The sequence below is a fragment of the Nicotiana sylvestris genome, chromosome 4 (genome assembly GCF_000393655.2).
Source record: "Nicotiana sylvestris chromosome 4, ASM39365v2, whole genome shotgun sequence".
NCBI lineage: Eukaryota > Viridiplantae > Streptophyta > Magnoliopsida > Solanales > Solanaceae > Nicotiana > Nicotiana sylvestris.
Window position 1 is genome coordinate 79,938,044 of NC_091060.1, and position 72,089 is coordinate 80,010,132.

A 72,089-nucleotide genomic window follows, 5' to 3' on the forward strand; every position below is an offset into this window, starting at 1 on the left:
CGCAAATATGAGGGCTGAGTCGCAAATGCAAAACAGCCCAAGCCAGCCCTCCTCGCAAATGCGAGATTTTCCTTCGCAAATGTGATGCTCCCCATTTGGGCCTGTTATCGCAAATACGACTGTTTGTTCGCAATTCCATCTTCGCAAATGCAAAAATTGCTTCGCAAATGCGAGCTTAGTAGAGCCTGGGTTCGTAATTCGCAATTGCGATACCTGCAACCTGTAAGTTCATAACTTAGACGCATTTTCAACCATTTTTCACATCTTCTCAAAACATAAACTCTCTAGTGCAATTTTCCAAAGGCAACTTCTCTCCCTAATCGATTGTAAGTGATTTCTAACTAGTTTTCTTCAATCTTTAACATCTTTTCACAAGTTTTCAACTCAAAATCAATGATCTTCATGGGGGAAATTGGGTGTTTTGGGTAGAACCTAGATTTTTCAAAAATTGGGGATTTGAACCTCGATTTAAGGTCCAATTTCAAAACAAATTATATATTTAGGTTCGTGGGGGAATGGGTAATCGGGTTTTGGTTCGAACCTCGAGTTTTGACCATGTGGGCCCGGGGCGATTTTTGACTTTTCGGGTAAAACTTTGGAAAACTTATTTTCATGCATTAGCATTGATTCACTTAGCATTTATTGATGTAATTGAGTAACTTGTGGCTAGATACGAGAGAATTGGTGGTGGAATCAAGAGGTAAAGCGATAGTAGAGACTTGAATTGTGTTCGTGGCATCGAGGTAAGTGTTTGGTCTAACCTTAGCTTTAGGGATTAGGAGTTGTGTCCTATTTGCTACATGTTACTTGTTGAGTACGACGTATAGGCATGATGACGAGTATCTATACATTGGTATCAAGCATGACCGTGAGTCTTAAATTGAAATTGTTGTGTTCATAATAAATACTACAAATGCCTAAGTTGTTGATTCTCTGTGTTGAGCAAGGATTATGATTATTCTCGTGGGAATTACTTATGATTGAGTATTGGTGCTAGTTGAGGTAGTTAGATGTTGGAACAAGTTTGGTTATAGCTGATTTTCCCTTGCTAGGACGTATTTACTTATACTGTCGATTCCTTTGTTGGGATAGTGTTGTTTCTTTATTGATCCCTTACTGGGACTCTTGTTGTGATTAGTGTTGAACCATATATGTGGATCGGGTTGCGCGTCGCAACAATATTATATAATTGGATCGGGTTGCACGCCGAAACAGTGATAAATAATAGGGATCGGGTTGCACGCCGCAATAGTGTTATTATGTTTTGGGATCATGTTGCATGCCTCAACAATGATATAATTGGATCGGGTTGCATGCCGAAATAATAATATAATTGGATCGGGTTGCACGCTGCAATAGTGATAAATAATAGGGATCGGGTTGCACGCCGCAACAGTGTTATTATGTTTTAGGATCGGGTTGCACGCCGCACCAACGATATAATTGGATCGGATTGCACGCCGAAATAATAATATAATTGGATCGGGTTTCACGCCGCAACAGTGATAAATAATAGGGATCGGGTTGCACGCCGCAATAGTGTTATTATGTTTTGGGATCAGGTTGCGCGCCGCAACAATTGAGAATACAAAGTGTTTATTGATTGGTTACGATTTCCTTATTGTTTCTCTGTAAATTCTAGATTGCCCTTATGCATTTCTCTTAATTTACTGTTGGTAGTGATATTTCCCCGCAGCAAGTACCCCCTCCCATCTTTACTTGTTTATTCCTGTTTTATTTTCCGTTGCATATTATATAACTGCACAGGTTTATCTGGTAGTCTGGTCCTATCCTCGTCACTACTTCACCGGGGTTAGGCCAGGCACTTACCAGCACATGGGGTCGGTTGTGCTGATACTACACTCTGCACTATGTGCAGATCCGGGAGCGGCAGCTTTTGGACCGTAGCTTTGGGTGGCTGCCTTCAGTCCAGTTAGAGATCCCGAGTTAGTCCTGCAGGCGTCCGCAGGCCCGGTGTTCTCTTCTATCTTCATATGTATTCTGTTTCATTTACTTCAGAGACAGATTGTACCTTTCTTTCTAGACATTTGTATGTAGTATTCGTAGTTGCTCTGTGATATTATGACACCGGATTCCGGGTAGAGATGCTTGTTGGTATTGTCGTACTGATTTTGGCTAAGTTATCAGATTACGTCTTCCGCTTGTATTTATTTATCGTTAATATTTCACTGTTGATCACATGCTAATTTAAATTGTTAAAAGGACTAAATAAAAGAGTTAGTGATTCTATAATACGCGGCTTGCCTAGCTTTCACGAGTAGGCGCCATTACAACTCCCGAGGGTGGGAAATTTGGGTCGTGACAAGTTGGTATCAGAGCTCTAGGTTACATAGGTCTCACAATTCACGGACAAGCTTAGTAGAGTCTGAGGGATCGGTACGGAGACATCTGTATTTATCCCCTAGAGGCTACAGAGTTAGGAAAAACTTCACATTTATTCTTTCCTGGCGTGCGGTTTGGTTTTTCAATGCTAATTGAATTTCTACTCTGTTCTTTCACAGATGGCGAGAACACGCACTTCTTCATCCACCGACCAGTAGCTCGAGCCCCCAACAGCAGCTCCTACGAGGGGCAGAGGCCGAGGCCATGCTAGAGGTAGAGGCCGAGGCCGTGCTAGAGGCCAAGGTAGGGGCAGAGCTCAGCCTAGAGCAGCAGCACCGGCGGCGGGGCGTCAGGTTGACTTTGATGATGAGGTTTCAGCCTAGACCGTTCTGGTGGGCCCAACTCAGGTCCCAGAGGGGTTTATTGCTACCCTAGTACTCCATGATGCTCTGGTCAGTCTAGTGGGCCTTATGGAGAGTTTCACCTAGCAAGCTTACTTCCTGTAGCACCAGTCGTCTCTTAGGCTGAAGGAGGAGCTTAGACTCCTGCTACTCGCACTCCGGAGCAAAAGGATCCCCAGTTTCAAACTCCAGCAGCTCAGCCAGTTGGAACAGTTCAGTCGGGTATGGTAGCTCAGACCGGTGATGGAGTAGCTATTTCTGCCGATGCTTTGTGGAGATTGGACAGGTTCACCAAGCTCTTCACTACTACCTTCAGCGGTGCATCTTCTGAGGATCCCCAAGATTATCTAGATAGTTGTCATGAGGTTCTCAGGAACATGGGGATAGTGGAGACCAATGGGGTCAATTTTGCTACTTTTCGGTTATCTAGATTCGCCAAGACTTGGTGGAGAGACTAGTGTTTGGCTAGACCAGCCGGATCACCAGCTTTGACTTGGGAGCAGTTTACTTAGCTATTTCTGGAGAAGTTTCTCCTCATCACTCAGAGAGAGGCCTATCTGAGGCAATTTGAGCGTCTCCAGTAGGGTTCTATGACCGTTACTCAATATAAGACCAGATTCATCGACTTGGCCTGTCATGCTCTTATCATACTTCCCACCGAGAGAGAGAGGGTGAGGAGGTTTATTAAGGGACGTATTCAGCCGATTCAACTTTAGATGGCCAAGGAGGCCGGGAGTGAGATTTCTTTCTAGGAGGCAGCCAATGTGGCCAGAAGAGTGGAGATGGTTCTGTCGCAGGGAGGTGGTCAGGGGTGTGACAAGAGGCCTCGTTATTCGGTTTTGCCGCCTAGAGTTCCCGTGCTATGGTTCAGGCACCAGGTGTTTTGCCGCCCGCTCCACTAGCTAGGGGTTGGGGTAGAGGTGCTAGAGGTGGAGGTAGAGGTGTTAGAGGTGGAGGCCAGCCAGCTGCAGGCCTTCCAAAGATGTAGTCCAGGGTGGTGGGGCCCAGCCCCGATGTTATGCTCTTCCAGCCAGGCCTAAGGCTGAGGCTTCTAATGCAGTTATCACAGGTACCGTTCTGGTTTATGGCAGAGATGCTTCAGTTTTATTTGATCTAGGGTCTACATACTCCTATGTGTCATCTTATTTTGCACCGTATCTGGTCATGCCTAGTCATTCTTTGAGTGCTCATGTTTATGTGTCTACATCGATGGGTGATTCTATTATGGTAGATCGAGTCTATCATTCATGTATAGTTGTGATTCGAGGTCTTGAGACTCGTGTAGATATGCTACTTCTGGACATGGTTGATTTTGATGTCATATTTGGGATGGACTGGTTATCACCGTACTGTGCTATCTTGGACTGTCATTCCAAGACTATGACCTTAGTCTTGCCGGGTTTACCTCTTTTAGAGTGGAGAGGGACTCTTGGTCATTGTACCTATAGTGTTATCTCTTATGTGAAGGCTCGGCATATGGTCGAGAAGGGGTGTTTGGCCTATTTGGCATATGTTCGTGATTCTAGTGTCGAGGTTCCTTCTATTGATTTTGTGCCTGTTGTTCGTAAGTTCCCTGAGGTATTTCCTTCAGACCAGCCGGGTATGCCACCCGACAGGGATATTGACTTCTGCATTGATTTGGCTCTGGGCACTCAGCCCATTTCTATCCCGATGTATCGTATGGCCCCGCCAGAGTTGAAAGAGTTGAAGGAACAGTTGCAAGACTTGCTTGAAAAAGGTTTCATTAGACCTAGTGTTTCGCCTTGGGGTGCGCCGGTGTTGTTTATTAAGAAGAAGGATGGATCGATGAGAATGTGTATTGATTATCAGCAGTTGAACAAGGTTACAATCAAGAATAAGTATTCATTGCCGAGGATTGATGATTTGTTTAATCAGCTTCAGGGTGCCAAGGTTTTTCGAAGATTGACTTGAGATCTGGCTACCATCAGTCGAGGATTAGGGCATCCAATGTCCCTAAGACAGCTTTCCGCACTCAGTACGGGCATTATGAGTTCCTGATGATATCATACGGATTGACAAATGCCCCAGCAGCTTTTATGAATTTGATGAACCGAGTGTTCAGGCCTTACTTGGATTCGTTCGTGATAGTCTTCATTGATGATATTTTGATCTATTCCCGTAGCCGGGAGGAGCACGAGCAGCATCTTAGAGTGGTTCTTCAGACTCTGAAGGATAGTCAGTTGTATGCCAAGTTTTCGAAGTGTGAGTTCTGATTGAGTTTAGTTGCATTCTTGGGTCATGTTGTATCAGCAGAGGGTATTCAGGTTGATCTGAAGAAGCTTGAGGCAGTCAAGAACTAGCATAGACCAGCATCAGCTACAAAGATCCGGATTTTCTTAGGGTTTGCAGGCTATTATCATTGGTTTATGGAGGGGTTTTCGTCTATTGCAGCCCCGATGACTAGGTTGACCCAGAAGGGGGCCTAGTTCAGATGGTCAGACGAGTGTGAGCGAGCTTTCAAAAGCTCAAGACAGCTTTGACTACAACACCAGTGTTCGTTTTGCCCACAGTTTCAGGGCCTTATACAGTTTATTGTGATGCATCTCGTATTGGACTTGGTGCGGTGTTAATGCAGGATGGCAAGGTCATTGCCTATGCATCACGGCAGTTGAAGATTTATGAGAAGAACTGTCCGGTTCATGATTTGGAGTTAGTAGCCATTGTTCACGCATTGAAGATTTGGAGGCATTATCTGTATGGCGTGGATGTGAGGTATTCACGGATCACAAGAGTCTGCAATATTTGTTCAAGCAGAAGGAGCTAAATTTGAGGCAAAGAAGGTGGTTGGAGCTATTAAAGGACTATGATATCACCATTTTATATCATCCAAGAAAGGCCAATGTGGTGGCCGATTCTTTGAGTAGGAAGTCAGCCAGTATGGGCAATCTTGCTTATATTCCAGTCGGTGAGAGACCGCTTGCTTTGGATGTTCAGGTTTTGGCCAATCAGTTCATGAGGTTGGATGTTTCTAACCCCAGTCGTGTGTTAGCTTGCACAGTCGCTCGTTCTTCTTTATTGGAGCGTATCCGAGATCAGCAGTATGATGATCCTCATTTGTGTGTCCTCAGAGACACGGTGCAACACGGAGGTGCCAAGCAGGTTACCTTAGGAGATGATGGAGTTCTGAGATTACAGGGTCGAGTTTTTTTGCCTAATGTGGATGGACTCCGAGAGTTGATTTTAGAGAAGGCCCATAGTTCTCGGTACTCTATTCATCCGGGCGCCGCAAAGATGTACCAGGATTTGTGGCAACATTATTGGTGGAAGAGGATGAAGAAGGATATCGTTGCGTATGTAGCTCGGTGTTTGAATTGATAGCAGGTTAAGTAAGAGCATCAGAGGCCTGGTGGTTTGTTTCAGAGGATTGAGCTTCTCGAGTGGAAGTGGGAGCGGATCACTATGGACTTCATTTTTGGACTCCCACGGACTCAGAGGAAGTTCGACGCAGTGTGGGTTATTGTTTATAGGTTGACCAAGTCACCACATTTCATTCCTATAGTAGTCTCCTATTCTTCCGAGAGGTTAGCTGAGATCTATATTCGGGAGATTATTTGTCTTCATGGTGTGCCCGTGTCTATCATTTCGGATCGAGGTACGTGGTTTACCTCACATTTCTGTAGAGCAGTTCAACGAGAGCTGGGCACACAGGTTGAGTTCAGCACAGCATTTCATCCTCAGATGGACGGATAGTCTGAGCGGACCATTCAGATTTTGGAGGTATGCTCCGAGCTTGTGTCATTGACTTTGGAGGCTCGTGGGATCGGTTTTTGCCTTTAGCAGAGTTTGCCTACAACAACAGCTACCAGTCGAGTATCCAGATGACTCCTTATGAGGCTTTGTATGGTAGGCGATGTCGGTCATCGGTTGGATGGTTCGAGCTGGGAGAGGCTCGGTTGTTGGGTACAGATCTAGTGCAGGATGCCTTGGACAAGGTCAGGATAGGCTTCGTACAGCTCAGTCCAAGCAAAAGAGTTATGCCGACCGCAAGGTTCGTGATTTGGCTTTCATGGTCGGTGAGCGGGTATTGCTTCGAGTGTGGCCTATAAAGGGCGTGATGAGATTTGGGAAGAAGGGCAAGCTTAGCCCTAGGTTCATTGGCCCATTTGAGATTCTTGATCGAGTGGGAGAGGTGGCTTATAGACTTGTGTTGCCGCCGAGCTTATCAGCCGTGCATCTAGTGTTTCATGTGTCCATGCTTCAGAAGTATCACGGCGATCCATCCCACATGTTAGATTTTAGAACTGTCCAGTTGGACAAGGATTTGTCTTATGAGGAGGAGCCGGTAGCTATTCTAGACCGGCAGGTTCGTCAATTGAGATTGAAGAGTTTTCCTTCTGTTCGTGTTCAGTGGAGAGGTCAACATGCTGATGCATCGACCTGGGAGGCCGAGTCCGATATGCGGAGCCATTATCCCCATCTTTTCCCCGATTCAGGTACCTCCTTTGTATGTCCATTCGAGGACGAACGGTTGTTTTAGAGGTGGAGAATGTGATGACCTTCACTTGTTTTAAAAATAAATTCTGCATTTCGAGGCCTTAAAAACCTCTTTCTGTCTTACCTCGATTTGCGTGCGCAGTCCGGCACGTAATCGTAAAGCCAATATGTGAAAATCTGTGAAAAATGATGAATTTTGACTTTAAAATGAATTAAGTTGACTTTGGTCAATATTTTGGGTAAACGGACTCGGACCCGTGATTTGACGGTCCCGAAGGGTCCGTAGGAAAATATGGGACTTGGGCGTATGCCCGGAATCGAATTCCGGGGTCCCAAGCCCGAGAAATAAATTTTTGAAAGAAATTATTTTGCTAAATTAATTATGAAGTAAAGAAGAGAATTTATGTTTGAAACCATTGGTATATATTGGGCCCGTATTTTGGTTCCGAAGCCCGGTACATGTCTTATATGTGATTTAAGATGAGTCTGTGAAATTTGGTAAGAAACGAACTTGAAATGACGTGAATCGGATTGTATTTGAGAAAATTGGAAAATTTGAAGTTCTTAAGGAATTGCATGATTTTGATGCTAAATTCATAGTTGTTGATGTCATTTTAGTGATTTGAATGCACGAGCGAGTCCGTATAATGTTTTTAGGTTGGTGTGCATGTTTGGTTTGGAGCCTCGAGGGCTCGGGTGAGATTTGGATAGGTCATGGAGTGGATTTTAGACTTGAAAAATTACAGGCTTCAGCTGTTTCATTGCAGGCCTGTAGGCTTCGCATCTCGCAAATGCGAGCGCTGAGTCGCAAACGCGAAACAGCCCAGGCCAGCCCCTCCCCACAAATGCAAGATTTTCCTTCGCAAATACAATGCTCCCCATTTGGGCCTGTTATCGCAAATGCAATAGTTTGTTCGCAATTCAGACTTCGCAAATGCGAAAATTCCTTTGCAAATGCGATCTTAGCAGAGCCTGGGATCGCAATTGCGCATCCTGATCGCAATAGCGATACCTGCAACCTGTAAGTTCATAACTTAGATGCATTTTCAACCATTTTTCACATCTTCTCAAAACATAAACTCTCTAAGGCGATTTTTCAAAGGCAACTTCTCTTCTTAATCGATTGTAAGTGATTTCTAACTAGTTTTCTTCGATCTTTGACATCTTTTCACATGATTTCAACTCAAAATCAATGATTTTCATGGAGGAAATTGGGTGTTTTGGGTAGAACATAGGTTTTTCGAAAATTGGGGATTTGGACCTCGATTTGAGGTCTGCTTTCAAAACAAATTATATATTTGGGTTCGTGGGGGAATGGGTAATCGGGTTTTGGTTCGAACCTCGGGTTTTGACAATGTGGGCCGGGGGCGATTTTTGACTTTTTTGGTAAAACTTTAGAAAACTTATTTTCATGCATTAGCATTGATTCATTTAGCATTTATGATGTAATTTGGTAACATGTGGCTAGATACGAGCGAATTGGTGGTGGAATTAAGAGGTAAAGCGATAGTAGAGACTTGAATTGTGTTCGTGGCATCGAGGTAAGTGTTTGGTCTAGCCTTAGCTTGAGGGATTAGGAGTTGTGTCCTATTTGCTACATGTTACTTGTTGAGTACGACGTATAGGCATGGTGACGAGTATCTATACGTTGGTGTCAAGCATGACCGTGAGTCTTAAATTGAAATTGGTTGTGTTCTTAATAAATACTACAAATGCCTAAGTTGTTGATTCTCTGTGTTGAGCAAGGATTATGATTATTCTCGTGGGAATTACTTATGATTGAGTATTGGTGCTAGTTGAGGTAGTTAGATGTTGGAACAAGTTTGGTTATAGCTGATTTTCCCTTGCTAGGACGTATTTACTTATACTGTCGATTCCTTTGTTGGGATAGTGTTGTTTCTTTATTGATCCCTTACTGGGACTCTTGTTGTGATTAGTGTTGAACCATATATGTGGATCGGGTTGCGTGTCGCAACAATATTATATAATTGGATCGGGTTGCACGCCGAAACAGTGATAAATAATAGGGATCGGGTTGCACGCCGCAACAGTAATAAATAATAGGGAATGGGTTGTACGCCGCAACAGTGTTATTATTTTTTGGGATCGAGTTGCACGCCACAACAGTGATAAATAATAGGGATCGGGTTGCACGCCACAACATTGTTATTATGATTTGGGATCAGGTTGCGCGCCATAACAATTGAGAATACAAAGTGTTTATGGATTGGTTACGAGTTCCTTATTATTTCGCTGTAAATTCTAGATTGCCCTTATGCCTTTCTCTTAATTTACTGTTAGTAGTGATATTCCCCCACAGCATGTACCCCCTCCCATCTTTACTTGTTTATTCCTGTTTTATTTTCCGATGTATATTATATAACTGCACAGGTTTATCTGGTAATCTGGTCCTAGCCTCGTCACTACTTCACCGGAGTTAGGCTAGGCACTTACCAGCACATGGGGTCGGTTGTGCTGATACTACACTCTGTACTATGTGCAGATCCCGGAGTGGCAGCTTTTGGACTGTAGCTTTGGGTAGCTGCCTTCAGTCCAGTCAGAGATCCCGAGGTAGTCCTGCAGGCGTCCGTAGGCCCGGTGTTCTCTTCTATCTTCATATGTATTCTGTTTTAATTTACTTCAGAGATAGATTGTACCTTTCTTTCCAGACATTTGTATGAAGTATTCGTAGTTGGTCCGTGATATTGTGACACCGGATTCCGGGTAGAGATGCATGTTGGTATTGTCGTACTGGTTTTAGCTAAGTTATCATATTACGTCTTCCGCTTGTATTTATCGTTAATATTTCACTGTTGATCGCATGCTAATTTAAATTGTTAAAAGGGCTAAATAAAAGACTTAGTAATTCTATAATACGCAGCTTGCCTAGCTTTCACGAGTAGGCACCATCACGACTCCCGAGGGTAGGAAATCCGGGTCATGACAAAATATCAACCCTAGGTCAACCAAGATTGTATCAAGCCTAGTGCCACTTGATCATATATAGGAAGAGACTATACATTGAGGTTTACCCTAGAAAGCCTTGGGCAATACTTAGAAACACAAAATTGAGCAGGTCAAATAGCAAACATTAGAATTAGAGAAAATATGTCATACTTGTTTTAGAGATTTATGCAGTAATGACATTCAGAAATTACATGATCATTGAAGAAGTTAACAAGTTACACATGAATGACCTAATGGAAACAATGTATACGAACACATTTAGGGCAATGAGGTGGTTCCTCACAAGAGTCTTAAATAAGGTAGGAAGATGGGATCATAGCAGGCAGTAGACATAAGTACTCGCAAACATATAGAAAATTAAGCTAAACATGCTTAAGAAATCCAGAATTAGGGTTAAAAATTAGGCAAGTTCTAGTGTTAGAAAAAGTTTAGAATCACAAATTAACTCTAAAGCAAATAGGGTTGTAAACAGAGATAGCATGGTAACACGTTGGTTCAAAAAAAGTTCATGAACACAAAGAAAAGATGAAATTGTGAAGACCAAAGGACTTGCCAGTTACCGATTGACAAACAAGTAAACAAGAAGAATAATTTCACCAATATCTCAATCGTCAATGGCAAGATGAGTAGTACATCCCAAGAATCTCAGTGCGTTAGCGTTCCTCTAGGGTTTTTTGATGAACCCCGGGCAGTGCTCACACTGAGAAAGGTCCAATAATCAAATTCAGGTGGCCTTGGCTTTCAGCCGGCCAAGAAATTAAGTTTCAGAGTAGTATAGGACAAGTGAGAGTGAGAGAGTAACAGTAGTCATTAAGGTCTGTTTAAGGGAATTAGGGGAGGGATTTTTATAATAGTTAAATAGAGTAAATATAGAAAGAAATTAAGCAAACATAAACAAGGAAAGAAAAATATACATGCAATCAGTAAAGTAACTGGTAAGGAAAGAAATCAAATTTCAAACCCTAGTTAGGGTTTAATGCTTGAAATCAGACAACTGGTGTGAGGAATCAAGCCATTCTTCATGAATATGGACGAAATGCTATCCAAATCTTAAAGATTGAGGCCGATCCAGTCCGATCTAGGAGATGGTACTTGCCAAAATTGGGCAAGTACCTAGGTAATACCACAAACGTGTGACCAGTAGCGGAGGAATATAGATATGGTAAGCAAATAATGAAGAAATCCCATTATCAACGGGAGTAGGAGAGTGATTTAAGGGGGAGGCGGCTAGGGTTCTCCAGAGAGAAGGAGAGGATGAGAGAACACAGAGGCGGTGAAGGGAGAAAGTGGGTCTCTAGGGTTAGGGGTGAAGAATATAAGGAGAATGAGGGGTTTATTATGGACTGTTGATCATTTAAGATCAATGGCCATGATCGAAGGGGAAGCGGGGCAACTTATTCAACGGGTCGCGATTGGGAATAGTAAATGGTCGTTTGGTTTGGGGTTCAGATGGGTAAAGAGATAGGCTAGGTGTTATTGGGTTTGGTTTTGGTCCAAATTAGCTTAAAATTGGGCTACAAATTAAATACATGAATTTTATAAAAAAAATTAAATTCTAGAAATGACTAATAAGAAATAAAAATATTATTTATTCAGTAAAATGCTTGAAACTAATAGCTTAATATTATAAATATATTTTAAAAATTCTATTTTATCATAAATATTATAATAAATACAATTATGTATAGAATATAGGCTATTATTTAACTATTATAGATAAAATGGAAATACATAATTATGTACAAAATGCGATGAAATATTATAATATGCATGTGGGTATAAAATGATAAATTGGATGATTAAATTACCCTAAAATAATTTAAAGGAATAATTTATAAATATTTGAACAAATTAAATGCATGAAAATCAATTTTAAAGTTTTAAAAATTATAGAAAATTATAAAAATAAGTATATGACTCTTGTAAATTGGGTAATAATGCATAAATCATATTTTAAAAGTATATGGAATACTTTATAAAATATGAGGGCAAAATTGAGTATCAACATCTAATACTCATCAATTGTTTTAGCAGGAATAATATGTTATTGCTAGTCTTCGAAGCATAAAGTGTCTCGAGCTTTTCCCACAAACTTCTAGCATGTGTCTTATTCACAATATGATTATACACGTTATCTTCAACCCATTTTTTAATATAACCACAAACATGTAGGTGCTCAAATTCTCAATCTCTGTCAGACATAAATTCAGGTTTGTTGGAAGCAAACAAAGGTAAATGCATTTTCTTAACAAGTAGAAGATCTTTTAACTTGACTTTCCAAAGGTGATAATTACTAACATTTATACAAACTATTTTGCACATATTTGACTAGCACCATTCAAATAAAAATATTACCAATCAATATAATCACAATGCTCTGATATCACTTTGTTAGAAAAAATAAGGAACAAACAATGTGAATGACAAGGCAACAACAAAATAATACCCTAATCTAACTTCTCCAATCTATTTGAACCAAGAGAAGATAAACAAATTCAAGCAAAAACATATATAGGCAGCAAGTATATCAACTAACACGAATATGGTAAGGTTAAATAATCAAACACAGAAACATGAACATTTACTTGGAAAACCTCTTTAATGTGAAGAGTAAAAATTACGAGACCAAAGGTCCTCAAAGCTCCACCAAATGAATCAAAAAAAAGTTACAAAAGTTCTCTCACACAAGGCTTCAAACATGGATGTACACTTATGTTTTATCTCTTTTTCTATTTCAAACCTAAAATAGGTCATATTAATATGTCTTGATATTAGTAGGTTATAGGGCAAAATAGGCTAGGTCCAAAAAGATATCTTTTAATCTACATAGGAAGGAAAAGGCCCAAAAAAACCCAACAGAATTATTGCCCAAAAGAGGTAGAAATTGTTGCTATCCCTCAAATTACTAGAAGCATCCATAAATACCTTCAAATTTGATCTTTTACACCTCCTAATGATATTAAGCTCATTGTTGGATATAAGGGGAGTAAATTCCCGTGGAACTTTTCAAAAGATTTAAACAATCAACCACCAGCAAAAATTTATATTCACAACTCTTTTGGATATTGGCATGTTAACATGCCCATTCTGGAGGTGTTATGGCAGTGCATTTTGGTTGACTGAAATGTATGAAATGCAGCCTACATACAGGTTGCTACTGGCAGCTCATTGTTCATCCTTTGATTCAGAAGAAAGGCTACTTCTCTACGTGTGTCATTGACATAGAGAGGATGAATATTCTCATATTGTAGTCTGATGTTCAGACTATGGATGTTGGAATATGCATACTTCTTGGATGCTTGGTCAGCCCCAGAATTTAATGGTGTTTCTTGGAGATTCACATTTGCATTTGTCCCTATGGAATGTAGAACTTGGCGCCTGGTAAGAGCTTTGGAGGTGCTACATTGAGGTTTTGCGCTTGGCTTGTGGATATACTTATCACCATATATTGGGAGTTGTCTATCTTATCACTTGTAATAGTTAGGTTTCATAGTGTAGCTAACTTTAGCTTTAAATCCTTTAGCTTTGTATTTTGGACAAATTATAAACATTGGATTTCAGTTTTGGACTATTATTTATATATTAGTCACTAGGCATCCAGGCTAGTGGTATATTTGCTAAAAAAAGGATACTTGTTCTTAATTGTTTGTTCAACTGCATGTAATCAATGCACATCCACATAGTACCATCCTTCTTCTTCACAAACAGAGCTGGTGCACCCCAAGGAGACACATTAGTCCTAATGAATACCTTATCAAGTATCTCTTCAAGTTGTTCTTCAATTCCTTCAGCTCTGCTGGTGCCATACGATATGGAGGAATAGATATGGGCTGAGTGTCGGTACCAAGTTAATACCAAAATCAATGTTCCTATCGAGTGGCATGCCCGACAGGTCAGCAGAAAACACATTCGGAAAGACTCTCACTACCGGAACGGACTCAATAGTAGGAGTATCGCACCAACATCTCTCACAAAGGCCAAATATGCCAAACATCCATTCCCAACCATCCATTGGGCCTTCAAATATGAAATCACTCTACCGGGAACATAGTTTAGAGAACCCCTCCACTCAACCCTAGGAAAACTCAGCATCGCCAACGTCATAGTCTTAGTGTGACAATCAAGAATAACGTGACATGGTGACAACTAATCCATACCTAAAATCATGTCAAAATCAACCATACTAAGAAGTAAAAGATCAACTCTCGTCTCTAATCCCCCAATAGTTACCACATACAACCGATATACACGGTCCACAATAATAGAATCACCCACCAGCATTAATACATGAACATGTGTAACTAAGGAATCACTGGGCATATCAAAATAAAGAACAAAGTACGACGATACATATGAATACGTAGAAGCAGGGTCAAAATAATATGGAAGCATCCTTGTGGCACACTAAAACAATACCTATGATCACGGCATCAGAGGTAACTGCATCTGGCCTGGCTGGAAATACATAGCAATAGGCCTAACCACCACCTGATCGACCTCCCCATCTAAGGTAGCCTTGAGTTGACTGGGCCCTACCCCGAGCTAGCTGTGCGAGTGGTGTAGCTGCTAGTGCTGGAATCATAAGCTGAAATCTCTACTGGGGAACCCTTCTCAATAGTCTAGGGAAATCTCTCTTGAGATGACTTAAGTCTTCGCACTCATAGCAATCCTTCCTGACAGGCTGTTGAACTTGATAACTCGAAGAACTGCCTATGGAACCCTGGACAGATAAAGCATGGTAAGAATTGTTTGCTGGTAATGCACTGAATGATGACTGAGCTGGGCGTGAACTATAGGAATTGTGGCTAAATGAAGAACCACGAGGAACATGGTGAACTATTTGAACGTGTCTATAAGGACGAACCCTGTTGTGATGGGACTGCCCTCCAGATGAGGAACTGCTGAAACCACCTGAAATACGAGGCCTTTTGGCCTCTCTCTCCTCATGCTTCTTACTGTGAACTAACTCTAGGCGTTTAGAAATATCAACCACCTCATCAAACCTCGCACCTATCACAATCTCCCGAGTAATGATAAAATGTAACCCATAGTTGAGGCCATCAATGAACCTCCTAATCCTCTCCCTCTCAGTAGGAACCAACCATATCGCTTGACGTGTCAACTATAAAAACCTCATCTCATACTGAGTCGTTGTCATACCCTCTTGGAGTAGCTTCTCAAACTGCTTACGCAACTCCTCTCTACGAGTCTGTGGGACAAACTTCTATAAGAAAAGAACTAAGAACTCATGCCTTGTAAGTGTTGCTACATCGGCTGGTCTGCTTAACTCATAAGCCTAGCATCATCGGTAGGCTTCCCCAGTCAGCTTAAAATTAGTGAATGAAACCCCACTACTGTCAAAAATACTCGTACTGCAAAGAATACGCTGACACCAGTCAATAAAATCCTAAGCATCCTCCGACTCTGATCCATTGAACTCTAAAGGCTTAAGCCTCCCAAACCGCTCCAGTCTCTTCTGCTTCTCATCAATCATATATGGGCTAACTTAGGCCTGAGCAGCAGCAACCGACTGAGCTGGTAGTACCACCGGTGTCTGAAGTCCCTGATCTACCTGCTCTAGAATATGGGCGGTGGGAGTTTGAGCACCTCCCCTGGCCTGAGAAGTGGTTGGTGCAGCTAAAACTGAGACTGCTTGAGCAACGCTCGTGCATACAGTCAAAATCTGGGCCGAAGCCTCCTGAAGGCCTGGAAACACAATGGGCACAGCTAGTGCCTAAGCTGGTCCTATTAGCTTTACCACATCTGGTACCAGCTCCTGAGCTGGAGCAACTAGTGGCTCCACGGGTGCTGCTCTAGCTGCAGTACGAGCCATACCTCGGCCTCTACCGCGGCCCCAAACTTTCGCAGCCCTAGGTGGTGGTACTAGTAGCCGTCCGCTTGATATGGTCACATGTATCTTTACCATCTGTGAGAGAATAGAAGAATCGAAATTCAGATTCTGGAACTAACAAATTTGCACGATAAGAATACAAGAAAGTGAGGTTTCCTAACAGTTTGGTAGACTTTGTAAGATAAGTGCAGACGTCTTCCTACCGATCCGCAAGACTCTACTAAACCCGCTCATGACTTGTAAGACCTAAGTAACCTAGTGCTCTGATATCAACTTGTCATGACCCAAAATCTTAACCCGTCTTGATGGCGCCTAATACACTTACTAGGCAAGTCGACAATCACATAACAACTAAACATTTGAATAAAACAGGTTTAATAATCTCAATAATAGAAAATCTCATAAATATCTGATAAAATAACTGAAACTCTACTACAACCATCTCAACACCTGGTGTTAACGAGTACATGAGCATTATAATATCTCAACATAAAATAAACTTTAGTGTAACTGTCTAAATAGTAGAACAATATTGAAGAAAATAAAAGAAAGGAGAATCAAGGTCTGCGTGCGTCGTAGAAGCTACCTCAAAGTCTCCGAGCAGGTGCTAGCACCAAGTGTAGAGTGTAGTATGAGTAAAACCGACCAAATGTACTCAATAAGTATCATAGCTAACCTCGACAAGGTAAAAGAAGCACGAATTATAAATGATGCTAGCTATCAACTGTACAGCTTCACCTTTTTAACAAGTACAGAACAATAATGAAATCAAGTCATAAAGCACAGGAAAAAGCATCTGTGTGTGTATGTGTATAGTTCCTCAAATATTTTGCTCAGTCAATGTTCGGCATATACAGATGAAATGTAGTTAAATCAGGTAAATAATCAACGGAAATTGCAAGGAAAGATGAAATGCAAAATCCAAAGAAACACTAGCAAGAGTTCCTCAATCTTTCCAATACCATACCAAACCACTGATCAGTTTTCGTCATTATCCGCGTGTAGGCCATCAAGAGAGAAACATGATAGAGTGACCGGGGGGATGGATCCGTATCCATATGCTGCACGAACAACTCACATGTTGCACGGACAACTTATATGCTAATAATATCTATAACTAGATCCGCATGGACAACTCACGTACTGCACAGACAACTCACATATTGCACGGACAACTCACGTGCTAATAGAATCAACTATATAGACAATTCACGTGCTTCACGGGCAACTCACGAGCTAATAATCACAATCCGGCCGGCGTGGTCACAAGCTACCAGTCCAGCTCATAACACAGAGAATGTAAATATGCAGGTCTGGGCTGGTATAAATAATATACTATAGTGTAGCCATGTGCAATGTGTGCTATCATAGCTAGAACATACAATTTCCATCATAAATTAGCAGTTTATCAGGTTCAAACGGAAGAATAGCCTTAACAAAATCTCAAATATAGTACAAATAGCTCACAGAGGGGTACAAATAGGAGAAAAATGTCAACTTTGAGCTTAACAATCATTTTAAGGCATGTCGTAGCCTAAGCACTATCCCGATCATGAAAATAGTACCCACGGTGCACGAATAGGCTCAACCACACACATATACACAGCCCATAACACGTAGCTATCACAAATAATTCAGGCAACTAATGTCTTAACCAAGTTTAGATAAGATACTTACCTCAAGCAAGCCAATTTACTCCCTTAACAAGCCTTTCCGGCGCGTATCAACTCTTGGAAGGCTCGAATCTAGTCCAAATAACGTAATACTATCAATAAAAGCAATAGCAATTGATTCCAAATTATAAAACTATGATCTTTAACTAAAATAAAAAAGTTAACCCAAAGCATGCACCTCGAAACCCGATAAAATTTACAAGTTCCGAATACCCATTCAATTACAAGTATAACCATACCAAATTCAACCAATTCCGACCTCAAATCAACCTTCAAACCTCCATTTTTCAGTTTTGCAAAGTCTCAACAAAATTACCAATTTTTTCACTTTAATTCAATAATTATATGCTAAAAATAAAGATAAATCATGATATAACAACAAATCCGAGTCATAAATACTTAACCCGATCCAAGACGTGAAAATCCCCTCCAAAATTGCCCAAAACCGAGCTCTCCAACTCAAAATCTGAAAATAATACTCTTACCCTCAATTTAGAATTTTAAACCTGTTGCCTAGTGATTACACATTGCTATCGTGGAAATCCTTCGCGGTCGTGTAGAACAAACATCATCAGTAACAAAAATCTTCTATGCCAACACGCTCACAAGACCGCAAATGCGGTGACCAATCATCCAAACCTACGTGATCGCGAACAGCCTCACGTGATTGCAATGAACAACCATCTGGAAATCCCAGGCCCTTCCTACCTTTTTCGCGAACGCGTCCATACACCCGTGTTCATGTTTCACAAATGTTCAGAACTCCATGATCGCGTCCACATCCTCACGAACACATAGAACAAATGCCCAGCTACCATAAACGAATCTTTGCGATCGTGTCCCTCTTCTCGCAATCGTGAAAGAGGAAACCAGAAGCACAGATTCAGCAATCCAACAAAGTCCAAAATGAGTCCGAACTTGATTACCCGAGGCCCCAGGACCCCATCCAAACATATTAGCAAGTCCTAAAACACGATACGAACTTAGTTGATGCCTCAAATCACATCAAACAATATCGAAATCATGAATCGCACCCCAATTTCATGCCTAATGAACTGTTGAACTTCCAACTTCTAAAACTAATGCCGAAACATACCAAACCAACTCCGATTGACCTCAAATTTTGCAAACAAGTCATAAATTATACAACTGTCCTATTACAACTTTTGGAACCAAAATCTGAGCCCGGTATTAATAAAGTCACCTCTCAGTCAAAATTTTCAACCTTCCAAACCTCAGCTTTCCAACTTTCACCAAATCAAGCTAAAACGACCTACGGACCTCCAAATCTGGACATACACCTAAGTCCAAAATCACCATACAAATCTATCAGAACCATCAAAACTCCATCCGAGATCGTTTACACAAAAGTCAATATTCGGTCAACTCTTTCAACTTAAGCTTCCAACCTTGGGACTAAGTGTCCCAATTCACTTTGAAACATCCCCGGAACCAAACCAGCCACACCGGCGAGTCACGTAACCACAAATGAACATAGAATAAGCAATAAACAGGGGAGCGAGGCTGCACTACATAAGACGATCGATTGAGTTGTCACAAAGGTTCAAATATTTATTTATTAATAATCTATTAGTTTTATTCAATATTGAATTAGTGAATTATATATAATTTTTGAGATTCTAAATTTGAATAATTTTTTCTCTTTTATATATACATTGAAAAAATAGATAATTTTTGTCTATAACAATCAAATAATATAAACATTAAGTTTATTATAGAGATGTTTGGTTGTATTTTGCTTTTGTAAATTCTTCCCTCCCGAGACTTTTTTGTAAAAATTTATTGTGGCACTCAGATATGCATCACCCATTAGTTGCAAAATGAGTTTGTTAAATTTATTGTTATTTTGACAATTTTATGATTTAAATTTATTTTTATGATATTTGAAAGTTATGTTTCAAATTTGAGCCCATTTGGAGCAGATTTGAACATTGAATAGTGTATCAGATTGTTGAAATTTGAAGAATAAGTTTATGCTTCAGAACTTAAGATTCAAAATCTAAGCATTCAATAGATTGAACTAGATAAGATTTAAATTTCTGAAGTTGTATTTGAAAGATAGAAGGACTTCATATTTGATTTCTGAAGTTTGAATTGAAATGATCCAACAACTTCATATTCGAATTTCTAAAGTTACATTGGATAGAAAAAAACTTAAATTTGCTTTGAGATGTTACATTAAAGAAATTGAATTACTTCGTATCGGAGCAAAATTTTGTGTAAGGTAGGTATAACTTGAATGTTGACCCCAAAAATGGGTATATGTGAAAATGACCCGACTTTTCTTTTGTGTTTCCTGTACGTTTCTCTGCCAGTCTGCCTAAGGCCCTTCAAAAACTTTGGGATATTGAAATTAGTCTCAAATTGGTGCCAAAGAATATTCTATGAAAGTCGTATGATTATGATGATCTAGACTCAATTTCCGCAACCCCGAAACAGCCTTGTTTTATACAATTCTTAAGCACCCACTTCTCAAAGAAGGAAGGAGCAGAAGAATCCCAAGACTCAGACTTGAGAGGATCCTTCGTCGTTGCTTCCACTTTCGCTCTATACCCAAATCCATAATAAAGCTACAAATCTTAAAATCAATTTAGATAGAGGGAAAATGGATAAGGTGACGGGTACAACAGTAGGTACGTCTGCAACAACGACAACGGGGTCTTCTGGGTCATCTTCAATTTTCACTAACTATCCCCTTATGTCTGCTCTCATTGCTTTCGCTCTCGCCCAATCCATTAAGCTCTTCACTTCATGGTACCCCGCCCCTTTCTTATTATTGATTGATCCCTAATGTATGTATGTATGTATGTATGTATGTATGTATGTATGTATCTATCTGTCTGTTTTATTGTATTCAAGATATCTTGTGGAAATTCAAGAACGATGTTGGTTTGGCAAGATGTTTGATACCATTTGGTCTCTAAACTCCGGCATTGTTAACTCTGATGCAGATTGTTAGTTTAGTTGTATATTAAATGCTTTAGGACCTTATCCTGCATCCAGATGCGGATCTTGCCATTCACACATGGTTCAACCCAACCTGCTTTCCGGTTGGATCATGTATATAGATGTGAAAAAAATATTAAGAATAATAGATCACACCTGCTTCAGGAACATTGTCTCTAAAATAGATATCTCTGTGGTAGTAATGGGGCAGTTGCACTAAGGAAGAGTGTTAGGGACTTGACAAAGGTGATCGGTACAAAACGCCCAAGCCGGAGAGTAGAATCTATGTCTGTTTTTGCCTCTGCCACATTTCTTCTTAACTGTCACATGTGTACTTTTAATTTTCATTGGCATTTCAAAGGTATATCAACATCTATGCTTTACTATTCTCTGCTTATATTACAAGTGGATTACATGATTTAGACAGAGATCAGGCATTTTGAATGTGGTAATGAAAAAGGATTACTTACAGGTACAAGGAAAGACGATGGGATCTTAAGCAACTTGTTGGATCTGGTGGAATGCCGTCATCCCATTCGGCAACTGTAACTGCTCTAGCTGTGGCTATTGGTTTGCAGGAGGGCTTCGGGGAAGCGCTCTTTGCTTGTGCATTGGTTTTAGCGTGTGTGGTATAATCTCTCTCTCTCTCTCTCTCTCGCTCTCTCTCGTTATTGGACTTCCACCACTTCTACGTATAACAGTTACTGCATGCTAGAAAGAAACAGTTCTCAGCTTGTACATGCCCCATCACTGGAACTCAAATGTAAATATTTGGTGCCTGTAAGATTTTGTACATGCCTCATGAGAGAAAACTCAGAATATCATCTCAGGTTGCCAGTGTATACAATAGAGAGATCTTTCGTGGAATTAGTTATATAGGATTATGGTGTGCAGTCTGTTTAAATATTCTTCCTGAATAAGGGAATTTTACCTGTGCTAGTCACAGTAATTGTATCTAACCTTATAACTAGCAAACATTTTTTAAGATTAACGATGGAATCCTACTCTTCGTTATGCAATAAAGCAAGGTTGAAATGTTGTAAATCTCCGACTTTGTAGCACTAAAATACCTAGGTTATGAATAAATCTGAATCTCTCATGTTATTTATACAAGGAAACAAAGGCAGAAAAGGGAACACCATGCAATTGTCTCAAGCTGCAAGAAGTGTATTTACTCTCACTAGTAGTACCTAGAACAAAGCCTGAGCCCTGAAGCAAGGTGTGAAGAACAAAGGCATGCATCATAGCTAAAGCTTGGCACCCAAATATTTAAAAAATGATTAATTTTTGAGGACCATGAGCTATATTATGAAAAGGTGGGCACCAAAAATAATCTAATGGTCAAACCAATAGATTAATAGTTAGGCAAATGTTTATTGATAAAAATATTGATTATAAGGAGTAGGAAATTAGACATTTGTGTAAGACACCTAGTATCAAAATCAAATTTAAAAACTTAATTGCATCTTTGGATCTGAAACTCAAACACATAGATGACTTTTTGACACGATTGATGTGGTTTTTACTTCATATAACTCCCTTAATTGCAATTGCTTCAATTCATATTCTGATATATTCATAGATTTTTGAATATTGTTTTCTCTCTTATTAAACAAGTAAATAATATATATACATACTTCACTAGTTTGGGACTGAGGCATAGTAGTTGTTGTATACATACTTCACTAGAGCACATATTTCAATTGCGCTTTGTGCTTAAAGTTCTGAAAGTTTTTGGCAGTTTTCTACACTTGTCGCTTTTATAAATACTACTTTTCTGTCAAAATATTGGGGGGGAGGGGGAGTTAAAAAAGATAAAAAGGTTAGAATAAACATTATCAAATACAAGATTGCCGAATCTTTGATATTGCGACATTGCATATTAATATGCATGGTAACACCTTAACCAACAACAACAACCCAGTAAAATCCCTCTAGTGGGGTCTGGGGAGGGTAGTGTGTACGCAGACCTTACCCCTACCCCGAAGGAGTAGAGAGGCTATTTCCAGAAGACCCTCGGCTCAAGAAAACAAAAAGACAAAAGGAGACAATATTAGTAATCCACATAAATCGTTGGAAAAATAGGAACAATATGAAATGTAGAAGAAAGATGCAAAGTTAAAAGGAAAGCTAATAAAAAGGTCCTGCATTGAAAAGCAAGATAGTAAGACACAACATTGCCACTAACTAACTATCTTAGACAAAAAACCCTACTAGACTAGTCTTACAAATGTACGAAGTAATGCATGACTCAAATGCCTCCTAACCTACAACCTTAACCATTTAGCATAAAATAAATTTCCATGAAGAACAGAGTTATTCTCATGTTTTCAAGAGAAAGAATAAAGCTCAATGAAAAGTAAAAGTAAAAACAACGATAAATTTCCTCTATCCTAGATCTAAAACCTTGTTAAGCTTCTGGTATCATTGTTGAATTATTGAATAGCAGGTGAAATGTTCAAAAAAATTGAAGCTTTTAATTTTGGTGAAAAGAAAATAAAAACTCCTTCAATTGGAGTAGGGGTTGTGCTAGACTTGTACACTGGTGACAGCCGGCAGGTACACTGGGAAATGTGTAAGTATAAAAGATCTAAAATACCACCTTTCAGATTGATCACTGGGGATGTCTACTCTGGAATTAAGAGATAGAGAAAGGGAGAGAGTAACCCAAGTTCAATATGTACTCAACAAGATCCCATCAAAGTTGACTTAAGGCCATAAGTCTTGAAGTTACTTTTTGCATGTTGACTAACTAGGATGTGGATCATGGCTTAAAATTGGGCTAAGTCTTACCAGCTATCTATGAAGGATATAGCAAAGGTCCTCGTTGTTGATGTCACTGCTTGCCATCGGATTACCTTCTCTGTTAAAATGATCCTAAAATAAAATTAAATGCAGGCCTGACTACTGGTAATGGGACGGGTCCTTTGTTCCCATGTGCTCTTTTGGTTTGGGAGGCATGTGACACTTAGAATTGGTCAAGATGTCTATGAAATTCACCGGTCTATATTTTTTCCAAAGTAGAGTTTATCTTACTTTCTTGCTCAGCTTAATTTGTTGGGAAGGTGGGATAGATATAATACTTATCTTTGGTTGTTTGATGCAACAATAACCACTTGAAGGTTTATTAACATTAGATCAAATTGGTTCCTCATGGTAAGTCAAGATTCTTCTTATGTATTTTCCAAGGGTAAGTTTAGAGGCTGGTATTTCCGTCCTGTCTTCCGGCCAAAGATGTCCTTTTTCATGATAATCTAATACTATACCCTAATGAGGAAATTGAGCATTTGGTCTTCTGTTGTATTTCTGGTAACCAAGAGATCTCTAATTTGGTAAATCTTGTGGCAGGTCATGTATGACGCCACGGGTGTAAGATTACATGCTGGACGTCAAGCAGAGGTGTGATTCTCCTGTTGATTTTGCTATGTGGATATCTGCTTTTGAGATACAAGCATGCAGTCATGTTTATCAACTTACATGCATGCTGCATTGCTAACATTTTGTCTACAGGAATTCTCAAGCAGAGACTTACAATCCTTTTAGTTCTTTTGGAATAGCACTTTACTCAATTGCGCAGATTTCTGTAAACATTACCAAAATTCAGCTGAAACTCTCTGTTCCTTTTCTTTTCAGGTTCTCAATCAAATTTTATATGAACTTCCTTCTGAACATCCTCTTGCAGATAGCAGACCGTTACGAGAACTCCTTGGTCACACTCCTCCTCAGGTTTCGTTAAATTCTTGTAATTTGGCTTTAATGCTTATCCAATAAAAGCATTCTGAAATTTAACTCCCTACCCCACCCCATTTTGTCATGTTCACAAATTTCCTTTTAGTATTGTTTCATTGTTTTCTATCCCTTGTGTCTTTCTGTCTTCTCTTCATTTTCCTCATGTCTGGGAATATCAGTTTCACCTTCAAAATATAATGAATTTAGTTATTGGTGAATACTCGATAATTCCATCTTGTGCTAGCTTCTGAATTGTACTTGATCATTTTCTTTTCTGAGGGGTGGAGGGGTAAGGTGCACATGAATGATAATGATGTACATGTGTGTGTGTATGCACTGTCCTTGTGAGAAATCTTCTCAGCTCGGAATCCTTCATGGTAAATTGACTACAGATAGCACCTCTTTTCCATCGTCTTCCAACAGTAGATCAAGTTTTACTATGACCTTTCTCTTCTTACACGATATCATAAAGAAAAAGTCGTCTATATCTATACTATATTAAAAACACGAAGCCCCTTAGCGAAATGTCGTTTGCCTTTTTTACCCTTTAAAATTTGAATTCACACTAGATGAAATAGTCATTTTATTATATATCCTAATATTTATGGGTTTGAAATCAATTAAAAAATTTCTTAATAAATTTTTTTCTTATTTCAACTATATTGAAACCCTAATATTTAGAAATTTAATTCAACTAGAACTTTTATATCATTATAATTTCTGGTCCTAAATAATGGTTTATGCACGTTAGTCTAGAACTCTTTTACCAATACGTAAAATGTACAATATTTGAGTACTCTTATTATTCATTGGGAAATAATAGGATTTAGTTATATTGCAAGATGCAAAACTTCGACAAAATAAAGGACTTGGTAGATAGAAATTTGGAGTAGCAACTATTATAAGACACAAGGAAACCAAAGAATTGTGCTATGAAATACCTTCAGCGTGCAGATGTAAAGTTTGTGTATGTATTTTTATCTTTTCTTCCTAATTTTTCAGTTCTTTATCTTTTTTGTTACGTCTTCAATTCTTTTTCCGGTAATAGATTACTAAAAATATGGTTAAAAAAACTTATGGATCATCAATAACTCTTATATTACCGAGAATTTATTCTGTGTCAAAGAGTTATATAACATTAAAAGCACAAAACCCTTTAACGAAATGACCTTTGCTTTTTTCAACCTTTAAGAAATAATTTACACTAGATAAAATTATAATTTAATTATTTTTCTAATATTAAAGACCTTAAAATGAAATAAAATTTGAGTTATTATATCTTTTCTTATTTGAATTATCTAAGAAGTCATAATATTTAGGATCGCTAGCTCCACCTTATTGCCACTTTGACATACGGCGGTTAAGAATAAGAGATTGAAGATTGGAGAAATATTAACTACAATAAGATTTCACATGCTCGGGATAAGCATCACACTGGTAATATGAGCGAACTTACAAGGAGACAGAAACCGGCAACATTGGTTTTCATACTTGGCCTTTATTTGTTTTCCTTTGGAATGAGTTAAAAATTCTTCAAGAACAATTATATGTTGATATTTAATTTTAATATATGGAATTTGTTTATTGTTTTCTATTTTAGATATGCAAGTATTCAAATGTTAAACTTATTATACCTATTTTTCGATAATTCAAAATAAATTACTAACAACGATTACTTACACATTCAAACATCATTCTACATTATGAAGAAGCACATGAGAATCGAGAAACAAATACCTAATTTCAGATGTTATGAAAAATTAGAATTTAATGAGACTTAGACATAAAAACCTGATTTGTTTGTTGGAAGGCTTCTTATTAAAATTAGAATTTATATCATGAACTGATTATAGACACACAAGAAAACTAAAACACAATATTCGTAAAAATTGCTTGAAAGAATTAGTTCTAAATCTGGTTTTAACATAGGATAATATTAACATATTACTTTCAGAATTCATCAACTGCAAGTAATTCATTATAATCATAGACTCTTGCTTCCATAAAAAGACAACATCCGGATGAATCTTGATATATGTAGAATTCAGAAGCATAGTTATTTTCTTCTTGGACAAAAAAAGAAAGCTCTCTCCAAAATGAAGAAAGAGTAGAAATAATCAAAGCATAGCAGCTAGATTCTACTTTCATGATAGTGATTATTCTTTTCTAATTTGTTAGAAATAATTCATATAGTATTTCGTATTAGTTAAAAAACTAGAACAAGTTGCATTTACTCGCAAGAAGAAAAAAAGGCGTCTTGTCAGTTAGCTGGCGTGTTGTGTCTTCTAAAATGACTAAAGAATGCATATGCATATATAGCTTTTCAAGAATTTTTTTAGAAAAAACTCTTAAATCTTCAAAAGTTATATGTTCTAGCTAATACTAAAAAGGAAGCAGGATAATTTGTAAAGTTTAAGTAATAAAACTATAAAACTGAAATAAATCTTAAGTTGAATATATTAACCGAGATAACTGAGGACCTTTTGTGGGGTAAAGTTTCTTTCTTTATTGAGTTAGTTAAATCGGATCAACATCCATCATATTCAGGAGCTTAAATTCTCTTTAAATTTTATTTCTTAGTCAAACACAAATTTTCATATAATATTTATGTAATTTTTAAAAAAATTGTATTCGTTCAGAGAGGGTTTACGCGCAACGCGTATCCTTAGACTAGTATATATAAAAGATGTTGTATGAAATAATGCTAATGGAAAATCTCAGAATTCACCATTCACTTTAACAACTCCAAGAGTGAACTTCTTCACAATGTTTTATTAGAGTACATCTATGATTTATGTTACCTACATATCACATGATTAATTGTAAAGAGTTCAAAGAGTGAACTCTACACAGCTTTAATCTGGACAGCTTTCCACTGCAGGTTGTTGCGGGTGGATTGTTGGGATTGATGACTGCAACGGCTATTCATTTTATCACCGGCTGGGGATATAGAGCATGACATTAAATTAGCTGTTGCTGGTTATAGTTACAGTCCCTGAAATACTTGACAATGGTGATCAGGCCAAAATTGCAGATATGTCATTTCACCTTTGAATTGCCTTAGTTGGTATTACCCGTTTTGCACATTTAAGTATTTCAGATACGTCGTTGTCTCCTAACAGTTTTCAGAAGAACTGCAAACATTCATATAGGAGTTTCACTTTACACGCTGTAAATAAATATTGACAGTTGAATTGTAGCTACAAAGAACATTAACCTGTAACTTGCCCTTCATTCTTTTCAGGAATTACTTATAGAGTGATTGTTGTATCTGCTTGTGCTCTGCTAAAACTGATTAACTGAAGAGTAACACATACCTAATTCTCCAACTTACAGCTTCTTCCATTTGTCCAATTAATTTGGTAAACAACTTTGTTCCAAGTTCCTAAATATGGATAAGCAGCTGTGTGCTATTCATTTTTTCTGATTATAAATGGTGCAGGTGCTATTACAATTTTTTAAAGTAGAGCAGTCATAATTCCAAGTAGAAGTGAGTTCAGAATTTAGAGTCAGTTGGTTCACAATGAATAACTTTGTTATATATGTGCATTTTAAATCTTTTTGTATTGGCTGGATAAATGTATAATAGCACTTGCCCGAATTTTTCATTTAAATACTTGAACTAAAGGTTGTTCCTATTAGACACCTGAAGCCAAGCTCAATTTTGCCTATTAGGCCCTTCACTAACATTTGGTGAAAATAATAAGACCGTACACGCCAAATACATGTCAAAGAGATGAATGAAATCACAACACATGGGCTTTTGACCTTAAAAGTATTAAGTAAAGTTTTTCTTTTTCTTTTTCTTTTTCCTTTCGTCTTCTTCTCGGATTTGCTGACATCAGTGTCACGATCAGAAACTAGATTCAATTCTAATGTTTCACCAAATCCAAGCTCATACCTGTCAGCATGTGAAAAACATCCAGAAGTTCAATGGTTTGATTCAGCTCTTCAGCCAGAATAGCTTCATTAGCTCCCAATTCCATAACTGTTAAAATGGACTATAGGTCTCCTTCTTTCTCTTTACATGAGGTTACTTTATGCTTCTTAGATAAATCAGGGAGTTGTCAATTTTATTCTTGAAATTGAAAACAAAAAAGACATGGAAAAACCCTGCTATATTTGATCTTGTTAAGGATTATCTTTACAGTAGTAGTCACATTATGAAATGTTTTTCATTTGATGATTGTCTTGAACATACACGTAATAGCCGGTCATTAATTCTTGTGCATTGAAAGAGTGAGAATGAGAGCAGTGAAAATGAAGGTGATTCAAAGCTTCTGTTTTTGAAAGGGGAATGGGCCGGGGTGGTTGATGTCCGTGGATGTGTGTTATGAATTAGAAGGTTTATGTGGATATGGAGTAGGGATGGCAATGGGTCGGGGCGGCTGCGGGGCAGGGCGGGTTTTGGATGTATGCTGTGCAGTGCGAGTTTGAGTGTGTGTGGGTGAAGAGCGAAGCGGATTTGAATGTATGGGGGTGCGGGGTGGTGCGGGGTGAGATATTTTCTTTTTAAGTTCATGCAGGTGCGGGGCGGTTCTGGGTTGATATCATGAATTGACTGTTGTTGCGTATCATTGCGGTCTCGTCCTAATAATACCATTCACTTTTATTTGCTGTTCTATCTTGCATTACTTTTCTAGTTTATAGATAAAAGAATTTCTTTTTTTAGCTTAAAAAAATTTAACTATAAATGGGGTCTCTGTATAACTATGCATTAATTCATATTAACATAAGTAGTGAAATCAAAACTTGTGAAGGCTATCGTACGATCAAGTTAGTTCTCTAAAAAATATGGATAGAGCCGAAGAATATGCCTAGGCGGTAATGACTCTCGAGACACTATTAACCATCAAAATTCAAATTAAAAATAAAAAGAAAATAATTGAAAATGTGTACTATCAAAAGAATTTGAAAAGGTGACACGAAGAATTGATTTGTAAATACAAACTTGGCCAATAAAAACGACAAGAAGGGATTAAGTATATCTGGTCAAGAATATCATTTAGATTGCAATTTTGAAATATTTTTCGATCTGAATTCAAATGGGGTCTTTTCCGGCGATGAAAACACAAAGTAAAAAACGAAGGGAGTCGCACTTAGCTTCGACTGCTTCGGCCCCTAGGGTTTTAGCTAGTTCGAGACCTGCAATCGTGGCCTCATACTTCGCCTCATTGTTAGTCAATTTTATAGTTCTAATGGACTACCTAACTACGTTACCCCTAGGCGGCTTCAGTACGATGCTGAGTCCGGACCCCTTTGCGTTCGAGGCACCGTCCGTAAATAGGGTCTAGATTCCCGAGGAAGACCCTGAGGTTACTAGCAATTCCTTTTCGACTTCAGGTATTAAGGCCGGTGTGAAGTCAGCCACGAAGTCTGCCAAAATTTGAGATTTGATGGCGGTCCGGGAGCGATATTCGATATCGTACCCACTAATTTCTATGGCCCATTTGGCCAATCGGCCTGAGAGCTCGGGTTTGTGCATTATGTTCCTTAACGGGTAAAAAGTTACAACGCATATGAGATTGCATTGAAAGTATGGCTTCAACTTTCTAGAGGCGGTTAGCAAAGCCAACGCCAATTTTTCTAGTTGAGGGTACCTTGTTTCGGCCTCGCCTAGGTTTCTACTAACATAATAGATAGGAAATTGCGTACCTTCCTCTTCCCGAACTAAGACTCTGTTTACGCTATCTCGGATACCGCTAAGTACATGTATAGCTGCTCGTCCGTCTTCGGAGTATGGAGCAAAGGTGGACTCGAAAGGCACCATTTGAGTTCTTCCAAGCCTGTTGGCACTTCGGGGTCCATGGAAAGTTATTCTTTTTCTTCAATAACGAGAAAAATCGATGAATCTTATCGAAGGATCTCGATATGAATCGGCCCAGAGCGGTTATGCGCCCGATTAGCCTCTCAACGGCCTTGACATTGTCTACCACGATGATGTCCTCTATAGCTTTGATTTTATCGGGATTGATCTCGATCCCTCGGTTGGATACCATGAATCCAACGAACTTTCCGGATCTGACCCCGAACGCGTATTTCTCCGGATTCAGCTTCATATGTATTTCTTCAATACGTTGAAGGTTTCCTACAAGTGTTTCAAATGATCCTCTGCTCGCAGGGACTTAACTAAGATGTCATCAATATAAACCTCCATTGATTTTCCTATTTGTTCTTCGAACATCCGGTTTATTAGGCGTTGATAAGTGGCACTAGCATTTTTTAGTCTGAACGACATTACGTTATAACGATAGGTGCCGAATTTAGTGATAAAGGAAGTTTTCTTGATCGCCCAGGTCCATCCGGATTTGGTTGTTCCCGGAATAGGCATCGAGAAAATTGAGTATCTCATGCCCGACTGTCGCATCAATCATGCGATCAATATTAGGCAAAGGAAAAGAATCCTTGGGGCACGCCTTGTTCAAATTTTTGTAATCTACACACATTCTTATTTTATTTCTCTTCTTAGGTACTACAACTACGTTAGCCAACCAATCCCGATACGTAACTTCCCGAATAGAACCTATTTTAAGGAGTTTGGATACATCGTCTTTGATGAACGCATGCTTGACTTCGGATCGAGGCCTCCTTTTCTATTTAAACAGGTGGAACTTCGGGTCCAAGCTTAGCTTATGAGTGGTTACTTCTGGCGAGATCCTTGTCATATCCAAATAGGACTAAGCAAAACAATCCACGTTAGCAATAAGCAATTTAATGAGTTTTTTCTTGAGATTGGAAGTCAACCCCGTTCCCAAGTATACCTTTCGATCGGGCAAATATTCGATCAACATGACTTGCTCTAGCTCCTCGACCGTCGACTTAGTGGCATCAGAATCATCAAGGGCTATGAACGACCTAGGAACTTCGTAATCAACTTCCTCGCCTATCTCCTGCTTCTCCGGTTCGATCGGGCTAGTGTCGGTGATTACTATTTCATTTCTTCCTTCCTAACCGAATGTGAATTCTTTGATGTCGAGAGCGCGAATATCGGGGTCACCTTGTCGACCGGAAACATTTCTTTTGCGGCCGATTGTTCTCCGTAAACTGTCTTGATCCCTCCCGGTGTGGCAAATTATAATGCCTGATGTAGTGTTGAGGGTATTGCCCTTATGTTGTGAATCCATGGCCTTCTGAATAGAGCACTACATCTCATATCTCCTTCAATCCATAGAACTTTGTTTCCTGAATGGTCGCGACGGTGTTTACTGGCAGGTTTATCTCCCATTTGGTAGTTTCACATGCCATGTTGAATTCGTTTGAAATTCGGTCTGCAGGCACTATTTGGTCTTGTAAACCTAGTTGTTCCACGACCCTCGATCTAATGATATTGGCCAAGCTACCTGGATCAATTAACACACTCTTAACTCGAGATTTATTTATGAGTACAGATATTACCAGTATATCATTATGTGGTTGCACGATGCCTTCGGTATCCTCGTCGTTGAAAGATACGGTCCCCTCCGGTATATAATCTTGAGTTCGTTTTTTCGTTGTAATGGACACCTTAGTGCGCTTTGCATTGGCCCCTGATGGGACGTTGACTCCACCAATGATCATGTTAATGGCGTGATGGGGTTCCTCTTGCTCGGTCTACTTGTTAGAGTCCCTATTCCTGAAGTGATTTTTGGCTCGATCACTCAAAAATTTTCGGAGGTGTCAGTTATTGAATAACCAAGCTACTTCTTCTCTTAGCTGTCTGCAGTCTTCGATTCTGTAGCCGTGAGTGCCATCATACTTACACATTAGGTTGGGGTCCTTTTGGACAGGATCAGACTGCAACGATCGAGGCCATTTGGTATCTTTGATGCGTCCGGTGGAGGATACAATATTGGCAGCATCGACACTGAAGTTGTATTCCGATAATCTCAGTGCCTCCTTGGCCCTGAGTGGCATGTCGAAACAGTTCTTGCTCATGAGTCCCCGACTATTGTGACCTCGATCGTTCCTTTTTTCACTCATCGCAGGGTTGCGTCCGGATCCATTACCCCTTCGATCTCCGTTATAGGGTTGGTATTGATCTCTGTTCGATCTTGGTTCATGATCGACAGCTCTTTTGGATCTGTCACTACTTCTGACGGGATATACTGATCTGGGAAGGGTCCTGAGCTGATCATCTTCGACTCTGATTTTTAATTGGTACCTGTTATGGACGTCGGCCCAAGTTACCGCCGGTTATTTTACCAAGTTTTGTTTCAACTACTGTGAAGCCAATGAGCTTTGAGGGTTAAGTCCTTGGGTGAATGCCTTAACGGCCCAATCATTTGCGATCGGAGGCAGATCCATCCATTCTATTTGAAACCTCGACACAAATTTCTAAGCATCTCGTTATCCCTTTGCTTTACTTTGAAAAGGTTTGACTTCTGGGTCTCGACCTTGGTGGCCCCGACGCGCGCCTTTACAAAAGCATCTGCAAGCACAATAAATGAATCAATAGAATTAGGGGGTAAGTTGTGATACCATATCATAGCTCCTTTTGACAAGGTTTCACCGAACTTTTCAGCACAACGGATTCAATTTCATCATCTTCTAAATCGTTCCCCTTGATGGCACACGTGTAGGATGTCACATGTTCATTTGGATCAATTGTTCCATTGTACTTCGGAATTTCGGGCGTATGGAATTTCTTTGGGATTGGTTTCGGATCTGCGCTCGGAAGGAAAGGCTTTTGGAAAAATTTCTTGGAATCCAGGCCTTTCAATATCGAGGGTGCTCCTGGAATCTGATCAACGCTGGAGTTATAGGTCTCCACTTTTTTGTCGTTAGCTTCGATCTTCTTTTCCCGCTATTCTACTCGCTTCGTCAATTCCTCGAGCATCCTTACTATTTCGGGGTTGGCCCTAGTTTCAGCATTACCCGCCCTTTTTTAGGTTCATTCATTTCTTCAGGTGTTCTCCCGGGATGGTTCGGGCTCAACTCTGTTGGGGGCGTGGCTTTGGTTCTGTAACTGGGCTATTGCCACATGTTGAGCTTGTAACATTTCGAAAATCATCCGCAAATTGATCATATCGCCTTCATCGTCGTGCGTATCCTTGGCTACCGACCTGGCTCCCCCATGAATGCTTTTTTCTGGGTCGGTGGACAAGTTAGCGTCGATGGCCACATGGGAGTTAGCATCGATTGGGTGTGTGACCGGGGCTCCGTTGGGGTTTGCAGAGGAAACCTCGTTGCTGGGCACTATTTTATTGTTCTTGCCATGGTGACTAGAGTCACCATCAACGTTCAAATGAGCAAATTGAGAGTTTGATATTCTTATATTTAACCTGAAATTAAAATCTCAAAGAACAAGATTAAAGCAGAGTGCATTACGAAAATTTGTATCAAATTGTCACTATTATCCTTAGCCCCACAGTGAGCGCCAAACTATTTACCCTAAAAACGTATAACAATTGAATTTATATGTAATTTTAAGGATATGTAGGTTAATTCAATATAAACGATTAATGGCGTTAGATTAAACAGATAAAGGACGTAATAAATTTCCAAACCAATAGTGAGAGTGATCTCGGACTCAGTAATGGCTTAATGAAGTGCCTGCCTCCTCAATGTCGGGCTCACAATAATGGAGAACTGATGAACAAAAGTTGGAACAGAGAAAAATAATGATAGTTCCTTGATATACGTGTTACATTGTGTCCTATGAATAATAAGTTTTTCTCTTTATATAATAGGTGAATTTTACCCTAAGTACAATTCTAAGAAAGGCAAAAATCTTTCTTCTTGCTATTCACTGATCCACTACTGATACGAGCCGAGATTTACGCCATGACATTCGGTTGGACACGAATATCACGACTCTTTGTTAGTCGTGTGCGATCGTTTGATAATGCCCCCCGAAGCTTTGTGGTTCGAATCGGACCTGGGATATATGGCCCCGATGCTTCCGAGGGCAGGTATTTTGCTCGAACCTCGATGCGAGGGGATCCTTACTTTGACTCTGATTCGTACGGTTGCGTCTCTGCTCCATTTGATTCACCAAATATTGAGGTGTCTGACGGGCTCGGTTTCACCCGTATACAATATGCACTTTCTTATTTTTCTAAATCTTTAAATTAATTTTTACAAGATAAAGATTTAAAATTATTTTATCACTTTAAATACAAATTTATCGCTAATTATCATGGATACGTGTATTGTACGTAAATGTAAATTGGTTTACCGAAAAAATACTTTAGTATTTGCAAATAGAGACTAGCTTAAAATTCATCGTTTAGCTATAAAAAAATCAATTTGCAAATCCAAAAAAAAATTACATATGGTCTGGCACCAATACAATCACAAAAAGAGCATTGATAGCTTGGGACAAGATGTGTCTGCCTAAATCAGTAGGGGCTATAACTTGACAAATCTCCAAGTGTGGAATAAGGTAGCAATAACTAAAACACACTGGGACCTGGCTCATAAGGAGGATAAAGCTTGGATAAGATGGATTCATGCATACTACATCAAAGGGCAAAGTATACTTGACATGGCTATCCCACAACAGGCAAGTTGGATGGTGAGGAAGATTCTGGATGCTAGGAAAAATATGCAGCGAGTACCAGCTCTAAAGCAGAAGAAGAGCTTCATTAAACATATATACTTAGGGCTCCTGGGTAATCATGACAAAGTGGAATGGAGAACTTTGTTATTCCATAATGAGGCTAGACTTAAAACAGTATTTACAATGTGGCTCTAGTGTCATGAAAGGCTGTTAACTGTGGATTGATTAGCCAAATGGGGAATCCAAGTGAATTCACAGTGCATTCTATGTATGGCTGCAGATGAATCACATCTCCATCTTTTGGTGAGTGTAGCTTCTCCAAAGCAGTATGGATGAGATTGTTAAGATGGTTACAACTATTGGATGCTCCAACTAATTCTTGGCAACAAGTGTTTACATGGTTGCTTTTTCAATCCAAAGATAAGTCATGTAAAACAAAGATACTCAAGATGATGTATGCAGAATACACCTACGTGATTTGGAAAAAGAGGAATATTAGAGTGTTTGAAGATCAAGCAAGGAATGTAGAAATAACTAGAGAAGTGGCATGCATATGCAACATTAGAGCATGAGGGGGAGTGAGGACAAAGATGCAGCAACTTCATTTCTAAAGGCAAAAGTAACAATACAAAGACTGGCAGGCAAAGATAGTTCTATGAGGCTTTATGTACTACATATAGTATAGTTATAGAGATAGGGTTATGTATGGATTGTCGCAAGTCGAGGATAACTATGCTGTTTTATAACGATTGCTTTGGTGATTAATAAAAATTATAATTACCAAAAAAAAATTATTTATAAATACTGACTTTGGCACAGATACTTTAGTATAATTAAAATAGAGTTAATACCCTAAAATCCCCTTAAACTATAACATTTTTGTTAATTTCCTACTTAAACTATTTGGTGTCCCCAAACATTCTCTGAACTATATTGTCCTTCGTATTAAAGCCCCCTCGTCGCTGACCTGGCATAACGTGTGCAAACACTCGCTTAAGAGCGCGTGACAGCTGAAAAAAGCCATCAAAATGGCTTATATGACAGAAAATAATGGCCAATTAGCCTAACCCTATTTCACATTTATTTTTTTAATAAATATTCTCCATATTTCAGTTATATCCACCTTTCTTCCTCATTTTTTAACTATTTTTCCATTTTTTAACATTTCTTCTTTATTTTTAACCCTTTTTCTTCATTTCGCCATATGAGTTTCCTCTGAAAAAATTTCTCCCTCTCTTGTTTCCTCTGAAATGATTTATTCTCTTTCTTGTTTTAGTCTTCTTTCATTTCTTACACATATTGTTGAAAGAATACCAATTTAAATATTCTTATTAAACTCAATACCTTGTAGATAATAAAGTTGAATATCTTGAACCTTCTTTATGTAATCTGGAATTAGAGAATATAATTTTATTTGTTGGCCAATTGATTTTTTATTTGCGAAATTTTATTTTGTGCAATCTTTTTTATGTAATATAAGATGATTTTTAAGAAACACTATATGTCTTTATTTATATTTTTCTGTGGTACAAAGTGAATATAAATGACTTATTCAATTGAAGTTTAGCATCAAGCATAATCACAAATAAAATTAATACAATGCATTAATTATTATTTTGGCCAAAACTCATAAAATTAATTAATTAATCATCCCAGAATAATACATCATGAGTAAACTGCATAAAAAACTCTTTAAAAATCATAAGTTAATATAGTTAGACAGACGCAACATGGGGTTTTAATATATAGGGGAATATAGTTCAGGGGGGTTTTGGGGATACTAGATAGTTTAAGTAGGTAACTAACAAAATGGTGAAAGTTTAGGTGGGTTTTAGGCTGAGTTGAATAGTCACGTGTAGTGCTACATGTCACATTTTTTAAATAAATAGGACAGTGTACTACACGCACCTCTAAGAATGCAATGAGTGATTTTTAATATGAAGGGCAATATAGTTCATGGAGGTTTTTGGGGACACTGAATAGTTTAAGTAGGAAATTGACAAAAATATGATAGTTTAGGGGGATTTTAGGGTATTATTTAAACACTTCTTTGAATATGAAATAAGAATTTTTATTTATAGATATCTAACCTTGTTTTTTCAGGAAAATCATATCCAAACACAATTAGAACCAAATACTACATTAGTACTATTTTTACAAATTGAACTTGTAATTTTCTTTCTTTCAACCAGATACAGCCTGATCGTCTATTGTCTTTGAAGTTTGAATTGGCCAAGTGTGGTACCGTGTCATCAACAGGAAGAGAATGAGCAGAGGTATCGACAACAACAATAGGAGGAAGAAGAAGGCGGAAGACGACGAGGTTGAAGAGCTGCTGCGGGCGGCAGAGGATGACGTATTCCTCAAGCTCAGCCTCAATTCCCATATGGCTCGTGGTTCTTCCACCCAATTCATCGATCCAGATCTCGATCAACGTTTCCGTGCCCTCAAATTCAAGCAAACCCCCAAAACCAAAAACCCTATTCCCCAACAACCATGTTCAACCTCTACAGCTTCCGATGTTAACTTGTTTCCCAGATTTGCAGCTCTCAAAAGCTCCCTTCCCGCTTATTCTTCTTCGGCTAACCAACAGGCTGCGGAGGAGAATGAAGAGGATGACGATGAAGTTGAGAAGGTGATTAAGTGGGCCATTGATGCTGCTAGGCTTGACCCTTCACCTCCCTCTGACACTGATGAAGATGAAAATAGTGAGGATGATGTCAGCTAAGCGGAAATGATTTATGAGTGTGTGTGGTATTTTTTATTTTCACCTGGTGTGGTTGCCTCATATATTTGATACTTACAAAGTCTTTGCAATGAATGCATTCTGTTATTTCTTCTAATTGATGAATTGTGGCTGGATGTTTAGATTTGAAATTGGTAAGAGCTTGTATCTATTGTCATTCTTATTGCTATGCTGATACTACTTGTTTATGCTTACTGTTAACCAAAGTTGCTTGTTTACATTATTAGGCTTAGTAATATACCTTCCCCTAAAAGTTAAAATGTAATCCTGATTGTCCTTTAATATTGATAGATGAAACCTAGAATATGAGGTTGTCTTTTTAATACCCTGCCGTTGTTCAAACATCATAATGGTCTGTGTTGATATTTGGATGATTTTCTGGTCGCTGGAATTCTCAACTTAAAAGCAATTGTACTCCTGTAACATTTGGATGATAGAACAAGTTCCGATTGAATATTTATATAACTGGTGTTGTTGATGGAATATCTTAAAGCTAGTTTTGTAGCCTGAGGATTTAGTTAGAAAATCTCATATGTACTGTTAGTGATAAATAGCAGGAGTACCTTGTTTTTTATTATATATATTGCTTTAGGCATCTGTATCTTCTTACTTTACTGTTATTGTTCATTAACTTTCACATCTACTGCTTTGTTTACAGCGTATCAAATATTTTACTAATATGTTTAAATGCCTAGGCATCATCAGTACACTGATTTTTATGTTTTCAACCTCAATTGTGTACGTAGATATTTTCTCTGGTTGAACAGGGGACTGGTCCAGTGCAAATAAGGTGACCATTTCAACCTTGTTTCAGTTCACAATATTGCTATATAACAAAGAGAGATATCCATGGCTGGCTGCTTATGGTATTTGTTTTATACTTATAAATCTTAGGGGTCGTTTGGTAGGGTGCATAAGTATAATGCTGAATAGGGTGTATTAGTAATGCTGGTATTAGTTATGCTTGCATTAGTTATGCTGGTATTAGTTATGTTGACATATTTCTTATCCATTGTTTGGTTTGATGTATTAAAGCATTGCTCAGTTTCTAAAAGAATTGTTTGTTTACAATAATGCCCTCAAAACTAATCCACACTCTAACTTTTTAAAAGAAACATATGTTGAGAAAAGTTTTTATGTGAAAAAGTTTAAAAAATTATTTTATTTGTCTACCTGTATTGTAAAATAAAATTTAATATTTATTTATAAAAAAGGAAATATGTTAAGTATTTATTTATTTACTAGGGATATAATTTTATTTCTCACTATTTGGATTATTTTGAACTTGCATTAATATACTAACTAGCATATTTTAATCAAGCATAAATTTTGAAGGACAATTTTGTCTTTAACTAAGCTAATACATGCATTAAAACCCATTGCATTGCTAATATCATTGTTTTCTATGCATTAGTTATGCATAGAATAATACCAAATAGGATGTATAACTAATGCTTGCATAACTAATGCATAGGTTCAAAATGTCTACCAAACAATGTATTATTAATACACAAAGCTAATGCATGCATTAGCTTATCCAATGCATCCTACCAAACGACCCCTTAGTGTGCACCGACAATAGTGGGGCTATAACATGGAAAAGAGCTATAATTTTCATGGATTGATGTAACAATTCTTTTATGCTATTAATGAATTTTAACATAGTTATAAGTTTCACCTAATTATCAATTAGTAATTATTTGAATTTTACTTGTAATTGCCTAATAAATGACCTGATTATGTAAATATTTTACACGATCTATGCGTAATAAAAAATTTCATGGGACACGCTATTTGGTCGGCCCCATTTAACTTGTATTCACTTTTTAAAAGAAGTTTAATTAGTACCCAAAGTACAGATAATTTCAGACCTTTATTCTTAGTTGATGTGAAAATGAAGGTGACGATGGATTTACATGGTGTTTGCGACCAAGTTTTAAGGTGGTTTATAGTGTTTTACGGTAGTGTGGTGATGTGGCGCTCCTCTCTTTGCTACTGCTGGTGTCTTCTTCTTCTTCTTCTTCCTCTTAGTTGCAAAATGAGTTTGTCAGATTTGTTATTATTTTGACAAATTGATGGTTGGAGTTGGTTCTTTATGATATTTGAAAGTTATATTTTAGTTTTGAGCTCATTTTTGAGTAGATTTGGATATTGAATCGTTTGTTGGATTGTTGAAATTCGAAAAACAAGTTTCTGTTTCTGGACAATTTGCACTTCAGACTAAAAAGTCTTAAGTGCATGCAAAAATTAGCTGCCCTGCAGACCAATTAAGTGCATCTTAAATGCATTTTTTTTTTTGCATTTCAGACTAAAAAAAGTCTTAAGTGAATGGAGAAAGTAGTTGCACTTAAGATTAAAACAGTCTCAAGTGCATCTAAAATTTGCAATTTCAGGCGTGAATTTTTCTAGCTTCAGACTCGCAAGTCTGAAATTGATTCTAAAACGGATAAACTTGCAAAGTTTTGTGCAATACGTTATGCGGATATAACATCAATGATAACTCAAAACTAGGTATATATATAAACTCCTTTGTACGTAGAACTTAAACTCATTTACGATGAAGAGCTGAGTTTTTAATTGAATATTTTTTTGGCTTTGCCTTTCACACTATTATCGTCCAATGATGGAAGATACGATCGCTGTAATTAAAAACACAGGTGGATTGTGTTGAAACTGCTCAAAATGTCCCTCAATTATAAACAATCAGTTCTTGCGAAATGAAATAACCAATGAGAAAAGATGAATATTCAGATTATCTGAATAGGCATGGTTTCACACTGAGATTTAATTAAACAGAGTTTTTTAAGGATTATCCCCTAGACAGTGTGCGTTAGTGCTAATTTTTTCCATAGCCAGTAACTCTAGTGCTTGAATTCAAGGAAGCACCAATATGAAATGACAGTTATTACTGGAGGCTAATGATAACAACTAATTGGTATGGTTAACTTCAATCAATATCTCTTGTTTTTTTTTTTAAATGATGATGGCATCCGATTTAGCTTGAGTAACTACACAATGCTCCATGTAAAGAAATCATCTAGTATTTTTTGCTTCTACTGAAATTTAAACCTAAAATCTCATATTTTCTTTTATAGACCACTAGGCCACACACTTAGGTGCAATTACTACAATCTAAATTATCCATTTCACAATTTTTGTACGTGCCTACTTGCTCACAAGTACTACCTATTTAACACTTGAGAATACCATGCCTGTACAAAGGTTATCCAATTACAAGCCCCAGCTTAAAATAATAACTACTTGAAACAAGACCTAGTTGATTCTCTTGTTCATTTTTTGTGAAGCCTGAAAAAATCGTTGAGTTTATTTTCTTGACAATAAATTTATTGGAAGACTTAACTTCCAATCAAAAACAAAAATCTGTTTCTTGAACAGTAAGCTTACTCGTATCAAGAACAAATATCCGTTACCCGAATAGTAAACTTACTCATATCAACACACCATATCACTTGGGTCAGTTGAAAAATGCCAGACTGAACAACAAGATGGCACGCAGCTTCGATGGTAGGATTAAAAATAATTATTATGTATAGAATTGCAAAGGTATAACATAAAAACAATTGGGACACTGAAAATAAAGAAATTGGATGGCTAAAACAAATGTTGTGCATGTAAAGTTTGTCCCACTAGAATTCTTCTACAAAATAATGGAAGTAGGATTATATTGTCGATAATGGTTTGATCAAGACGGCGATTACAAAGAAAACTATCTGATAAATAAAATTTTGATGTCTCACCACATGTATAAAAATTTCCAAACTAAAAAGTATGATATACGAGTAACTTGAGCCATCCTGCAAACAAAAAAAGAAAGTCCACTAAGAAAGTAATGCAAATATTTGCACGTAAATAAGCAGAAAGAAAAAGCCACAAGTTTCTCGAGATGTCCAAGTCATATGATCCAGTTTGCCCTTAGTGACCCCATTCTATGTGCTCGACTCATGAAAAAGAATTCAAGCCCGCACGTGAGAGGGCTTGTTGAAGGCATAATTTAAATAACTAGAAGTGGATGTTGCCTAACAACTTAGGGTTAGAAAGTAGAAAAGCCATCCTAACCTAGCCCTGAACTAGCGAAACTCATCATGGTATTCATAGTCTTCGTCATCCTCGTTAAATATTGCACTATAGAACACGTATGGGCTATCAATCATCTCTTTTAGAGTAAGCCCTCCATCTTTATCTGCATCAGCCTGAGAGAAAACATAGCAGAATTATTTAACACCACTATTTCACACTCTTACGACACAATCAGCAAAGAAGAGAATAATGTGCATTCTGAATCTATATTGTTTTGGAACATTTCCATTTTACATGTGACAGTAAGATCCAATCATATTAAGGTTTTTTCCTTCACTAGTACACAAAAGGAACAAAACTGGGGAACTTGTAAAGTGCAATTATCTCGATATATTTCACATTCTTCATTTTAACCATTTTAACCAATAAGAGTAAGAGTTTCTCCTTGCAATCTCCTTTAAACGCGCATATTAGAAAAAAGAAGACGAGCACCACTACATTGTAATGTTCACCAATAACAAGAGACCAGTACTTTCCACGAGATTTATTAATGTATACTGAAATTGAGAATATTGGCCCCAGAGTGCACAATCTAGGAGTGGCAAAATTAACCCAAACTCATTTCACCAGCCCAAGTGAACTTTGGGCAGGGTTGGGCAATGACCCATTTAATGAGTCAGCTCATCTTGACTAGCCCAAACAGTCCATTTGCGACCCCTAGTACAATCCAATTAAAACCTAAGCTTTAGGAGAATTATTACATCACAGAATAGACGGAATTGTTGAATTGTTAAATTCACCACCTAATCCTGGATGACTTGGAAGTTATGCCGTTCACAACAATTTGCAAACAGCATAAAAAGTAAAAGCAAATAGCACCTGAATACCTGATTAGGCACAAACGTTTTTTGATGACAATAAATTTTGAGAAAAAACAGACAGACATTATTCAACAATAGTCATACAGAAAAGATTATCAGGTAACTTTTAGAGATGCAGAAAGAACTGGATGGAACACATAACTACATAAGTGTACTTCAGATATATTTTGCCAGCATTACAAGAAGGCAATTTTATCCTTCAAAAATCTAGCTATAGCTCCTCAACAGGCAAAAAGTAAATCAATAGCAGCAGTTTGGTTATAGGCTTATATAAGGCAGACATGCACGTGCTTATTGGTAACAGCAAGCAGTAATGACCAAATTCAGCATTCTATTGGAATAGGCATTTGGATCGAGTGAAAATACCTGCTGTATGATGTAATCTGCTTGTTGTTTGGCATAATAACGCTCTGATGGATGAAGCTTTCCAATTATAGGTAGCAATTCAGCGTCTGACAAATATCTGCATAAACATCAAATGTAAGGATTTGTTGATGGATTTACTCGAGACAATTATTGAAAGAGAAGTCTAGTTTCTTACCCATCTCCATCTTTATCAAGCTCAGTAAACAACTTTTTAGCCGGAGACTCTTGTGAATCCTCAGAATGATGAGAAGAATCATGACTCTCTTCATCATAGTTTCTCACTAAGTCAAACAGCCCATGAAAGAACTCTTTGAAGTTAACTTTACCATCTTTGTCACTATCTCTCTCCCTGAAATTATATGACAGCCAAAAAAAGAAACGAAATGATTATAAACAATGTTCACCTAGGAAAGACAGCTTAGCTACAGAAAATTATCCGTTAAGGTTCATTAATAAACCAAAGATTAGCATGAAGAACAATTTTAAGGCATAATATAATTTGAAACTCAAAACTAGTAGAATCTCCCATAATATACCAAACCTACATTTTAATGCACATATACAACTGTAACATTTATCCTATACAAAACTATACTTGCATCTGATACAGTACAAGTTCTTAAGAAAGGCCATGAGCTTGCCTCTGGAGCTTGTTAGAATATTTAAGTTTAAATTGACATCCAATTGCTATTTCTAAAAGCTGGAGCTGCTAAAGTCACTGTTTACAATTCTTTTTTTATTTTGGTGCTTCAGAGCTATGTCGCCCGGATTCGGGTGCGGGTACCGGATACAATACGGAATACAGGTGCGGATCTAGAAGTTGAATTCTTCGTCACATAAATTTTAGGTTTCGGGGGTACACATCCGAGTACATCTACGGGTGCTAAGATACAACAAACAAATGAATATACAACATATACATAAGTATATATTTCAATAAATTAAAGTTATTGAACAAAAACTACTAAAATTTAATTCTTTTCAGACACCTAATATCTTTTTCATAAGATATTTCGTTTAATAGCAAAATGTTATCATACTTTATAAAACTATAAACATATGACTAACCCAAAAACCAAATCAAATACCCAATCAATCTAGATGAATCCAATCCAGATGGTTTCTTTACCGGATCATATTGAATTCCTTCAGTATAAAGCATGTAAACAGACATCTTCAGACATAGCTTCCGCTGTTCAAACAGGAGTAGCGTGACTTGTGTCTCCCAATCTTCAACCTCTAAGTCTTGGGTCATTGGTTCATGTGCATTTGATCACATTTCTGGTAATAAATCTCTTTTCACTACTATTTCATGTTCGCAATCTCTTCCAATAGTCACAATGGCCAATGGGTCTCAAACTGTGGCAACTGGAATAGGTCAAACAAGTCACACTTCCTTCTTTACTCTAGCAAGTCCACTTCTTTCCTTACCTTTAGATTCAGTTCTTTATGTTCGCGATAGTCCTTTTAATCTCATAGCCGTTAGTCACTTAGTCAAATCACTTATTCATGATGACCTTGTTTTTATACAGAAACGGAGTACGAGGCGGATCATTGGTACCGAACGTGAATCAAATGGACTTTATTACCTTATCCTTGCAAAATCACATGGACTCACATCTTGTCTTCCTTCTAACTTGTCTTGTTACCGATTCAGAAAATGGTACCTGATTTATCTCACTTATCCACTTTAGAGTGTGAGTCATGTAATCTCGGTAAGCATAAACGCTCCCGTTTCCCTCAGCGTCCTAATAATCGAGCAGAGTCACCTTTCAGTTTAGTCCATTCAGATGTTCGGGGTCCTAGTGGAGTCAGTTCTACCTTGGGATTCCACTACTTTGTCAGTTTCATTGATGATTATTCCAGGTGCACTTGGATATTTTTGATGAAAAATCAATCTGAGTTGTTTTCTATTTTCCAGACCTTCCACGCTGAAATTCAAAATCAATGTGAGGTTTTTGTCTGCACATTTCGTCCTAATTTCAGTAGTTTATGAACTCTCATGGAATCATTCATCAAACATTTTGTCCATACACATCTCAACAAAATGGGGTAGCTGAAAGAAAGAACAAACATCTTATTGAAACTAAGGGTGTCAAACGAACCGGGTTGATCCGGTTCCGGACCGGTCCAAACCAGTTTTAGACCGGACCGGTAGGTAGGGGCCGGGCAGGGCTGGGTTGGGACGGGAAACAGAATGTGATGGGTAGGATAGAGGTACTAGTTAACCGGACCTGTCAGAACCGGTACTGTCAAGTCAAGAAATAGTCGTTTAACCGGACCGGCCCAGACCGGTGCAACGACAATTTTTTTTTAAATATAGTTGATCGTTGCCCAACGGCTATTTTGCAAGAATAGCCCTTTTTGGGCTTTTTTTTCAAAAAAACACTTTTAATATTTACTAATTTAGGCCTTTGAAAAACTATAAATATACCCTCCCCCTTCATTTCTTCACTCATCCCTCAATTCTCAATTCAAGTTAAATCATGCGTCGTGCTTTTAGAGTGCGCTTATATTTGGGAACACTTTAAGGTAGTAGAAGAAAATGAAAAAGTTCGCAAAGTAAAGTGCAAGAACTGTGCTCGAGTCTTAAATTTTCATCAAAAGTGGGAAGGCACAGGCTGTTTAAGGAGGCATATGAAGAGTTGTCTTGAGCATCCTCCAGAAATTCGTATTTGAGTTGATTTGAGACAATTTGTGTTATTTTAAAATTATTAGACTTATTTAAGGTTAATGTTTTTAGTTTGTTAGATTAATTTGAAGTATTATTATGCAATGAAAATTATGAAAGCCTTCAAGTTTGATCCTTACATATCAAGTTGTACGTTATATTTGTTTCATGTTCATTGTATTATCTTAAATTCGTAATGAATTTTTCAAATATAAGGCTGTTAAAGCCTTTGAAATTTATTAAAACATTCTTTTTATACGTTACTTTTTAGTGTTTTACATTTTTACTTTATCTTAATATAAATTACGATTGTTATACAAAATACAAAAAAATTTAAATTAGCCCTGCCCGACCCATTAGGTCCGGAACCATTCCGATCAAATTTTGTACTGGGAAAGCCCGAAATCGGCAAACCCTATAACAAATAACCGGACACCGGCCTGGTAACGAAACCGGCCGATTCCCTTTTTCCCTACCCCCGACCGGCCCGGCCCCTTGACACCTATAATTGAAACTACTCGTATCCTACTTATACAATCTCTTCTTCCGTTGGGTTTTCGGGGGAATGCAGTTTACACATCTTGTTATCTTATTTATCGTATGTCATCCTCAGGTATGCAGGATCAAGTTCCATTCTCTGTCTTGTTTTCCCATTCACCTTTGTTTTCTCTTCCACCCCGTATCTTTGGGAGCACGTGTTTTGTTCATAACCTTACTCCAGGAAAAGATAAGTTAACTATTTATGCTCTTAAGTGTGTATTTCTGGGTTACGCGAGAACGCAAAAGGGATATCGATGCTATTCACCTGACCTCCAGCGGTACATTATGTCTGCTGATGAGGTTTATATAGAGCAACCACCAATTTTTGTTGCTCAAGGGGAGTCTAGTGGCCTTGTATGTCGGTTGCGTCAGTCTCTCTATGGTATAAAGCAGTCTTCTCGAGCCTGATTTGATAAGTTCAGCACGGTTATTCAAGAGTTTGGCATGACTCGTAGTGAAGCGGATTACTCTATGTTTTATCGACATTCTGCTTCAAATCTCTGTATTTATCTAGCGGTTTATGTCGATGATATTGTTATTATCGGTAATGATCAGGATTGTATTACTAAGGTGAAGCAATATCTCTTTCAGCACTTTAAGACTAAGGATCTGGTCATATTAAATTATTTTCTGGGTATTGAGGTTTCTTAGTCTAGCTCAGGTATTGTGATCTCACAACGGAAAGCCTTAGACATTCTTGAGGAGACAGGAATGACAGACTGTAGACCTGTTGACACTCTTATGGATCCGAATTTGAAACTTCTACCAGGATAGGGCAGCTTCTTAGCAATCCTTCAATATATAGGCGGCTGGTTGATAAATTAAATTACCTCACAATGACTAGACCTGACATTTCCTTTCCTGTGAGTGGTGGGTCAGTTTATGGATTCTCCGTGTGATAGTCATTGGGATGCAGTTGTCCGCATTATTCGGTATATAAAATCAGCTCCAGGCAAAGGATTATTGTTTGAAGATCGAGGCCATGAGCAAATTGTTGGATACTCAGATACTAACTTGATAGAATCACCTTCTGATAGACGTTCTACGCCTGGATATTGTGTTTAGTAGGAGGTAATTTGGCGTCCTAGAAGAGCAAGAAACTGAATGAGGTTGCTCGATCTAGTGCAGAAGCAAAATATCGAGCAATGGTTGTGGCAATCTGTGAGCTAGTTTGGATCAAACACTTGCTCAAGGAGTTAAAATTTGGTGAGATCAGCAAGATGGAACTTGTGTGTGATAATCAAGTTGTCCTTCATATTGCATCAAATCTGGTGTTCCGTGAGAGAACTAAATACATTAAGATTGACCCTCACTTTGTCAGAGAAAAGATACACTCAGGAGATATTGCTATAACGTTTGTGAAGTTGAATGATCGATTTGCACATATTTTCACCAAGTCCTTCACTGGTCATCGTATTAGTTACATATGTAACAAGCTCGGTATATATGATTCGTATGTACCGGCTTTAGGAGAAGTGTTAGATAGTTATTTAAATAACCATTGTCCCACATGGAATAAGAGTAGAATATGTGTTGTATATAATTATAAATAGGGCTATTGTAAAACACTTAACATATTATTAATAATATATTTTCTCTCATGCTTTCTCACAATAAACATTGGTGATTAGTTTTTCTACACTCTTGCTTCAAAACGTGATTTACTTTTTATTTCATCGTTCTTCCTTTATTCAACGCTTCTTGTAATCTTGCGGGATTAAAGAACGTGTGGGTGGGGTTTCTTTTCCTCTTATATTCTTCTAGCGTAAGTTTGAAGAACTCTTTTGCTAGTGTTGTGAAAAACTTTAGCAGGGTGCTTTTGTTTTTTTTTCCTCTTTTGTACTTGAGAGCTGCAAAACCTTCAGAGTTGTGCATAAACTTCCAAATGCTTTAACTTCCTTTAGTATCCGCTTTTTTTTTTTGCTCAAAAATATTGGTGAATCCACTTCGATGATACCTGTTTAGGTTCTCAAGCCACTTTAAAAGCTCAAAGTATTTCTGGCATGTAGATAAGTTAATATAATTGGCAAAACTGCCTCGTGGCCACCTAAACCTGTACCCATTTTTCAACTGAGTAAACAAACTTATAACTTCCCATTTGAACTACATTGCGAGATGCTTGATAGCTACCATGCTTTTTTTTAAACATTAAAGAGCTTCTTCCATCCTTCCTTCAACTTTTTCTCTCTCTTTTTGTTCTCACCCTTTCTCTTCCTTCTTTCTTTCCTTCTTTCCAAAGCAGGGAGTCAAAGGGCAATAAAATCAGGTCATAAAATTATACAGGCAAAAGAGACAAAAAATAACACAGAGCAGATTAAATAATTATCACAGGTAATGAGATCCAAATTTCAAACTTCCGAAGAGGACATTGAAGTTGCTAAAAGAAGCTGAAAAAATGGCACACAACAAGGTTTAACAGAGATGACTTTAACATAAAAGACTGATGCTTCCACAGCAAGGAGGGCAATTGGATATGTTGGAGGAAAAGTCAAAGTAAGAAGTGATTGTAAGGAAACAAAAAACACAGCAACAGTAGGGATGCAGTTAAAGAGGGAGATAACAAGGCAAACCTCTTGCGCATGACAGGAAATTTTCAGCGAGAAAGTTTGTTCTCAAAATACTGGATCAAGGCAGAGCCAGAAACTGATCTCCAAGAAGAACTTGAGTGCCTCTTTTATTGCTCTGGATCAGGAAGGAAGGATCTGTTGATCTAAGGGTTTGGCTAATTAGGTAGGTATAATATGACCAACTCCTACCTTCTAGCACAGAAGGAGTCAGTATGGCTTTCTTCCAACACTTTATGGAGAGTCATCAAGGCAAATGTCATACAGGCAACTCTTTTCCCCAGAAAATGGGTCCTTGAGAAGAGCATGAATAAAACAAATTCAACTTAAAATCTTTTTTGAAAATATCCATTTTCCTGGAGGGACAGATAAGATATCCCTACATACCAACGTTTTAATAACACCAGGTACAGGGAAAGGAAGTCCAAGTTATCCAAAAAAGTGAAAAACTAGAGCAGAGAAGACTTCGAACTTCAGAGATAAAGGAATAGCGTACAGGAAGGAAGGAAAGAGCGGTTGATTTTTTCTGTGTGTGTGTGTGGGGGGGGGGGGGGGGCGCTAATTAGGTCGTTTGGAATCTAAAGATTATTCGATGTCAAAATGGTCGGATCAGTTGAAATGAACATACAAAATGCCTTGTTGAGCTTGATATGGATTCTTCTGAAAGCTCCTAAATATCATTCTGTTTAATTTTCCCAGCCCTCTCGAAAAATCATGACACCAAACAAAAGAGCAAATGAAAAGAACAACTGATGGCAGGTACAACACATAGCATTGGCACATTAACAACAGGTAAAATAGACCATTGTACACGAGAAAAAAAAATCAGCAAAATGATTGAAGCTCTTATTTAAGAAAAATGTTAAAGCAGCAAATTTGCTGAACCTTATTTCCTCCTTGCATAGCCAGTTGAGTAGGTTGGGGTTGCTAGTGTCGGCGGGATGTAGAAAGCTATGACATCACAAGAAAGCAAAAAGTTATTGGATGAGATGAAATCCTCAAATGAAGTTCAGAGAACTATTAAGAAAAGGAGCTTAGGTTAGTAAAAGGTTTTCCAGGCCTAGTAGAAACTTACTCGTTGAATTCTGTAATGTTCAGAAGTCCATCTCCATCTACATCTGATGCATTAAAATGATCTTCTTTCCACCAGCCCATATCATATCCAAAAGAACTGTTATCTGTTGCAGCATAACCACATCAAAATTTGTCAAAGTGTAAGGGAGAGGATGAAATATATCTAGAAAGGGAACAGATATGCACTTCAAACACTGTGATTGTGATGAATTACTAAATCAATGGCCAAAAAATGGCTTCTCTATAAGTAATGAAACCCTATTAGCCGTAGACAGCACAAAACAATGGAACCCATGAATGGACTGAAATGATTCAAGTTTAAGTAGAAAGACTTGGGAAGCAAAATAAGAAGCAACTTGTTTGTGCTCTTGATGTTAAATGCACCCAAAACAAAAAAGAAGAAAGTGAACAGCATGTCCACATAAGTCAAGCATGTAACGTATTCAAGAGTCATTCAGGACACTGAATCTGTGTAGAAAACAAACAAATCAAGCAATGAGTATCCTCATCTTTCTCTTTTTCCATTAGCTAATGAAGAACTCTCTTTTCTGTCTTTCTGAGATATAAAGCAAATATAGGACTTTAGGTTGTCATTCCCCAGAACCTGCGTGAACGTGGGATGCTTTATGCACCGAGCTACCCTTTTTCTAAAGCAAATATAGGACTTTGCTGAGAAGGGAGTCCAAAAGAAAGAATATAACTGAGAAAATGTGACCGAATCTAATTCAGCCACAAAGAAGAAAACAAAGAAAGGGTTAAGAAATATCAAGCTTATTAAAACAAAAATCTACAATCTGCAATACAAAATAAGAATCTATATTTAAACTAGTGTTTTCAAGTCTTTCTCAAAGGAAATAAAGTAAAAGGAGCGGAATAGAAGGCTTGAAGTTCTTATATTCTTTGTTAAATGAAGATTGAAGAAACAAGGATTTGTGCCAAAAAGTACAATTACCAACTAACAAAGTTTCAGACGATGCCCAGAGAATGACATACCAATTGCTCTACATGAAAAGGTAAGCATTCAAGTATTCATCATATCAAAAGATCCAAGCAACAGCCTAAAACAATTTCTAGAAAGTTTCTTCATCAATGTAAACTGCAGTAGTACTTGGGGAACATGAATGGTACAATTTATCATGTTCAGCAAGCTATTACTACAAATTTAATGGATCACATCAGGTTTAGGGGTAGCTGCTTCGAGGCAGTAGACCTATATCATGCTTGTGACCTTAAATATAGGCCATAAATCAATTGAAGAAGGTGAAATACTTAGCATCCACAGAGCCCTTTATTCAAACCGTTTGACCAATGCCCCCCACCCCCCATGCGGCCATGCCACACGCATCCCTGACCTTACATCTAACTTTGATATCCTATGAAACAGCTTCACCAGGTCTCAGATAAGCAACGATGGAAACAATCAATTGAGAGACCGTTACTGATACAAATTTTAACAACCTCCTAAGATAGTAGACTAGACATCCTTCCTATTGTAATAGTAGACTAGAGTTCCTTCCTATTGTAAAAACAGGTAAAGATTTGACAAAATACGAGGACTTTATAGTTATACAAACAGTAACATGACACAGCAGCAAAATAAACCGATAAGAAGCAATGCAGGATATTAAAAAGAAGAGAACAAAATAGAAGCAAAAAAAAAAAGTGACCTGAATTGCGAACCCAACTGGGCGGCTCATACTCAGAAAAAGAGACAAAACCATCATGATTCTTGTCATGAACCTCCATCTCCCTCTCAGTCCGATGCAACACCTCCTTCCTACTCTGCTCAAGATTCCACTCAGTCAACTCATGCTCACTCACGAAGCCATCAGATGGGTCGACATCAATCTTTGGGAACAACAACACAAGCCTATCAGTGACATTGAACTTGTCTTCATCATTAAGATAGTCTTCAGCATCCATAAAGTCTTCCCATTCAGGCTGGGATTCTTCACCAGGAGCATGTTCATGATGTAATTCTGGATGGTGGGTGTCAATGTACTGCTTCTCCCATTCCTTATCCTCACGATGCCGCTCTATTTTAGCCACTAAAGGGTCAAAAGGAATGCGTTCATGTTCATGGTGAATATGTTGGTCAAAAGTGAAGTTGGAGCGAAGCTTGAGGCGGCGATGCCCATGTCGCTTACCAGCTTTATTGGAAGGAGATTGAGAGATGAGGAGTAGGAGGAGCACAGCAATTGTGATGTAGATTATCACTGAACCTTTCCCCATCTCCTCATCAAGAAGCAAACAAGTAGACGAGATCTTGAACACTTTTTTTGTTTACCGATAATACAATACAATTAGTTGACTAAGGAATTTTTGTTTGTAGAATGTGAAAGTGATTGGGACTCTTCTTCAACTCAACCTTTTATAAGTATAATATGAATATGTAGATCTAAAAAAGGGAAGAGCTGCGGTGGAACCAAAACACGGGGAAAGAGTACAAGGAAATTGACATGGTTGGGGCCAATCAACTCGCGACATGTCAAACGGATTGTCCCCTCTGTTTGATGCTACGTGCTGATCAATCTCCTTTGTTGTTGTTTTTTCTTTTTCTTTTTCCTTTGGTTTCTTTCTGCTTTATTAAGAAAAATACATTCCACTTAGCCTTTGGGTTTACAAAATAATATTCCATCCATTTCAATTATATGTAATAATACTTTCTTATTATTATCTTTTTCAAAAAGAATGATATAATTTTTATATTTAAAGAAATTTAATATAACTTCTCATTTTATCCTATAATGAAAAGCTTTTACAGTAACAAAAATATTATGACCTATTTAAGATTCCAAGTTTTAAAAATTCTGTACCCATGCAAATGTTATGGCATCTCTAAAATCACAAATTTTAAAAATTATTTTTTTCTTGTTAAATTACGTCCAAAGTCAAGCTGTGCTACATAAATTGAAACGGATAGAGTACCTTCTTCATTGTTTTAGAGTAACAGTAATCTCACTTCTTCTTGAATTGACTATCAAAATGAGCTGATAGTTCTCAATGTTGGGGTATATACTATTGACTATGAGTTTTGTTTGGATATAGTATTTATTATGAAAGAATAATTTATTCAATTTTAATAGAATTTTAAATAAATCATATACTAGTTTGTGTCTTTTGCTTATATAATAGATGATTTAGTGTATACGGTTTAGCTTATAAACGGAAGATTAAATTATCGATTTTTATAAATATAAAGTTTGAGTTCACAATCTAATGATGGAATAGGACAACTCATCAGGAATGATTTGTATACGGTAAAATCGGAGGATCCAATTTTCGGTCATTACGACGCCTCATAAGCGTGTTTCCAAAGGTTCGAGGCTATGTTCGAGATTCACACCCGAGGGGTTATCGATGTCCAACCTCGTGACAGTGCAGATCAATAGTTATGGTAAAAAGTGGGAAGTTCCCAAGGCGCGTGACTAGAGCTGACAGAGTATAGTAGGCTAATCGAAACCCATATCATGTCATTAAATGGCTGTACCGGCCCCATATCTTTGTAATAAATGCACTTGTACTTTGTTGGGATTCCCCCTCATATATAAGGAAAATCCTTGTCATTTTGTAGGGGATCTAATACACAATATTGAATATACAAGAACATTTTCTCCGCTTTCTAACATATTCTCTTGATTTCGTTTCTTACATTTATTGATTATATTCATAGTGTTCAATTTATTGTTCTTCATTTATTGCTCATTATTGATCATAAAGAGCCTCCATCATAGCTCTCATAACTATTAGTCCTCCCTCGAACCCTAAGCCGCGCATCCGATTCGACCTCGAGGCCCCGATTTCTGACCATTCGGTTTGGTTATTACATTATCTACAAGTTCTTATCTTATTTTCCAGTTTTCCACTTAGCATCTATTGCCTAACAACTAGCATAAATATAGATCGCATATTTTTAGAACCACAAAATTAAATCTAATTGTAATTACCATTTTCAAGGTATATAGTTTGGCGCCTACCGTGGGGCTAAAAATAATAGTGATTATTTTTTTGCTGGTTTACTACATAACGCAAGTTATCTTTCACACTTTTTCTTGTCCAAGATCTTTGATTCCAGGTCAAAATGTCTAACTCGGTAAACGCACGTGAAAACAACAATCTTGAGGACTATGGAGAGAATGGCATGGATGTTCCAGGTGTTGGTGTACCACCACGAAACCCTGAGAATGCACCAAAACCAATTCCCGTGGACGTGGTCTCGCCCAACGCTCAACACGTCGAAATAAGCTCCCACACCAACAGGAGCATACACCAGGAAGATCACCAAGAAGCTCAAAAAACCTCGGCTCAGGAAGAACAAGGGGTTAGCCTTCACGTCATCTTCGAAATGTTACAAGCAAAATAGCTGGCGATTGCTCAGCTGCAAAGCCACCAAAAGACTCCCATCACGGTAGCTCCGAAACGGCTCCCCGAGCCGAGCAGGTACTAGAAAGATCAAACAACAACGGGTCGGCAGCCGACCCCGCTATCATAAAGATGCTCGAGGACCTCACAAAGAGGATCGAGTTGGGCGAGAAGAAGATAGAAGCCAACGACAAGAAGGTAGAGACCTATAATTCTAGGGTCGATCAAATTTCGGGCGCACCCCCGATTCTGAAAGGTGTAGATTCGAAGAAGTTCATACAAAAGTCGTTCCCATAGGAAGCAGCCCCAAAAACCATTCCAAAGAAGTTCGAAATGCCCGACCTTCCGAAGTACAATGGAACCTCGGACCCCAACAAGCACGTCAGTGCTTACACTTGTGCAGTGAAGGGCAACAACCTAAAGGACGATGAGATCGAGTCCGTTCTACTGAAAAAGTTTGGAGAGACACTTTCAAAAGGGGCAATGATGTGGTATCACAACCTGGCCCCAAACTCGATAGATTCATTTACCATGCTGGCATATTCTTTCATAAAGGCACATACTGGTGCCATCAAAGTAGCTACAAGGAAATCCGACGTCTTCAAAATCAAGCAAAGGGAGAACAAGATGCTGCAAGAGTTCATATCTCGCTTTCAAATGGAACGAATGGAACTACCACCAGTCTCTGGCAATTGGGTGGTGTAGGCCTTCACTCAAGGTTTGAACGAGCGAAGCTCGGTAGCTTCGGAACAACTGAAGTTAACTTAGTCGAGTATCCCATCGTGACCTGGTCGGATGTCCATAACCGATACCAATGAAAGATCAAGGTCGAAGACGACCAACTAGGAGTCCCCTCGGGCTTGGTATATCCTAGCAGGCTTCCCGCTAAGGAGTCAAAGCCAAATAAAGATAAATACCAACTATACACTGAAGATAGAAAAAATGCCCCAAGGCGCAACATACCTCACAATGATCGAAGGATGGATCGAGGCCAGAATCCTTGGGGAGTTGTCAGCAAAGCTGGATTCGATAGGCACACAAGGCCGACGGAGGCGCCCCGCTTGTCGGAATACAACTTCAACGTCGATGTTTCAGACATCGTATTCGCCATCGGTAAAATCAGAGACACTAGGTGGCCAAGGCTTGTACAATCAGACCCCTCGCAAATGAACCATAACTTAGTGTGTGAATTTCACAACACACACGGTCATAGGACCGAGGATTGTTGGCAGCTTCGCGTAGAGGTAGCCCAACTACTCAGCAAAGGTCACCTCCGAGAATTCCTTAGCGACCGGGCCAAAAATTAGTTCCGGGAAAGAGAGACGACCAAGAAGAATGAAACATACAAGCCATAACATGTCATCCACATGATATTTGGAGGTATCGATGCTCCATAGGAACCCATGGTCAGGAGAACAAAAATATCCATCACCAAGGAAAAATGAACTCGAGGCTACATACCCGAGGACGCCCTCACATTCAGCGATGAAGACATCGAGGCTCTATCTTAGCCCCATAACGACGCACTGGTAATTTCTTTTCTTGTAAATACATTTCAAATGAAATGTGTACTTATGGATCCAGGTAGCTTGGCCAATATTATCAGGTCGAGGGTGGTAGAGCAGCTCGGACTGCTTGACCAAATCGTGCCTGCCTCTCGAGTCCTCAATGGGTTCAACATGGTGAGCGAAACAACGAAAGAGGAAATTACCCTCCCAGTCAACGTGGTCAGCACAACCCAAAAAGCCAAATTCCATTTCATCGAATGAGACATGAGGTACAACGCCTTGTTTGGGAGGCCATAGATACACTGTATGAGAGCAATACCATCCACCCTCCATCAAATGATGAAATTCTCGACAAAGGATGGGATAAAAATCGTCTACGGGGAACAACATGCAGCAAAAGAGATGTTCGCGGTGCACGATGTCGCACCGACACCAATACATCCACCATCGAAGGAGCCGAAGGATAAGCAAACAGTAATATAGTGATAACAAACTACATTCTCGGCTATGCCTGACTAAACAAAATGAAGGACCGTACCGAGTCCTCATAACAAAGATTGAATCATATCAAGGTTCAAAGCGCCGTCAGCACTAAGGTATGATCATCTCCCTTTTTCAGTTACATTTTATACTAACCTAAGTGTAGGTATCTGATCGAAACGGCCGAAGCGTTTTCCGACTCGAAGGCCTTAGGTTCCAAAAGCATACGTTGCACTCTTTTCCTTCGATCAGGTTTTTATCCCAAGAAGGGTTTACTAGCAAGGTTTTTAATGAGGCAACATTTATATGCTACCTAAGGAAGAACCAACAAGTATTCAAGGCTTCTTTTTTAATCAACCTCGAATACTAGGGGGCATCCTCCCCCTGGAATGACACCTCCCCGGAGAAGCCAAGATACACTAAATGGGGTCTCGATAGGAAAATGACTTACCGGGCAAAACAGTTGAACGAACCATGTGTGTATAGAATAACCGAGCCCTTAACAGCAAAAACATGTATACTTGTACCAAGTAATCAAAGAATACTTTCCCATCCATCAAAGCATTTCGTATTTCTAAGGAGTTCAGTATTTTTTTGCAAAAATGGCTCCAGAGCCAAAAACATCTCGAACACTCGGGGACTGGCATCAACAACTCGAAGTCGTATGACCTCCAGGTCGGAGCTTCAAACTCGTAAGCCCTCAATGAGGCAACATCAAGTCCACAAAACGGCTTCAGAGCCAAAAACGTCCCGAACACTCGGGGACTGACGTCAATAACTCGAAGCCGTATGACCTCCGGGTCGGAGCTTCAAACTCGTAAGCCCTCAATAAGGCAACATCAAGTTACAAAAATGGCTCTAGAAGCCAAAAAAGCCCCGAACACTCGGGGACTGGCATCGAAAACTCAAGGCCACATGACCTCCGGGTCGAAAACTCCAAACTCGTAAGCCCTCAATGAGGCAATACCAAGTTTAAAAGGAATGGATCCTGAGCCAAGAAAATTTCTATGACTCGGGGACTGCCGCCAACTATCGCCCCCATCGATCTGAGGCTATACGGCCCCATGCGAGCAACCTCCAGCGCGTAAGACCTTCATAAGGCAACATCAAAACTGTAAGACCTCAAGTAAGGCATGAACCATACTTGTACCAAGTAATCAAAACTGTAAGACCTCAAACAAGGCATGAACCATACTTGTACCAAGTAACCAAAACTATAAGACCTCAAAGGCATGCAAAAATTTATAAGACCTTACGAAAGGCATAATCCCGATCTTAAAGTTAAGGCTGTATATCGAACTTGTAAGATCCCTAACAAAGCATACCCTCGATGTAGACGCCGAAACTACTTCACTCGGGGACTAAAAGGCTTTGATCAAATACAATGACTACGGTCACAAGGCTGTACCGGCCAAACTAACGCGACTCGGGGACGCCTGACCGTCGCTATAAAATCACAGGCCTTCAATTACTTCGAATGTACTTCGAAGAGAACCGGGTAAATAGGCTACCCTCGATACAGGCAAAAGAGTTTCGACCATGTCAGCTCCATACTATAGGCTTCGAAACATTCAACCACCGAGTAAAACCTCCCGAGGTGCTCGATCATCACCATATAACGACTCACAATCGAGGTTTCTATCGAACCGTCGAAAGAGTCGGGCAAACACAATTTCAAAAAGGTCCTTAACGAGGGAAAAATAAAGCCTATATAAAAGGTCATATCGACCCAATGCATAAGAGCTACTGTCGCCAGCTCATATAAAAGGTCATACCGACCCAATGCATAAGAGCCACTACTGCCGGCCCATATAAAAGGTCATACCGACCCAATGTGTAAGAGCCACTGCCGCTAGCCCATATAAAAGGTTGTACCGACCAAACACGTAAGAGCCTAAGGACCAACTTTAAATTCAAAAACTTAAGGGTAAATGAGCTCGAGTTGAAACCCGACTCGGAGACTGAACCAGAAACAGTTAACTCAATATGCCTAAGAGCAAAAGCTGAAGAGCTCAAACGCCGGCTTATACTAAAAGGTCATACCGACCAAGCGCGTAAGAGCCTGCGGGCCAGCCTAATGAGCCCCAGGGCCATACTATGAATTTGAGGATTCTTTTTAACTCGAAAACCAATTCATCTGGATAACAACTAACAAACATCAAGGCAAATGGAAGTGCATGAAAAATGAAACCGCGAGGCTTCCTTTTATACATATATGTGAGAGAATACAAGCTTCATTTAAAAAGTTCTTTGAAAGCACTATACACAAAATAAGAAAAGAAAGGCCTAATCTACGTCCCCCTTGGGGACTCCCTTTAGCTCATCACGCTCACACTTGGCTTGACCAACTTCGCTTCGAAGGCGTTTCAGGTCCTCCGCCTTTTTCTGCAACTAAAGTAAACAAAACGTTAGCCTTAGAAGATACAAGAAGAAACACGCGTTCCCTTGAAACAAAAATTACCTGCTCCTCGAGGTAGCTTTCGTAGTTTAGGCTTCGACTCGCCTCTCACCGCAAGTGTGCCAACTCATCTTCCCTTTCATCGCAAAGAAGTTTGAGGGATTTTTCCCCATCCACGGCTTTTCGCACCCTAGCCTCACGATAAAGCAACTCAGACTTGTGTTTGTTAAAAGCCTATGAAGGGGAAACCTGATAAGAGAGTAAAGATTGCAAAAACTGTAAAACCAATATGATCGGCCAAAACTCACCTTAGAGTAGAGCCGTTGAGCTTTCTCGAAAGTTGAGCGCATAACTACTAGTCTAGGTCCATCAACCCCGATAGAACTGCCCCGAGTTGGGATACGATTGCCCAATATATGTGGCCCCTAGCTTCGAACGTCCCTCGAAGTGCTTTAGACAGGAGAAGAAGTCGGTGGCGGAGAACCCTCGCTCCTCGAAGTACCTTCGACGAAAAAAGAAGACGACAGCAGAGGGAGGATCATTTTTCTAAAGCTAGAGATCTGGGGTGCTGTGGGCTCAGTTGATACACCCTCTCTAAGCCTCCGGGCTGGACTCGTCTTGCTATAATCGTCGTTGCCCCATGAAGGCCCTTTCTGATTGTTATTATATTATTATCACCCGGCCCCAAAGCTGACGATACTTCTCCCTCTTTGAGAGGGCACAATCTCGACTCAACGAACTCCCCAATGCCTACGATGATGGAGTTAGTACGCATAAAAAGAAAGTGCCTTTCAAAAAAAGGAGCAAATCACATAGCATGTACCATGGTGTTTCATCTCCCATCTGCTCTTAGACAAGGCTCGCCACTTACGCTCATTATAAGTCGAGTGGGTCGTCAACTTCCAATCCCAATCCGTCAGGTTAGGGACCTCGTACGACATCCATGGAATCGCTGCAGAAAGGAAAAGAAAGGCACATTTAAGGAGCTCGCCTCCACCACAAGCAAAACTACAAAGGCACAAGTGTACCACTTACGTGCAAAATTCCATTCCTCAGGAAATGGCAGAAACTCCACAGGAATAATATCAATAGTCCATACTCGGATGAATCGACTCATCCATCCCCAATCGAAGGTACCCGCAATACCACCTTTTCCCCCCATCCACAATCTTTCCTCACTAACTCAAGGTGCCCCTCTCCTATTAAAGAAATAAACTTCAAAGCATACTTCCGATGACCCTGGACATTGGGAGGTTTTTCTGACAAAAAGTCCTCGCTCGAAGCAAAATGCCCTGAGGTTGGCTCACCTGGAATCAGCGGTGCTCCACCAATCAAGCAAGAGCTAGAGGCGGAACTTCCTCATCCCTGCTGAACGAATCCTGGAATAGCATCCATAACTGTAGTGAAATCAGGGAATTGGCGCGGGAATTTGAGCAAGGGTTTCAAAGTTAAAGTGGTGAGGGACCTAACGCGGGAAAGAAGAACTCTGCGAAGGAGGATAGCTACTCAGAATAGTGGGATCCTCAAAGGAGGGAAGACAAACCCATATATATATATATATATATATATATATATATATATATAGAGAGAGAGAGAGAGAGAGAGAGAGAGAGAGAAAGCGATGACTATCCATCTACCTCAAATGCTAGTTAAAAATACTGATTGAGACAAACCCATATATATATATACATATCGCTTTGGGAAGATGTACCGGCGCGATCGCCTCGGCCGCTTCATAACCATGTCATACAATTAATGCTGCCGTACGACATTTCGGGGGTCAGGAGACCCCCTCATCGACAAGCCTTGAGATGATACCCGATCTCGAGGACCTTTGCCAAAAAGAAGATAGGCTCTAAGGAGCCATTAATATCATTACAAGCCTCAAGATGGTACCCGATCTTGAGGACCTTTGCCAAAATGAAGATAGGCTCTAAGGAGCCATTAATACCATTACAAGCCTCGAGATGGTACCCGATCTCGAGGACTTTTGCCAAAAAGAAGATAGGCTCTAAGGAGCCATTAATATCATTACAAGCCTCGAGATGGTACCCGATCTTGAGGACCTTTGCCAAAAAGAAGATAGGCTCTAAGGAGCCATTAATATCATTACAAGCCTCGAGATGGTACCCAATCTCGAGGACCTCTGTCAAGAAGAAGATAGGCTCTAAGGAGCCATTGATATCATTACAAGCCTCGAAATGGTACCCAATCTTGAGGTCCTCTCTCAAAAAGAAGATAAGTTCTAAAAACCTACTCTAATGGGCTTGACCTCGAGGTGGTACCCTACCCTGAGGATATCTGCTATTGCAAGTGCGGGTCATTTACCCGATCCTCCGGCCCTCAAGCTACCTAAGCCCGAGCCAACTTCCACTCAAAAACTACCAATAAAGCCTTAGGGCTATCTTTCGCCTTCGAATCAAGTTAAACGTTCTCTCAGTTACTTTAACCTAGGGGCTATCCGAATCCGGGCATACCCTCATCTGGGTCTATCTATAACCCCTTGAGGCTATCTTTACTCTCAATTCAAAACAAGTTTTCAGGTCGCCCGTGCTCGAACGAATTCTCGCCCGGGGACTATCTGCTGAAACCTAAAGGCTATTTTTATTCTCAAAAGCCCAAGCGAATTATCTCTCAAGGATCATCGACGGGGTCTAAAGGGCCTAGGTTTTAAAAATCAAGGCCTCACCTTCACTCAATTCGAAGTCATCAGTCCAAATGACCCAAGTTTGCATCAAGTCAACCCGGGCTCGGTATTCGGACCGATCGATAGAGTTATGCACTCAAATTCTTCACAAATGCAAATAAAAAGAAATACGGCATAAATCATGTACAAAATTAAAGAAACACTTTTTCATTAGCAAACACATGATTACAAAAGCCCACGAAGGGTCCTTACATAGAAATAAAGAAACAAAAGTAACAGCTAAAAGCCTAATCTACTCTCGTGGATACATCCTCGGGAGCAATGCCTTCGAGAATAATTTCTTCGGGGCCTCATCTCGGCCTTCCCAACGGCATCTTCAAGGATGAGGAAGAAGCAGAAAAAGATAAAGAAAAAGTCGTAGCCCGCTAAAGAGCAAAAGTTTTTACCAGGCCGAGAAAATTACAGCCCGATTGAAGACTTGGCGAGGGTAGGCCTTACCTGCACGGCTACTTTGAGTCCACTTCTTGGGACATTATGCTATGCAAGTTAGCAGCCGGTAGTGCCGCTTCACCCCCTGGAAAGCAAAAGGGATCAAGTGCCACACCAGGCCAAAGTAGGGAGGTGAGCAGCGGTGTATAGTTCGAACATCCTCCTGAGCAGCGGTGTAAAGTTCGAATACCTTCCTGAGTAGGAAGAAATTAGCGCCCCTATCTCATTATCTCGAGCCAACAACAACAATAACAACAAATCGGTGCAATCTCGCTCGGAGGAAGAGAGCTCTGAGAAAGAGACATAGCATAACCGGCGAGAGCGCTGCCGTGTAACCTTACGACCATAGGCTTTAAACATGAGAAATAAAATTGGTTGAGGACGATGAGAAGAAAGGAGTTGGAAAATGGTGAACAATGATTGAGCAAAGTTTGGTTCAAGAAAGATTCCATTTATAGAGGGAGGGTAGTGTAAGCAACAGCGCAGTCAACGCCTTTGGGAAACATATCAACATGCACAATCAATACTTTTTGGGAGACGGATAGGCGGCGACGTTATTACTTTGAAAAAATAAACTGACAATGTAATGAATGTTCCTAGGAAAGACGTATCGATGGGACATCTTAGTTATCACAAAAGCTAATGTCATATATATGACATCATCACAAGAGGCTCGAGGAGATCGGTATCAGAACCATTTCTTATCATTTTTATCTAAGAAACGCAGGGACTATCTGTATACGGTAAAATTGGATGGTCCAATTTTCGGCCATTACGACGCTTCATAAGTGCGTTTCCAAAGGTTCGAGGCTATGTTCGAGATTCACACCCGAGGGTTTATCGATGTCCAACCTTGGAGCAGTGCAGATCGATAGTTATGGTAAAAAGTATGAAGTTCTCAAGGCGCGTGGCTAGAGCTGACAGAGTCTAGTAGGCTAGTCAAAACCTGTATCATGACATTAAATGGATGTACCAGCCCCATATCTTTATAATAAATTCACTTGTCCTTTGTTGGGATCCCCCTCATATATAAAGGGGATCCTTGTCATTTTGTAGGGGATTTGATACACAATATAGAATGTACAAGAACATTCTCTCTGCTTTCTAACATATTCTCTTGATTTCTTTACTTACATTTACTGATTATATTCATAGTGATCAATTTATTATTCTTCATTTATTGCTCATTATTGATCATAAAGAGCTTCCATCATAGCTCTCATAACTATTAGCCCTCCCTCGATTGCCTTTAGCCGGGCATCCGATTGGACCTCGAGGCCCCGTATACGTTAGCTGAAGGCCCCGATTTCTGATCATTCGGTTTGGTTATTACATTATCTACAAGCTCTTATCTTATTTTCCAGTCTTCCAATTAGCATCTATTGCCTAACAACTAGCATAAAAATAGATCGCATATTTTTAGAACCACAAAATCAAATCTAAGATTCAAGGTAAACATGATTGTACAAAAAGATTAAATATATCTTGATTATGAGAATGGTTTAATTCTAACTTCTTGTGCTAGTACATTTTGTATGTATTGAATGGACCAAGTAAAGATAATTATTTTATACTGACTTAATAAAATAAATTATCTAGACATTAAATGTCTATATTATTATTATTATTATTATTATTATTATTATTATTATTATTATTATTTTGATTTATTAAAAGGCGAGATTCTTTCATATGATAATATGCCTGGTAAATTGGATAATAATAATGTATATTGACGAAGTAATAGTTATTTGATGGAATCCATGACTCGATTTAGAGATTGATGATACACCTTTATGAAAGCTTATAAGTTTTTATGTGTAAACCCAATCGGTGAATTTTGTATCCAACACATGAAATAAATTAAGCAAAAGTCTAAAGAAAATAGTCAATAAATTAAACTGTCACTAATTTAATTGATTAGTATTTGAAGCTTAATATGGGGAATTAAATAAGATTTAATGGGTGAATTTTGAAATTGAATAAGGAATTATGAATTTTTAGTGGAATAATTCGTAATTTATTCTAGTAAATATTAATTTCAAAAATTAAAGATTAGTTCCATAATAGGAAGTCTTGTGATACACACGAGTTGAGCATACCTAACGAGGATGATTTCCAAGTAAACATCATAGCATTGGAGTGCTTTAGAGGAGTCAAGATCAAGAAGGCTATTTTAGCAATTTAGTTTTTTAGGCTAGTCTTATAATTTTGGTCTACTTAGCTTCCTTTACTTGCTAAGGTATTTTGGTTATTTAGCCTAAATAGTACTCAATTTTTGTTGGAGCATTGAGTTGCGCACTTTGAGGTAAGTAACACTCTAAACTTGGTATTGAGGTATGAATCCCTGAAATACGTATTATATAGTTGGTGTTGAGCTGAGGCACATGCTAGGTGACCGGCGTGTGGGCCTGCACTGTCGAAATTATGACTCGGTTGATTCCGTGGTACTGTGTAGTTATCTAGTCTTATTTTATCAGTGTAATCCCTACGTATTAAAGTAATTGAGCTGTAATTCATGTTAGAAATCATGTTCAAGCAATGTGCTTATTTTGTTGGGACCCACTGAGGTCATTTATACTATTGAGTTATTTTCCTAAACTGCAATTATGTGCCCAGTCATGTTTATTCATATGCATATCATATCTCAGTCTCTATTATCATTTACTGATGTATCATGTTATCATTGTTTGGGATGGGTAGTATGAGACTTGTGAGCCGTGAGACTGGAGAGATTGATGATTGAGTTGGGTCTGAGATGCGGATTGTGAGTGTTATTGTGGATCGGGTTGTGCTCCGCAGTAGGCCTTATTGGCTTATTCATTATTGTGAATCGGGATTGTAAGGCCCCGTAAAATTTCACCTAAAACCCGGGGTTTCGTGGTGCCTAAACTGATGGTTTACTAATTTTGGCTCAAGTCTTGAAGAATTCAAAGAAAGAGTCACAAGGTTTTCTTCCTAGAGGTAAGATTTTACACCATAACCCTCAATTTTGCGATTTAACTAAAAATAGGTAATAAGGCAAGCAATTCATGTTAAATGGTTTCTTGAGGCATCTTCGCTCCGTGAACCCGGCTGCTATTGAAGCCCGAATGGAAGCAAGCCGTCAAAGAATTAGGGAACTAGAAGAAAGACTCCAGGGACTACGCCAGGAGCAGCAGGCACTGATCGTGGAGGCAATCTTCCTTGGTGCCCGAGAAAACTAAAAGAGTCCGTCGACTCTTTTTAGTTTTAGAAGGTTTCAATAAGTGTCTTGAGACATTTGTTTTCATGTCTGGTGTTTTTTTAGTGTAGATCTACTCCGATGCCTACTGGAGATAAACTCCTATCTATGCTAACTATCTTTGTTTGGTTTTCTTTGTTATGTACACATAGGATAGGGAAAGGTCTACCTTTGTAGACCTTGGGTTGTGGGGTAAGGGAAATCCACCATAGGAGAAGCTAGAAAATATAATATACACATAGTGTTTGATAAAATGCTTAAATGAGCTGGAACCATGAACTCCTTCCTAATTTGTGTTTAATTTTGTTATATCTCTAAATAGATCGAAGTGGCTAAGATTTCTGAACATTGTTGTAATTTAAGGAAGCTCAAAGTGAGGTATGTTGTCTAGACTCCTCTTTTAGAATTGAACCCCGCAATGTCCTTGTGAATCCTGTGTGCTCATTATAAATTGATTCTTCCGAACAAGCCTTGTGAGTTGTGTCAAAAGATATATGTGTTCAATATGTATTCCAAATGTTCTTGTTATGTTGTGTTACGATTTGAGAATGTGATTTAAGTATGGGCTATGTGTTAATATGTTATGACTTAAAAATGTGGTTCTAATGAAAGCTATCATGTCGAATTGTGTAAGAAATCACATGTGCCTAAGACCCTTCATTGCTCAAATGTGCACTTAAAGCCTTGAATACAAATGTTTGTTGTTGACGATCCATGATGATGTTAAAAGTGAAACTATAAGCATGAAATATGAAATACGGCTAACGTGCCAAGAATGATATTACATTTTAGGGCCATTAGTGCCAATGGAACAAAGAGGCATGTAAAGGATGATGAAATGAGTGGTAAATCCCTTTAAATAATAATTGTTTTGGGAGAATCGTTTAGTCACCAAGGAAGGGTAGGTCTAAATAACCTAACCCTGAAACTACACGTACCAGTGTAAGAGTTATTGAGGGGTGAAATCCCGTGTTAATGTGGTGAGGTTGTTTTCCCTTATATGGGATGAGATTGATGTGTTGAGATGTTTTCCCTTAAATGGGATGAGATTATTGCTAGCGAGATGTGGTGGATGTTGACCACACAACATTATGGTGAGACGGCTTAGCCGATCGGGCCGAGATCGGATGCCATGACGCGCATATGGTGGTATTGTGAGTGGATGTCTCGGGGTGAGATGACTTAACCGGTCGGGCTGAAGATCGGACTCCATGCTAAAAATACGGTGGTGTATCGGTGCTAAAGATCTCCCAACTTAAAAATATTGAAACTTAATTGAAATTTACTTTTCCCCTAAATTGACACCTTGGTACTATATGAGTTTCTTATTGATTTCATGTTTCCTTCTCCATTTACTGTTACTCGTTATATTGAGAGGGTGTTTAGTTTTACATACTATTACTATTCCATATGTACTAACGTCCCTTTTTTTCGGGGGCACTGCATCTTTAAAGGATGCTGATGGTTCCATAGCAAGTGGTGTTGATCCGTGATAGCAGCATACCCTCTCCTCAGCTGACTTGGTGAGATCCACTTCATTTTGGGGTCCTGTTTCTCTTGTCCTTTGTACATAATATTTTGAAGTATAGTTGGGGCCTTGTTTCCAGCACTGTTGTAGCACTCTTTTGTTTATGTTAGAGGCTCCGTAGACATAGTGTGGGTTGTATTTAGTTTTGGGAAAGTTAAATTGAAAGTGCTGTAATTGTATCATTGTACCACTTCAACTACAAATGCATAGTGTATTATTTTGGACACTTGACGGAAATAAACTGGTGTTATTCATATTAAATAAACTGGTGTTATTCATATGACTTCTCACTGTCTAATTAATGAAATGTATCTTTCTTTTATTTATAGGTGAATTGGGTAGACGACATTGTGCAGGATTGCTCGACCAGGGTGTCTTGGTTGAGCGTCGGTCGCGCTCCCTGAGGTCGGGGCGTGACAGGGCTGGACACTGTAGTAGGACTTATAAGCTTTATATTAGTGCTTGGGCAGGATCCATCCCTCCGAAGTCTGACATACTAGCAGTGGACGCAGACACAATGATTTATATACACGTGCTTTGGTGAGGGGCATTGATTCCCAGCACCCGTATAGTGTCGAGTGATTATGTATGATGAGTGGGTAATGAGATAGACAGATTGAGTACTCTGATTATGTGAGTACTTGGAATTATCACTGTTATACATTACATTTGACATGCATATTTGACATGTAGGCATAGAGATGTAACATTCCTCATGGTAGTTGTACTTGGCATATTTGATCAGTGTTGGGCTTAAATTATTGAACTTGAAAGCATACCTAAATTTCATAACGGTCACTTCCACCGGAAAATATACTCTCTCTCTCTCTCTCTCTTCGGCACTCAATCTTAACGGTCACTTCCACCGGAAAATCCCTCCAGTGCCGGCACCTGCTTTGACGAGCAGGCCAGGTAAGCGCCACCCCCTCCTTCCTCTCTCTCCTCTCTCCCTATTCTCTCTCCTAGCCCGTTTTTCTTTCTCTCCCCTTTTCTCTTCTCCCCTTTCTTAACCACTAGCGACATATTTTTTCCGGCGATCGTCCCACCGCCGGCGCCGCTCCCTTCTTTATTCTTCTTTGCAGTATTTGGGATTTTAGCTTTTCAGGCTAATTTACAGTGAATAAACAGCTTGAACTATAATTTTGTCATTTTTATATTTAATCTCTTCTAAAGATTTGTTCTTTTTCAAGTTTTTTCTAAAGATTGTTCTTTTTCAAGTTTTTCTAAGATCTGTTCTTTTGGAACTGATTTTCCTCCGTTGATTAAATTTTGTTTTTAGATTTGAGATTAGATTCCTAACATTTGTTGACTAGTAGCGTTAGGTTTAACGTTTTACAATTTATATTTACTTTTCCCAAATTTTTTTTGTAAAGGTTTCGATTTACATCTGTTTAGCCATTTTCAATTTTGTTGTGTATTAATTTTTTAATTCAAGATTAAAATTTTATTGGTGAAACTATGCTAAGATTCAAAATTTTTAATTAGTTGAGTTTTATTAAACTACACTAAGATTCAACTTTTATTTGTTTATTTTGTTGTACCACGGTAGAACTTGGTGAATTTTGTGCAGTTCTCTGTTTTCCCCTACATTTCCCCTACTACTGTCAGGGCTACACCAGTGGTAGTGGTGACATCCCTTTTTGGTTTTTGGGTCGTGGTATTTTTATGTTTTCAGGGAAATTCTCGAGTTGTGGAGACAGTTGGGCGCACGAGCACTAGCAAAGGAGAGCAACCTGGACGAGCGTCCACAATGGGCGATAGGAAGCGGTGCATGGGTGTACAACTACATCGAATATAGCAAATCAACACAGGTTTGGTTCTCGGGAGTTGGTACCTCCTGTTCTACTGTTTCCCTTTTGGTGTTAGCTAAATTGATGTTACTTTGGTTCACAGTAGTTCAATCATTCAACTAGTGTACTTGTAGTCACTTGTTTCCTTCTAGTTTGATTCGTTGTCCGTTGTGCACTAGTGAGTCTTCTTGAGATTTGTCGTGGCTGTAGTGGATGCAGTCTGGGATGATAGATTAAGGGCATGTCCTCGGGTGAGGCAGAGTGTGGGGCCGGGGTCAGGGTGTGGGACGGGAAGTAGGGGAGGTAGAGGGGGCAAGAGAGCCTGTAGGTTGAGAATCGGATCATGGAGCATAGGTTCGCTAACAAGTAAGTCTATAGAGTTGGCGAAGATACTTCAGAAGAGGAAGATTAATATAGCGTGCGTCCAAGAGACTGGGTGGGTTGGATCGAGGGCGAAAAACGTGGATGGGTATAAGTTATGGTACTCTGGAGTCCGAAGGGGTAAGAATGGAGTGGGTATCCTGGTAGATAGCCATCTTAGAGAGTCGGTGGTAGAGGTCAGGCGGGTGAATGATAGACTAATGAGTATTAAATTGGTGGTGGGTGAGTGTACTTTAAATGTCGTTAGCGCGTACACGCCGCAAGCAGGCTTGGATGAGGAGATTAAAAGGCGCTTTTGGGAGGGGTTGGATGACATAGTTCGTAGTATTCCGCCTTCCGAGAGGTTATTCATAGGAGGAGAATTCAATAGTCATATTGGGTCGTCTGCAGATGGTTATACTGAGGTGCATGGCGGCTTTGATTTCGGGGAGCGGAACGAAAGGGGCACTTCGCTGTTAGACTTTGCCAAGGCATTCGATCTAGTGATTGCGAACTCAAGTTTTTCGAATCGGGATGAGCATTTGGTTACTTACAAAAGTTCGGTGGCGAAGACTCAAATTGACTATCTCCCCCTCAGGAGATGCAATAGAAGGTTGTGCGAGGATTGCAAAGTTATCCTAGGTGAGACCCTAGCAACGCAACATAGGCTTTTGGTGATGGACATTGGTATTATGATAAGGAGGAAGAAGAGGTCAGTACGAGGCCGTCCGAGGATTAGGTGGGGTGCCTTGAGTAAGGATAAAGCTCAGGAGTTGGAAGGAAGGCTATCGACAATGGGAGCTTGGAGAAGTAGTGGGGACGCAAACACTATGTGGTCGACGACGGCAGACTGTATAAGGAAGGCAGCAAGAGAGGTGTTAGGGATATCTTCGGGCCGCACCGGTGGCCACAAAGGAGACTGGTGGTGGAATGCAGTTGTCCAAGGTAAAGTGGAAGCAAAAAAAGCGGCGTACCTGCGGTTCGTAGGGAGCACTGGAGAGGAGGAGAAGAGAGCGAATAGTGAGAGATATAAGGTAGCTAGGAAAGAGGCGAAGATGGCAGTAATGGAGGCTAAGACGACAACATTTGCTCATCTGTATGAGGAACTAGGGAACAAAAGAGGGGAGAAAAAGTTATTCCGACTCGCTAAGGTGAGAGAGAGGACGGCTCGAGATCTGGACCAAGTGAGGTGCATAAAAGATGATGACGGCAAAGTTTTGATGGGGGATGACCAGATTAAGAGGAGATGACAGACCTACTTTCATAAACTTCTAAATGAAGAAGGGGATCAGGATATTATGCTAGGTGAATTGAGGAATACCGACAACCCCCATGAATTAAGTTATTGTAGGGACATTCAAATTACAGTTAGAAGAAGTACAGGAGAGTCCATCAAAAATAAGTATAAACGAAATAAATGACCAAAGTGATAAAGACACAGAACTAGGAGAAAACTATTCAGAAACAAGTGAAACATACACAGAACTTATAGAAAAAACAGAAAAGATAAAAATAAACCCAGAAATAAATACAGGAGATATGAACGAAGATAAACCAAGCATATCAGGAATACATAATATCTTCTTCTTGGTTTCCTATATTTATACTTTGAATATTTTGATTTAAATTTCTTTTTCTTTCCTTCTTTTTTGTAATATTTATCTGTGCAGCCAAATTGGGGTGCTATTCTACTTTTGCAACATGCCAAATTTTTTACTAATATTTTTTCCATTTTCATGTTTTCTTTATATTTTTCACATAATTCTATAAACCAGTTTTGTAGAAATTTTATCCTTACTCCTAATGTATCTGCTAGTCCTGCTTCGTTCCAACTTTTTATTATTTTTGAGCTAAAGGGTTCTGGTAATTTTGTAAAATATAATTTTCTTATCTCTTTACTTTCATCTGGACTATATGTTCCTTTATAATAATAGTCTCTAAATGCACAAGTATATTCATCTATATAACACATATTACATATTGCTAATTTTGTCATTAAATTTCTATTTGTAATTTTTTCTTTATTTTGTTCTTCTACTTCTGTTGTCATACTACTAAATTCATTTCTTATTGCTATTTCATATTTATTTAATATATCTGTAACTGTTGTTGTAGTTGTACCGTCAAGTTTTTTATTACTCCTTAATGTGTCTAAGCTTTCACTTGATAAATTTTGTAACCATAATTTTACAGTTCCTATTAATGTTCTTTCTATATATCCTGGTGTTTCCGTTATTGTTATTTTATTATCTATTAGTTGTTTTGAGATATATCCTATCCATAATTGTATTGTTTTATTTATATCTGCTACACAATCTAGATCTAAAAAATTATATTGTTCAGTTATCTGTCTTGGTGCCCATTTCTTATTTAACCTTTTATCCCATAATGTTTTGTTTCTGTCATATGCATCATAACTTACTCTGTAATAGGTTGGGTTTAATTGTTTTGGATTTTTTATTCCTGATATGCTTGGTTTATCTTCGTTCATATCTCCTGTATTTATTTCTGGGTTTATTTTTATCTTTTCTGTTTTTTCTATAAGTTCTGTGTATGTTTCACTTGTTTCTGAATAGTTTTCTCCTAGTTCTGTGTCTTTATCACTTTGGTCATTTATTTCGTTTATACTTATTTTTGATGGACTCTCCTGTACTTCTTCTAACTGTAATTTGAATCTTTCTATCTCATTTGTTAGTTTTAGTTCTTCTTCTTCTTCTTTACGTTTTTCCTTTTCTTTTAGTTTATTTGCATACATCTGTTTTAGCATCTCTAATTCTTTTTCTAATTCTGTTATTTTAGTGTTTTTTACTTCCTCTATCTGTTGTATTTTTTCTTTAGCTTGCTGTTGTATTTCTTTAATCTCTCGTTTTCTATCTATTTCTTCGTTTTCTTTTGTTATTCTAACCATGGCGGTTAAACTATCCTCTAGTTTTACAGTTTCTTTTTCTAACATTAAGTTTAGGTTATTTCCTATTTTTTTATATCTTCTTCCTAAGTTAGAAAATATTATTGTTATTTTTAATCCTTCTGGATTCTCATATGTTTTCTCTTCTAATGCGAATTCTTCTTTATTCATCTTTTATCCTTTAGATAACAAATATATTTATATTCTGTTTTAGATATTATATCGATTAATTTGGACAGCCTAGCTTTGTTTATTTTTGTGATACTTAAGTATTCATATTCTATATATAGTTTCTTTAGTTTCTTCCTAATTTTCTGCGATTTCTTAGTTATTTTGATTGTTTCACTGTTTTGCGGGTTTGTACTATTAATGTCAGTGTTATTTTTCATGATTTGCTTCTTAATATAAATGTTTATTTTTCATAGCTCTGATACCAATTTGGGGGTGGTTGTTTGAGTTCATCTTATTTTTCATAGGATCTTTTTTATGTAGTTGTGGAATTAAATGCTTTTTCATGATTATCTGTAGCTAGCGAAATTAACCTTGAAATTTCTTTTATATTTTCAAGTGTGTATTCTAAGTATTTAATATCTTTAGTTTTTTGATATTCTTCTATATTTTTTTCTAATATTATTTTTGACATATTTATATGT

General features: G+C 38.7%; 4 protein-coding genes across 5 annotated transcripts in view; 3 read left to right on the forward strand and 1 right to left on the reverse strand.

The window, feature by feature from the left end:
• Positions 1 to 20,002: 20,002 nt before the first annotated feature.
• LOC104231958 (uncharacterized) lies at positions 20,003 to 27,656 on the forward strand. The gene is made up of 5 exons (XM_009785041.2): positions 20,003 to 20,465; positions 21,130 to 21,286; positions 24,006 to 24,056; positions 24,291 to 24,383; positions 27,268 to 27,656. Exons 1-5 carry the CDS (start codon positions 20,317 to 20,319, stop codon positions 27,343 to 27,345), a joined length of 528 nt encoding a protein of 175 aa, XP_009783343.1. The 5' UTR covers positions 20,003 to 20,316; the 3' UTR covers positions 27,346 to 27,656.
• A 9,476-nt stretch (positions 27,657 to 37,132) lies between these two features.
• On the forward strand, positions 37,133 to 37,594 carry LOC104231957 (uncharacterized). The gene has a single exon (XM_009785040.2). It carries the CDS (start codon positions 37,133 to 37,135, stop codon positions 37,592 to 37,594), a length of 462 nt encoding a protein of 153 aa, XP_009783342.2.
• A 3,627-nt stretch (positions 37,595 to 41,221) lies between these two features.
• Positions 41,222 to 52,121, reverse strand: LOC104231956 (uncharacterized). 2 transcript variants are annotated; one of them, XM_009785039.2, is made up of 7 exons: positions 51,414 to 52,121; positions 49,748 to 49,850; positions 49,558 to 49,623; positions 43,073 to 43,246; positions 42,898 to 42,994; positions 41,690 to 41,823; positions 41,222 to 41,427 (listed from the first exon to the last, which is right to left on the reverse strand). In XM_009785039.2, exons 1-6 carry the CDS (start codon positions 51,976 to 51,978, stop codon positions 41,701 to 41,703), a joined length of 1,128 nt encoding a protein of 375 aa, XP_009783341.1. In that variant the 5' UTR covers positions 51,979 to 52,121; the 3' UTR covers positions 41,222 to 41,427; positions 41,690 to 41,700. The 2 variants fall into 2 exon arrangements, with proteins under 2 accessions (XP_009783341.1, XP_070028146.1); XM_070172045.1 differs by lacking the exon at positions 41,222 to 41,427 and having other exon boundaries at positions 41,431 to 41,823.
• A 17,087-nt stretch (positions 52,122 to 69,208) lies between these two features.
• The window catches only part of LOC138889748 (uncharacterized), a 19,874-nt gene continuing 16,993 nt past the window's right edge, over positions 69,209 to 72,089 (forward strand). The window contains exon 1 of the mRNA XM_070173084.1: positions 69,209 to 69,682. Within this exon, the coding sequence (XP_070029185.1) occupies positions 69,209 to 69,682 (474 nt within the window). The remainder of the gene's footprint in view (positions 69,683 to 72,089) is intronic.

Excerpts from the sequence above, each read along its gene's own strand:
- LOC104231958 (XM_009785041.2), top strand. The coding sequence starts at position 20,317 with ATGGATAAGGTGACGGGTACAACAGTAGGTACGTCTGCAACAACGACA. Across the intron at positions 20,466-21,129 it reads ATTAAGCTCTTCACTTCATG|GTACAAGGAAAGACGATGGG; the intron begins GTACCCCGCCCC and ends GATTACTTACAG. Across the intron at positions 21,287-24,005 it reads CATTGGTTTTAGCGTGTGTG|GTCATGTATGACGCCACGGG; the intron begins GTATAATCTCTC and ends ATCTTGTGGCAG.
- LOC104231957 (XM_009785040.2), top strand. The coding sequence starts at position 37,133 with ATGAGCAGAGGTATCGACAACAACAATAGGAGGAAGAAGAAGGCGGAA.
- LOC104231956 (XM_009785039.2), bottom strand. The coding sequence starts at position 51,978 with ATGGGGAAAGGTTCAGTGATAATCTACATCACAATTGCTGTGCTCCTC. Across the intron at positions 43,247-49,557 it reads CTATGCAAGGAGGAAATAAG|GGAGAGAGATAGTGACAAAG; the intron begins GTTCAGCAAATT and ends ATATAATTTCAG. Across the intron at positions 42,995-43,072 it reads CTTGATAAAGATGGAGATGG|ATATTTGTCAGACGCTGAAT; the intron begins GTAAGAAACTAG and ends ATGTTTATGCAG.